Source organism: Muscardinus avellanarius (genome assembly GCF_963383645.1).
Source record: "Muscardinus avellanarius genome assembly, chromosome: 21".
Classification (NCBI taxonomy): Eukaryota; Metazoa; Chordata; class Mammalia; order Rodentia; family Gliridae; genus Muscardinus; species Muscardinus avellanarius.
In genome coordinates, this window is record NC_137807.1 from 14,493,911 (window position 1) to 14,554,858 (window position 60,948).

At 47.5% G+C, this 60,948-nt stretch overlaps 2 protein-coding genes across 3 annotated transcripts; both read left to right on the top strand.

Annotated features, from left to right (window-relative positions):
* Window positions 1–22,207: 22,207 nt before the first annotated feature.
* Window positions 22,208–36,862, top strand: MLEC (malectin; the record flags this gene model as incomplete). Of its 2 annotated transcripts, XM_080717463.1 has the most annotated exons (5): window positions 22,208–22,424; window positions 32,188–32,366; window positions 33,260–33,436; window positions 33,543–33,600; window positions 36,623–36,852. In XM_080717463.1, the coding sequence occupies 5 exons, from the start codon at window positions 22,208–22,210 to the stop codon at window positions 36,850–36,852; spliced, it is 861 nt and encodes a 286-aa protein (XP_080573589.1). The 2 variants fall into 2 exon arrangements, with proteins under 2 accessions (XP_080573589.1, XP_080573590.1); XM_080717464.1 differs by lacking the exons at window positions 33,260–33,436; window positions 33,543–33,600 and having other exon boundaries at window positions 36,623–36,862.
* A 12,139-nt stretch (window positions 36,863–49,001) lies between these two features.
* On the top strand, window positions 49,002–60,504 carry UNC119B (unc-119 lipid binding chaperone B; the record flags this gene model as incomplete). Its single annotated transcript, XM_080717495.1, has 5 exons — window positions 49,002–49,245; window positions 53,118–53,231; window positions 57,686–57,797; window positions 58,122–58,294; window positions 60,392–60,504. The coding sequence occupies 5 exons, from the start codon at window positions 49,002–49,004 to the stop codon at window positions 60,502–60,504; spliced, it is 756 nt and encodes a 251-aa protein (XP_080573621.1).
* Window positions 60,505–60,948: the final 444 nt, after the last annotated feature.

Sequence of the window (60,948 nt, forward strand, 5' to 3'; positions counted from 1 at the left end):
TTTCACTAAGATCCTGAGGGTCTGGCTAAGGTGCTGAAGCTGGCCTCAAATCTGCGATTCTCGTGTCTCAGCCTCCCAAGTACAGAGATTGCAGGCATACCCCATCACAGCCAGCTCACCAGCCACATTTTCTGTGTTCAGCGGACACACGTGGTTCCTGAACTGCAGTGATGCTGAGATAGCGCATTTCCATATGGCACAAAGTTCTGGTCCAGAGGGCAGTTGGCGAGTAAAGTGACCGCTTACGAGTCACTGTGCAAGTGTTGGGGTGAGTATTCCTTTTGGTGGCGTCTCTGTCCAGCTCTAGGTAGGAGACTGGAAAGAATAAAGCAGCTACTTTATTCATGTGTGCGATATTGAGTGTGTGCTGAATCCATTTTTTTTTTCCTTCATTACTGAGGATGGAATCCAGGGGCATTCTACCTCTCAGTTATACCCCCAGCCCTATTTTTTTTTTTTTGTATGTGTGGGTGGTGCTGGGGATTGAACCCAGGGGCATTCTACCTCTGAGCTACACCCCCAGCCCTACTTTTTTTTAAAAAAAATTCTTTATTTTGAAACAGGGCCTCAACTGAGTTGCAAAGGGCCTCACTAGGTAGCTGAGACTGTCCTCGACCCGTGATCCTCCTGTCTCAGCCTCCCACATGCTGGGATTACAAGACCTCACTACCACGCCCGGCTCCATTTTATTTTTTGTTTTGAAATGGGATTCTCACTAAATGGTAGAGGGCCTCACTAAGTATCTGAGGCTGCCCACAAACCTGCGATCCTCTTGTCTCAGCCTCCCAAGTACTGGGATTACAAGTGTGGGCCACCACGCCTGGCATGCAGAATCCTTTTTATTCTTCACTTCGGTCCATCTTTTGTTAAAAATATACTTTGATTGGTACATTGTAGTCATAATGTCGTTGAGAGTGACAGGTGCACACACGCACACAGCACTTGGCGAGCTTCCGCTGCCTCCCCTTCCCCATGCAGGATACTGAGATCTGCCACTGATAAGTTCACATATGTACATAACATCCCTGGAAGTGCTTCCTTCGTCCGTCCTCCCGTCCCTGCTCCACCACCCTCCCCTCGACGTCTCCATCTCTCCCCTGGGGTTTCTCCTCCATTGTCTGAAGTCCCTCTTGTATCCCAATTACTCCCTACCTTCTGTATATGAAAGGAAGTATATGACCCTTTCTGTGACTGACACAGCTCACATAATGTTCTCCAGGTCCCTCCATTTTCCTGCAAATGACAAAGTTTTCTTTCTTTCTTTCTTTCTTTCTTTCTTTCTTTCTTTCTTCCTTTCTTTCTTTCTTTTTGGTGGTACTGGGGTTCCTGGAAGCCCGTCTACCTCCAGGCTACACTCCCAGACCTATTTTATATTTTTTTTGTTTGGAAACAGGGTCTCTTAAGCCAGCGCGGCTGGCTTCGAACCCGCGCGATCCTCCTGTCTCCGCCTCCCAAGCGCGGGGATGACGAGCGTGCGCCACCGCGCCCGGCCTGTTCTTCTTTATTTCTGAGTGGTAGAATTCCGTTGTGTGTATATCCTGTGATTTTGCGATCCATTCATCTGTTGATGGACACCCAGTCTGGTTCTATAATTTGGCTATTGGAAATTGTGCTGCTGTAGACCTGGATATGTGTGCATCTTTATCACGTTGGAAAGATACCCGGAAGTGGTATCCCTGGATCGTAGAGCAGAATATCACCCCACCTTTACAGTCTCACCTCACTCCACAGGGGAGGAAACCGAGGTGCAGAGAGTTTTGTCAAACTTACCTGTTTCCTGACTCCCATGAATGGTGTCTTTAACATGCTGGAAAAGTCTGGGAGATGACAATAAAAACAGCCGACCTTTACAGAGTTCTTACAAGACTGTGATGTTTGCTGTCTAGGTTAAAGATTATTGTGGCCTCATTTATAGGTGAGGAAATCCAGGTGCAGAAGGGAAGAAACTTGCCAAGGCCACCCAGATGGGAAAGTACTTGCCTTCTCTGTTGCTGTTCTCAGCCACGTCGGCCTGGCTGGCTTCTTCTCCGTGACGCACATCCTCCAGAAGGGAAAGCAGAGACGGGCCAAGGCCACGCTGAAGTTGGAGACCCTGCCAGTTTTCTGGGTTCAAACTGCCCACTGTGGGTAGGGCCAGGAGACACCATGGGCAGGCTCCTGCCTCTCCGGGTGGCTCTGATCTCCCTGTGGTCTAACCCCGGAGGCCCAAGGCCCGGAGAATTGGCTTAGGGACCAGACCACCCACCTCAGAGTCTAGGGCTAGAACCTGGCCCCGCAGAAGGCGAGGCTGGCTCCCTCCCTGCCCTGTGTTTACCTTTTGAACTTTCATTGTAAGCTTATCCTTAAGGGGGAAAATATCCTTTTAACTTAAAATAGGCAAGACTTAATTAATGGCATGGTTTGTTCTTCAGATTCTTATCTATACAGGAAGACCCGTCCCTTTTCAGTTCTGTGGGTCGAGGTGAAATTGCCTCTAGGGGCTCATAAACAGCTGTGCTTTCTTCCACTTTTGAACTCGGCTTCCCTTTGACTTTTCCCTCCCAAGTGGAAGGGTTTTTCCCAACTCTGGCTGAGCCCTGCACTTCGGCCTTTGCTGTTATCAGACTGTCAGTGTTATATGTTATGATTATTTCTTAATTTTTAAAAAAATTTTTGGTGGTATGGAGATGAAACCCAGGGTCTTCCTAACTCCTAGCAACACTCCGAGCCCTTTTTTATTTTTTATTTTGAAATAGGGTCTTGCTAAATTGCTGAGGCTGGCCTTGAAACTGTGATCCTCCAGTCTCAGCCTCCCAAGTAGTGAGATTATGGGTGTGTACCACCATGCCTGGCTGAGTTTGAGCTTCTCATCTGCAAAATGGGAATGAGACAGGTAAGCTCCTGGAGAGGAAAAAAAAAAAAAAAAAAAAAAAAGAAGACCCTGGGTAAGTGAAGCCTGGGATCTACAGAGCATGACCAATCATGCTTGTCTCTCTACTTGGATGAAGAAAAGCCCCAGCATATGCTTGTACCAGATCAATTAGAACAAAAACACCGTTTAAATGTCACCGGATTTGAAGACTTACACAGTGTGCTCAGAACTGATTTATGGCTAGACTGCTTGACCAGGAAGAAACATTGTGAATCTCAAATAGCAGATGATTGATTCAGGATTTGATTTTCAGATGCCCTGAGAATGCACATTTCTTCCCAGGAGAATCATATATCTAATCAAAGAGCTCCATTCTCCATGCGTTACTTCTCTGAGAGCTGAGGGTCAGGCCAGGAGCAGTGGCGCACACCTGTGATCACGGTCCTTGGGAGGCTGAGACAGGAGGATCCTAGGTTCAAGGCCAACCTCAACAATTTAGTGAGATACTTTAGCAATCTAGTTGAGACCCTGTTTCAAAATAAAATAAGAAGAGCTGGGGGTGTTCAGAGGTAGAATGCCGCTGGGTTTATTCCACAGTACAAAAAAAAAAAAAAAAAAAAAAGAGGCAGGGGTGCCCTCACTCTGCCATTGTGTGTTAACTGTAATATATATATATATATATATATATATATATATATATATATATATATATATATATTGTTTATACAATCTACCTTTTCATTAGTGATAAACCACCAAAGTAATACTGGTATAAACCATGTAGCGACTTGGTTTTAGCTTTTTAAAAAAATTATTTATTTATTTTTATTTCTTTTTTTAAATTTATTCTTATTGGTGCATTGTAATCATACATCACATTGGAATACAAGACTTGAGAGGATATACAAGCACACATCATCCAATTAGCCCTCATCCAGCCCCATCCCAGTCCCTCCCCCTCCCTCGATCCCATGCTTGTTTGGTGATTAACTTGGTTTTTAGCTTTAAATTTGCTGGGACCATCCTTTGAAATCCTGATCAAATCAACATAAATTCGGTGGTCTAATGACTCACGTGGGGTTTGAAATCCAGGGTGAAAGGGATTACCAATTGTACTAGAGCGCAAATTCCACTCCAATTGACCAGTAAAGTCTCCAGTAACAATCCTCCACAAAGCCACCAGACATTAGCTAGGGCAGCTGCTAATACAGACTGGTTATCTAGCTCTTCAAGGGGCCAGCGTTTACTGTGGCCAGAAACGCTGCCCCCAAACACCTGTCTCTCTCACCTTGAGAGGCGTGAGATACAGTCAGTATTTGAGGCTGGAGGCTTAACAGTTTTGGGGGGGTCTTGCTTTGGACCCTGAACAACTGCTCCATGCTAGACTGTCCTGGAAGAGGGCTATCACACATCTCATGCCATTGGACCCGAGGCCCATCTGAGTGGAAATGGGACCACTCGAGCTTCAAGCCTGCCTGCCCCACAAATGTAAACAATCATTTTTAAAGTGCTAGCAGAAGCCAGGCATGGTGATTCATGATTGTAACCTCAGCATTTGGGAGGCCGAGACAGGAGGATCATGGTTTGCAGACAGCCTCAGCTGTCTCTGCAACTCAGTGAGACCCTGTTTCAAAGTAAAGAATAAAAAAATAGAGCTGGGGGTGTAGCTTGGAGGTAAAAACCCCCTGAGTTCGAATCCCAGTACTGCAAAAAGAAAGAAAAAGAAAGAAAGAAAGAAAGAAAGAAGAAAGAGAGAAAGAAGAAAGGAAAGAAAAAAGAAAGATGCTGGCATATTTTAATCCTTTTTTTTTTTTTGGTGGTACTGGGGTTCCTGGAAACCCTTCTACCTCTGGGCTACACTCCCAGACACCTATTTTTTATATATTTTAAAATTTGGAAACAGGGTCTCTTAAGCCAGAGAGGCTGGCTTCGAACCTGCGCGATCCTCCTGTCTCCGCCTCCCAAGCGCGGGGATTATAAGCGTGCGCCACTACGCCCGGCTCCCAGCCCTATTTTTTATTCTTTATTTTGAAACACAACTAGATACTTGGCTGAGACCTAGTCTTCCCCTACTGGGGTTGCTAGTATTTCTCCCCAGGTGTGCTTTGTCTTTCTCTGTCTCCTTCGTGGGATATATATCCACAGTGGGTGCTTCTTGGCGTGCCAGTTAAAGCCCCTAGCCAGCAAGGATATGCCAGAATGGCGGATTTAGACCCCGTCCTTACCACTTTTCATTTCAGTACTTCCCACCCCAGCGATCCTGGTGTGTAGCTGCACTATATGCTTGACTGAGTTGACTGAGGCCTAGTCTCCCCTTGCTGGAGTTTCTAGCATTCCTCCCTGGATGTACTTTTCTTTCTCTGTCTTTCTCTGCAAAATATATCTATGGTAGGCACTTCTCAGCGGACCAGTTAAAGCTCCTAGCCAGTTCCATCCTGAAGAGACTTTATGTTCTGAGAAGTGCTAAGGATATACTAGAACTGCGTTCAGAATCCACAGTCCCTCATTCAAGCACATACATGTAAAACCCCCAGGGCTGCCCTGGCTGCCCAGACATTAACTTGCTTTTCCCCGAAGCATTCGTACCCAGATCCACACCTGGGCTTCACACTGCCACAGTATCTGCTAAGGCCTTTCCTGCATTACCTCGCAATTTTTGCCTGAAGGTTTTTTGCCTGCTCCAGAGATTGTGGGTTCCCTTCCCCACAAGGCTACCAAAGTAGGCAGTAGGATGTGTCTCTCTTAAGAAGGGATCCTCACCAATCTGGAGTATTGTGTTCCAACATTGGGCGCCAAATTTGTTAAAAATAACTTCTCATGGTGTTAAGAAAAGACACATAATCGAAAATTGCTTAGCAAGGCGATCTTACTCTTTTGCAAAAAAGAGTGCTCCCAAGTATGCAAGAAAGTACACTTGACAAAGAATCAGGTGGGTTTTATATCCCTGATGCAAGGTTCCTCCCGTGCTGAACTCCTATTGGTGGGAGTCACGGCTTCACATTCTTCCCAGTTATCCACAGAGGACGATCAGGCCAGGGTCAGGACCTGCAATCTTTTAAGAGATGCTAATTTTGCAAAGGAATGTAAGTCTGTACCATATTACAAATGGTGGTTTATATTTAAACTACTCCCTTGACAGAAAGACACAACTATATCCTCACAACCCCCAGCCCTATTTGTGTGTGTGTGTGTGTGTGTGTGTGTGTGTGTGTGTGTGGTACTGGGATGGAACCCAGGGGCTTTCTACCTCCAAGCTACACCCCAGCGCTATTTTTTATTCTTTATTTTTTATTTTTATTTTTTTATTTTTGGTGGTACTGGGGTTCCTGGAAGCCCTTCTACCTCCAGGATACACTCCCATGGGCTACACTCCCAGACCTATTTTTTTTACCTTTTTATGTGGAAACAGGGTCTCTTAAGCCAGCAAGGCTGGCTCCGAACCAGAGCGATCCTCCTGTCTCCGCCTCCCAAGCGCGGGGATTACAAGCGTGCGCCACCACGCCCCCGGCCTTTTACTCTTTATTTTGAAACAGAATTTCACTGAGTTGCAAAGGGCCTCACTAAGCAGCCAAGAACCTGATATCCTCCTGTTTCAGCCTTCCAAATGGTAGCATTACAAGCATGCACCACCATGCCCAACCTATTCCCTATTTTTTTTTTGGGGGGGGGGGTCGCAAAGGAGGCAAACACCAGCCAAATTACTAAAGGACTCTTTAATTAACCAGCACCTTCGGGCGAGGTCTGCCAACTGTGGGGGAAGGGACTGATGGCAGAGCAGCAGAATCAGGCGGTCAGCAGAGTCACAGCAGGCAGTCACCCTAGTCCCTATTTTGAAACATGGTCTAAGTTGTGGAAGCCCTAAGTAACTGAGGCTGGCTGCGAACCTATGATCCTCTTGTTTCAGCCTCCCAAGTACTGAGATTACAAGTTTGTGCCATGACAGTCGGCTTCCTACTTTTTTAGTTTGAAGCAAGTTTCCACTAAGTTTTGGAGGGCTTTGCTAAGTTGATGGGGCTGGCCATGATCCTTGATCCTCTCCTGTCTCAGCCTCCCAAGTACTGGAATTACAGGTGTGCTCCACCATGCATGGCATGGGTCAGTGGTTTCTAAATGGCAGTTAGTGCTCCTGTGAGCAGAATTGTCACCTACAAGACAAGGTCTCATCTGAGAACCTGGTCCAGGGGCGTCCCTTGGGAACAAGGCGTAATGGGGGTAGGAAGAGGCAATTTCTAGCAGCTGAGGGAATCAAGAACAGGACTCAGGCCTGAGAAGGGACGGGGCAGGACACAAGGGTTAGGATCTCAGCTGCCCAGCCAGACTAGGTGCCCTACGTTATGTAAGAGTTCTCATCCAAGACATCAACCTAGATGGGTCCTGAGGAGCCCCAGGCCTGCTCTCAGGGAGTCTGAGCCCTGGGGAAACTGCGAAGGTTGTCAAGTTGGAGGCCAGCATTGCAATTTAGGAAGACTCTCAGCAACTTAGTGAGACCCTATTTCAAAATAGAAAATAAAATAGGTCTGGGGGTATAGCTCAATCTTAAGTACCAAAGGAAAAAAAAAAAGGAAGAAAAAGAAAACTGCAGACTCCTATGCCTCTGGGCTCCACTTTCCTTAAACACACACACACACACACACACACACACACACACGTATATGTATATACATACATTTTTGTGTAGTATTGGAGATTGAACCCAGGGGGGCATTCCATCTGCAAGCTATACCCCAGCTCTATTTTATTTTAATTTTTATTTTGAAGCAGGGTCTCACTAAGTTGTGGAGGGTATCGCTAACCTGCTCATTCTGGCTGTGAACCATTGATCCTCCCATCTCAGTCTCCCAAGTACTGGGATTACAGGTGTGCAATACCATGGCCGGCTTCCTTAATTATAAAATGGGGATCATAAATTATGAAGCTTTCATCTGGTGTAAGAATCTCATATGATGAGAGATTATGAATTATGGTGAATTAAGGGGCCTGATACATGTCTGTCATGAATTCCTCCGTTAAATGGTACCACAGATTCCACTAGCCTCATGACAACTGTGTACTCTCTTTTCTTTGTGTATGTGGTACTGGGGGTAGAACCCAGGGGCATTCTACTTCCAAGCTACACCCCCAGCCCTATTCTTTATTCTTTCTTTCATTCTTTCCTTGTTTTGTTTTTGTTTTTGCGGCACTGAGGATGGAACCCAGGAGCATTCTACCTCCGAGCTACACCCCCAGCCCTATTTTTTATTCTTTATTTTGAAACAGGGTCTGAGTTGCAGAGGATCTCACTAAGTAGCTGAGGCTGTCCAACATCCCAAATCCTCTTGTCTCAGCCTCTCAAGTACTGGGATTATACCTGGCTTACAACTGTTTACTTTCTACAGAAGAAACTTTCAGGTGCACAAGGTCCTTTAGTAGAAAGAGGTGTGAGGAGGCTGTAACCTTAGAGATTTTATATATCAAGAGCTCTGGGGGATGCGGGTGTGGTGGCACACACTTGTAATCCCAGTACTTGGGAGGCTGAGAGGAGGCTCTGGGTTTGTGGACAGCCTCAGCTACTTAGTGAGGTCCTCTGCAATTTAGTGAGACCGTGTTTCAAAATAAAGAATAAAAAAGTGGGGTTAGAGGTGTAGCTCGGAGGTAGAATGCCCCTGGGTTCAATCCTCAGCAACACACACACACAAACATACACACACATACACACACACACACCTCTGGGGGAAGCCAGGTATGGTGGAACACACCTGTAATCCTAGTACTTTGAAGGCTGAGACAGGAGGATCACAGTTTAGAGACAGCCTCAGCAAGTAGCAAGAGTCTCAGGAATCTAGCAAGACCCTGTTTCAAAACAGAAAATTTGCGAGTATGATGGTGCCCACCTGTAATTCCAGTACTTGGGAGTCTGAGACAGGAAGATTGCAAGTTTCAGGATAGTCTCACCAACATAGTGAGACCTGAAGCAAGACCTTGTTTCAAAATAAAAAATAAAAAGTTCTGGAAGCCAGGTGTGGTAGTGCACGCTTGTAATCCCAGTGCTTGGGAGGCTGAGACAGGAGGAGAGCACAGGTTCGAAGCCAGCCTCAGCTACTTAGTGAGGCTCTCAGCAATTTAGTGAGCCCCTGTTTCCAAATAAGAAGTATAAAAATAGGTCTTGGAGTATAGCCCAGAGGTAGAAAAGCCCCTGGGTTCCACCACCACCAGTAACGCGCGTGCGCGCACACACACACACACACACACACACACACACACACACACACACACAGCTGGGAGTGTAGGTCCTTGGGTTCAATCTCACCCCCCCATACCTGCTGGGGGCATTTCTAAAAGGGAGATCTAGCAATCTCTTACAGCATAAGGTGAGGGATGGGGTATAAGCTGCAGAGAACAAGAAGTCTGGAGACCTTTGCCTTTCTGGCTAACAACTGGTTGATTGCTTTGCTGGTGCCAAGCACTGTTGTCAAAAAATAAAATTAGACCAAGTTAAAAACTTGAGTTTAGCCGAGCGTGGTGGCGCACGCTTGTAATCCCCACGCTTGGGAGGCTGAGACAGGAGGATTGCACGGGTTCAAAGCCAGCCTCAGCTACTTAGTGAGGCTCTCAGCAACTTAGTGAGACCCTGTTTCCAAATAAAATATTAAAGAGGAAGAGGTCTGGGAGTATAGCCTGCAGGTAGAAAGCCTCTGGGTTCCACTCCCAATACCATCAAAAAAAAAAAAAAAAAAAAACTTAAGAGTTTATTGTGCATACAAAAGAATAGTCCATGAATCAGGAGACTGCACACCGAGATTCACAAGTCTCAATTTATAGCAGTTATAGCACAAGTTATAAAACATAAAAGGAATTATTTTGACCTTTTCTAGACTGGCTGTCAGGTACTCTTTCTAAGGCAAACAGAGCTGTTTAAAGTGACTTGTTTGTAGCTGGTTGGATTAATTCCATTGGATCATGCTGATAGGGACAAAACCCTTAGGTATTTAATTGATTTATTTATTTGGTGGTACTGGGGGTGGGGCCCAGGGCCTTTCTACCTCTGTGCTATACTCCCAGACCTATTTTTTCTTTCTGTCTGTTTTTTTTTTTTTTTTTGAGGGTCTGGGGATGGAACCCAGGGGCATTCGCCCTCCGAGCTACACCCCCTGCCCTATTTTTTCTTAATTTGAAACCAGGTCTCACTGAGTTGCAGAGGGCCTAAGTAGCTGAGGCTGTCCTTGAACCACGATCCTCTGATCTCAGCCTCCTGAATGCTGGGATTACAAGCATGCACCACCACGCCCAGCTTACTCCCAGACCTATTTTATATTTTATTTGGAAACAGGATCTCACTAAGTTGCTGAGAGCCTCACTAAGTAGCTGAGGCTGGCTTTTTTTTTTTTTTTTGGGTTTTTTTTTGGTGGTACTGGGGTTCCTGGAAGCCCTTCTACCTCCGGGCTACACTCCCAGACCTATTTTTTTAATTTTTATTTGGAAACAGGGTCTCCTAAGCCAGCGCTCGCGGCTGGCTTTGAACCTGTGCGATCCTTCTGTCTCAGCCTCCCAAGCAGGGGATTACAAGTGTGCACCACCACACCCGGTTGGTATTTTATTTTTTGTTAGCATTTCAAAGGAAAATCAAGATGACCCTCCTCTTCTTTCTCCTCCAGTTGTGTTATCTTCTTGCATCAATCACCCCTATACTTTTTTTTTTGGTGGTACTGGGGTTCCTGGAAGCCCTTCTACCTCCGGGCTACACTCCCAGACCTATTTTATACTTTTGAAACAGGGTCTCTTACACGGCTGGCTTCAGACCTGCGCAAGATCCTCCTGTCTCCGCCTCCCAAGTTTAGGGATTACAAGCGTGTGCCACCACGCCCCGCCACCCCTATACTTTGAAACAAGAACAATTAGGCTGGATGTGGTGGCACATACCTTTAATCCTTGTATTTAGAAGGCTGAGACTGGAGGATAGTAAATTTGCAACAACTTAGTGAACTCCTCCACAACTTAGTGAGACTCTGATTCAAAAACAAAAAGTAATATAGGAACCCAACATTTGGGAGGCTGAGATCAGGGGATCCCAGTTTGTGAACAGCCTCAGCTACTTAGTGAGGACTTTTGCAATTTAGGAGACCCTGTCTCAAAATAAAGAATAAAAAATAGCCTGACCCTGGGCGGGTGGGCAGGCGCTGGCAGGGCGCCCCTAGACGACCCCCCCTTCACCCAGAAGGACCCCGTGGTCTGGGCCCTCTAGCCCCGACCCTGGGCGGGTGGGCAGGTGCTGGCGGGGCACCCCTAGGCGAACCCCTCTCCACCCTGAAGGACCCTGTAAAAAAGGAAAAAAAAAAAAAAAAGAAAAAAGAAAAAAGGAAAAAGGAAAATATCGGAGAGGGGTCAAGGAGGTGGCGGATGCCAGGATACTGGAGATGCAGACAAAACTTATCCAAATTAACTGGAATTATTGGGAAAATTCCCCGCTAAGGAGGACTGCTTCTTCTCTACATTGTTAAAAATCTTGGACATCACCTGTAAGGAGAGAGACTTTAGCAGAGACCAAGGAGAAAGGCGGTGCTGAAAGCGGTCTCCGCATTGGCGGTGGAGACTTGTATTGAGGAAAAGCAGAAATCGGAGCCTACCAACCTTATTTATTTATTTTTCTTTGGAGAAATTACACCAAAGGCTGAATGTTCCGTTGCACATGCTTAGGAAGACTGGACAACATTCAGAGTGGAAAAAGAGCTTGGGAAAGATTTGAAATGGTGGAGGCAGTGGCAATGGCAGTGGCCAGTACTCAGGGGAGGCAGAGATCTGATGCATTACACATGGAACCTTTGAAGTAATGACCCCAGAGGCAGAATGCTACCACCACGCACCCTCGAGAATGTGCGACAAATAGTTGGGTGAAGAGGGTGCTCGGATTAGAGCCTGCCGAGGGGCGAGGCCGGCGATGGACACAGCAAAGCTGGGATCGGAGCCTGCCGTGAGGCAAGGCCAGTGCTGGGGCCTCTGAGGCCGGGATCTGAGCCTGCTGAGGGGTTAGGCCGGTGCCAGGGCCAACGGCTGGCATGGGAGCCTTCCGTAAGGCAAAGCCGTTATTGAGGCCTCTGAGGCAGGGATCAGAGCCTGCCAAGGGGTTAGGCCGGTGCTGGGGCCAGCGAGGCCGGGATCAAAGCCTGCTGCGAGGCAAGGCTGGTACTGGGGCCTCCGAGGCTGGGATCAGAGCCTGCTGAGGGGTTAGGCCGGTGCCGGGGCCACCGGCCGGTATCGGAGTCTTCCATGAGGCAAGGCCACTATTGAGGCCTCTGAGGCCAGGATCGGAGCCTGCCAAGGGGTTAGGCCAGTACTGGGGCCAGCGAGGCCGGGATTGGAGCCTGCCATGAGGCAAGGCCGGTGCTGGGGCCTCCGAGGCCGGGATTGGAGCCTGCCGAGGGGTTAGGCCTGTGCTGGGGCCAACGGCCGGCATTGGAGCCTTTCGTGAGGCAAGGCCGCTATTGAGGCCTCTGAGGCCTGGATCGGAGCCTGCCGAGGGGTTAGGCCGGTGCCGGGGCCAGCGAGGCCGGGATTGGAGCATGCCGTGAGGCAAGGCCAGTGCTGGGGCCTCCAAGGCTGGGATCGGAGCCTGCCGAGGGGTTAGACCGGTGCTGGGGCCAACGGCCGGCATTGGAGCCTTCCGTGAGGCAAGGCCATTATTGAGGCCTCCGAGGCCAGGATCGGAGCCTGCCGAGGGGTTAGGCTGGTGCTGGGGCCAGCGAGACCGGGATCGGAGCCTGCCACGAGGCAAGGCCAGTGCTGGGGCCTCCAAGGCTGGGATCAGAGCCTGCTGAGGGGTTCGGCCGGTGCTGGGGCCACTAGCTGGCATCGGAGCCTTCTATGAGGCAAGGCCACTATTGAGGCCTCTGAGGCCGGGATCGGAGCCTGCCATGAGACAAGGCCGGTGCTGGGGCCTCCGAGGCCGGGATCGGAGCCTGCTGAGGGGTTAGGCCGGTGCTGGGGCCAGCGAGGTCGGGATCAGAGCCTACCAAGGGGTTAGGCCGATGCCGGGGCCATCGGCTAACATCAGAGCCTGCCATGAGGAAGGCCGGTGCTGGGGCCTCTGAGGTCTGGATCGGAGCCAGCTGAGGGGTTAGGCCAGTGTCGGGGCCAGCGAGGCCAGAACCGGGGCCTCCCATGAGGCAAGACCGCTGCTTGAGCCAGCGAGGTCTGGATCAGTCCACCAGGTAGCCAGGCTACAACTGGGGCTGTCAAGAGTGGGGTCGGTATTTGCAACACGGCATGTACAGAGAAATATCACAGAAAATTAAAACCAGATGCTTCCCCTAATCAGCAATAACTAGGAGGAAAGGGGCAAAAGGAAGAGGTCGAGCTATAGAAAGGGCCCTATAGTGAAGCAATTAAGGTGACTAATCAGAGGGTATGGAATAGGGGAGGATGGAGCCTCTTTAAAAAGCAGGAGGTACATAAACATATGTATCAAGTTAATCACCAAACAAGCATGGGATGGAGGGAGGGGGAGGGAATGGGATGGGGACTGGATGAGGGCTAATTGGATGATGTGTGCTTGTATATCCTCTCAAGTCTTATATTCCAATGTGATGTATGATTACAATGCACCAATAAAAATAAATTTAAAAAAAAAGAATAAAAAATAGGAGGCCAGGCGTGGTGGTGCATGCTTGTAATCCCCGTGCTTGGGAGGCGGAGACAGGAGGATCGCGCAGGTTCGAAGCCAGCCCCGTGCACTGGTAGGAGACCTTGTTTCCAAATAAAAATGTAAAAATAGGCCTGGGAGTGTAGCCCGGAGGTAGAAGGGCTTCCAGGAACCCCAGTACCACCAAAAAAAAATAGGGCAGAGGGTGTAGCTCAGAGGTTAAATGCCCCTGGTTTCCATCCCCAGTACTGGAAAAAAAAAATAGGGCTGGAGCTGGAGATGTAGCTTAGAGGTAGAATACCCCTGGGTTCAATCTCCAGTACCAGAAAACAAACAAACAAACAAACAAACAAACAAACAAACAGAAAAAGGAACAATGATCTGTTTTACAACTGAGGAAGGAAACTCAGAGAAGTGTATTATTTGCTCAAGGTCACACAGTGGACAAATGGTAAAACTGGACCAAGAACCTGGGGCTCCAGGGTTCAGAACTGATGTTAAGAAGAAGAGATGCCTTAGTTCTTGAGCAGCTGGATCTCAAAAAGGGGGCCAGGCTCTTTGGTAGGATGGTCCAAAGGGAACAGAATCTGAAGAGCCCATTGAAGTCTGGTAAAGTGTCTTGTTCACTGCCTGTGGTGGACAACCATCTAGCAGACTGTTGGCTGAAAGCTGAACAGAGGCCTCCTGAAAGGTGTAATTCTTATTTGTGATTGTGTCTCTTGGACCACACTCCTTGAAATGAGATAATCATGAGCAGTAGAACATGGGTGATAGGTTGGGTCCCCCCCTTGCCCCATGGGATGCTGCAGTGGGGACAGGAGGTGGAACCCCAGAAGCCAGAGTGGAGATGCCGAGACTCCCAGCATCGTAGGGCAGACTCCAGAGGTCGCGAGACTCCAGATGTCACGAGAGGACCGGCATTCCCACACCGCTGGCTCCACCCCAAGATAAATACCCTCACTTCCTCTTTGCTAACCATGACTCTGCTGACCGTGTGACTGATAACCGTGACTCTGCTGCTCGGTCATGGATCCCTTCCCCCACGGTCAGTAGACTTTGCCCAAAGGTGCCAGTTTAATTAAAGAGGCCTTTAACAATTTGGCTGGTGTTTGCCTACTTTGCAACCCCCAATTCAATTTCAATGTTACATCTGGTGCCAAAACCCTCTGAACCTGAGAGGACTTTTTAAAAAAAATTTTTTCTCTCTCTCTTTTTTTTTTTTTTTACCCCTCCCTGAGCCTGTGACTCCCCTCAGGAGCCCTCCTCTTTTCTCCCAGGAACCTGGACTCTTTGACAGTTAGACCAACTGTTTCCGCTTTCAAACAGGGTAAGTTCCTTGCCTTCCTCTGGTTGGCGGGTCCTGGCTTCTTGCCTTCTGGCTTCTTTGTTAATCCAAACACGTGGCGGTGGCAGAGTTGCCTCCGGATGACCAAGTCATCTTCTGGCCTTGAGAAGGGCGTAGACGTCCCTCCTGTCCCCTAGGCCCCCATTCCCAGATGCTGACCAGGACAAAGGGGACACCTGTGTCCTGTTCTTTCTTGCCCACGGATCAGATATGGGAAGCCAGAATTCCAAAATAATGGGTTACAGTGGTCTGAAAATGGAACTCTGGATTTTAATACCCTGACTAATCTCAGCGACCTTTGCAAGTGGTCTGGTAAATGGTCGGACGTCCTTTATGTCCAGGCCTTCTTTTTCCTACACTCCTGTCCCTCTGACTGCTCTCCCTCATCAGCTGCCATTTTCCTGTCAGTCGCCATTTTGTGACGGCGCGAGGTCACGATCTGGCAGCGTCACAAGATCGACATCTTGGTCGCTCCATTGCGTCGCATGCATTCGCCGGCTGGTGACCTTGCTGGGTTACAGACGCCGCTTTCTGAGGACCCTGATCCCTTGGATCGCTCCTCGCTGCCCTGACCACCAACCTACCCTAGGACGGCCTCTCGCTCTAACCTGTTCCTCCCCTCCCCCCACCTTAAGGGACCTCGAGGGACCCCACCAAGTCCTCCCTTAAGGGACCAATCCTTACCTCCCCCTCACCTTCCCCTGTAAGTTACCGTAGCTGCTCCAAGGACCCACCTTCTCTCTTGGCCCCACTCCACGAGGTGGCCATTGCAGAAGGCGTAGTCCACATCCATGTCCCTTTGTCCCTCCCAGACCTTGCTCACATTGAAAGAAAACTGGGTTCTTTTCTGCCAATCCATCTGGTTTTATTAAAGAATTCCAATACACTGTGCAAGTGTACAATCTCACATGGCAGGATCTTCATGTTATTTTAACCTCTGCCTTAACTCTGGATGAATGGGATCAGATTGTAAAGGCCAACTGAGAATGGGCCAAGCAGGCTCACTTAACTACCTACGGGAGCGACTGAGGTACCTTCTGAAGATCCCCACTGGGAGTATCAGCCAGCCCCTAATGGTGGGGGTGAGGGATTAAAAATGAGAGACCATATGATACTGTGCCTTCTCGATGGCATGCAGGTTGCTTCCCATAAAGCAGTTATTATGATAAACTTTAGGAAATCATCGAAGGTCCAGATGAAAACCCAGCCATTTTTCTTCATTAACTTCAGGAGGCTTTTCCCCCTCTATATCTGCTTGGATATATAGTTTACTGAGCAGGATCTGTGGTGTCAGCAACCCATTTCATTGGGCAATTGGCCCCTGATATCTGAAAAATTAAGAAAGGCTGAGGATGGCCCTCAGATCCCAATCTGAGACTTGGTGAACATGGCATTTAAAGTCTTTAATTCTCGAGAGAAACCAGCTGAAATGGAGTGTACAATCTGACTTCGCCAAAAGGCAGATCCCTGGTAGCTGCCCTGTGGCGGTGGCGGCGTGTGTGTGTGTGTGTGTGTGTGTGTGTGTGTGTGTGTGTGTGTGACAGCTCAGCCCTCTGGAGCACCACCTAGGGGTGGAGGATAGCAACAACAACACCTCCAGGAGCCTGCTTCAAGTGCAGCAAGGCCATGCCCACCAACCAAACCGAGCCCAGCATGAAGCCAGGAGGGACACTAGAACATTGCCTTTGGAAAAGCAGTGCACTCCAGGTGTATCAGCGCAGGGGGACCATCCTTCCAGACCAGGCCCCGCCACTGGCCCTACTTGGCCTGGCTGAAGACAGATCCCGGGCTCCTCAACCTCGATCACTCTTGTCGAGCCCAGGGTAACTTTCAAGGTAGCGGGTAGGCCAATCTCCTTTTTGGTTGCCTATGCAGTCCTTCTATACTTTTCAGGTTCTAGTTTTCCTTTTCCAATCTCGGTACAGGGGATTGCGAGTAAGCCCCCCACCCCGTACTACAGGCCCTCTTTTACAGGACAAAATTGCCCTTCCTGAGGCTCAGGCTGAAGCGGTTGTTAACCTAATACACAATTCTCTACACATTGGGCCTACAGTGCTTAAACATTCCCTAAACCCCTTGTTTTATTCTTCCCTCCTGCAACAGCTGATTAGTAAAATCAGTGCCTCCTGTTTTACATGCACTGCCATTTCTCCCCAAGGAGGCCTTCACCCCTCTTTTCCTACCCACCAAATGAGAGGACATTTTTGCCAGGACAGGACTGGCAAATTGATTTCACCCCTATGCCCTCACAAAAAACTTAAAATATCTTCTTACCATGGTCAACACCCTGATAGGTTGGGTAGAGGCTTTCCCCTCAATGGACAAGACAGCCAGCACGATGGCCAATGCTCTATGCTCAGACATCATCCCTCGGTTTGGACTCCCCAATTCCTCACAGTCTCATAATGGACCAGCTTTTATTTCTTAAGGTTATTCACAGGTGGCACAGGCCCTTGGCATTCCTTGAAAGCTCCACATCCCATATCAACCACTGTCATCAGGAAAGGCACCTCCTTAGAGAACATGCTGACCGCTATCTTCCCCACCCTGAGACTGAAGAAGGAGCTCCACACCCGGCAGCCAAGGTCCTTAAGCCAGGAGACCAAGTCTTCAAGTCACTTCAACCAAAACATCTCCAACCACGGTGGTCTGGGCCTTTTACAGTGATTCTCACCACACCTACCGCAGCCAAACTGCTGGGGGACCCCAACTGGCATCACCTTACTCAGCTAGAAAGGGCTCTGTTACAACAGCCCCAATGACAAATTCTCCTATACAATGTTGGGGCCCACTAAGGTCCATTTTTCTTGGCATAATTCTCTCTTTAATGCTTTCATTTCAGCAGGCCCACCTGTTTATGTCTGGAAATTCACTGTGCAAGTGACCTATTTGCCTTCCCTCCATAAAACGCTGGACTGACCACAAGGTGGGATCAGCGCAGTGCTCTCCCTCTCTGGATGCCAGACGGCCATAAGTATTAAACTCTCTAAAATCTGTTACTGATACCCCTGACCCAATAGCATGTTTTTCATTTGACCAGACTGACCCATACTTACTCACTGCTGAAAAAGGTAGTGTTTGTCTCTTAGGAAAAAATGCTATTACATTAATGAATCTGGTTTAATGGAGAAAAATATATAAACTGACCAGGTTAAGCAAGAATCTAAAAACATGATATTGACAATCTACATCATATCTGGAAGGGTTCCAAGGACCAGTAGTTGCTTGGCTCCTCCCCCTCCTAGAAACCATTCTCATGATTTGCCTTTTAACAGCCTCTTGTCTGCTAAAGTTCATTCAAATGTGCATTACTGAGCTGTCCAGGGTAACCTTCAATCAACTCCTGCTGCAACCATACTCCCACCTGCCCAACTCTTGGATGACCTGACCTCTCCTGGCCAAGGGCCCTCCTATGACACCCCCTCTGACAGCAGGAAGTAGTTGCTGACTCAGTCATCACCCAATATCACCGAAAGGCCTGGATGATAGGTCGGGTCCTCCCTTCCCCCATGGGAAGGGACAGGAGGTGGAACCCCCGAAGCCAGAGCGGAGATACTGCGAGACTCCTGACACCGCAGGGCAGACTCCAGAGGTCGTGAGGCTCCAGATGTCGCGTGAGAGGACTGGCATTTCCATGCCGCTAGCTCCACCCCAAGATAAATACTCTCACTTCCTCTGCTGACTGCGTGACTCTGCTGCTCGGTCATCCTTCCCCCACAGTCGGCCAACTTCACCCAAAGGTGCCAGTTTAGTTAAAGAGGCCTTTAATAACTTGGCTGGTGTTAGCCTCCTCTGTGACCCCCAACTCGATTTCAATGTTACAATGGGTTCTGCTGGCCACATGCCTGGGAAGGAGGAAGCTGCAGTACCTCTGTGCCCCTCTTCCTTCTTTATACCTTATTTCTGCTCTGAGGTCTATTTAAGCCTCTGTGTTAACAGGTTCCTATAAAAATGACAAATTTTAAATAGAGGAAAATTATTAGAAACCCCAGTGCAGGGCCTGGGACATGCCTTGAAAGGAGAAACATGTCTATCAGCAGAATGCAAAGGTGATATTTGCAAATGAGTGGGGTGGAGTGGGGTGGGATTAGGAGGGAATACATACCACATTTAGCCCAGGAGCTGGACTCTATGCCTGGTAGAGTGCTTGCCTAGTATGCAAAGGCCCTGAGTTTAATCTGCGAGGAAATAATTAGATCTTTTCTATCAAAGAAATAGTTTGACTTGGGCTCCATTTTGTCAAACTGCCATTGTGTAACCTGATGTGTGCTGTGTATTTATGTAAAGATAGCATTTCTTGGAAATTCTGAGTGCCAACCCCTCCCCGAAGACCCCTTCAGCCAATGGCAGAAAGACTGTGAGAGCAACAGAAGCACAGCACAACTGGCCCCCGCTGAAGATAAAATGGCCAGCAGTTTTCTGCCATATTGTTCCTGTGTTGCTTGACTCACTGGCTGCAGTAACCCTTTTTGCAAAAATTAAAATTTACCTTGCCCAGCTGCTTTCAAATATGTGTCTCTCTTTTTCCTTTTTATAAGTGTGGTGGTGCACACTTGTAATCCCAGCATTCAGGAGGCTGAGACGGGAGGATCGTGGTTCGAGGACAGCCTCAGCTACTTAGTGAGGCCCTCTGCAATTCAGTGAGAACCTGTTTCAAAATAAAGAATAAAAAATAGGACTAGGGTGTGGCTTGGAGGTAGAATGCCCCTGGGTTCCATCCCTAATACCATAAATAAATAAATAAATAAATAAAAAACAAATACAACTACAACAAAAACTGCCAAAGCTACTCCTGTGAGGTCCGAGTTTGGAGGCTGGAGAAGGATTTCTGATTCAATGAATCCCTCACTACATTCTGGCACCGTTTTGTTCTCTTACAGCACTTACCAAGGCTAACTGGGCCATGGGTTCAAAATCTACAATTCTCACGTGGGGCTCTGGATGTTTTTGTTCACTGCCACAATAAGTTAATCACCTATCACATCATAACAGGTAGCACTGTTAGATTAAAAAAAAAGCAGTTGATTTTTTTGGGGGGTGGTTAATGGGGACGGGGGGTGTGAACCCAGCATCCTACCACAGAGCTACATCTCCCAGCCCTTTCTATTATTTATTTATTATTTTGTGGTCTTGGGGATTGAGTACCCAGGCATTCTACCTCTGAGCTACACCTCCAGCCCTGTTCTTATTCTTTATTTTGAAACAGAGACTATGTTGTAGAGGCCTAAGTCACTGAGGCTACCTAGGGTCTAGGGTCTACGTTGCTGAGGCTGGCTTCCAACCTACAAGCCTCCTGTCTCAGCCTCCCGAGTACTAGAATGACAAGAGTGTGTGTCATCACACCTAGTTGCTGTTGTTTTGGTGTGGCACTCAGGGTTAAACCCAGGGGCATTCTATCTCCGAGCTGCACTCCAGCCTTATATTTATTTATTTATTGCAGTACTGGAGGTAGAACTCAGGAGCATTCTACCTCCAAGCTACACCCACAGCCCTATTTTTTTATTCTTTATTTTTGAAACAGGGCCTTTATTTTGCCGAGGGCCTCACTAAGTAGCTGAGGCTGGACATGAACCCACAATGGCCCTATCTCAGCCTCCCAAATGCTGGGACTACAAGTGTGCACCACCACGCCCAGCTTCCTGTTTTGAAACAGGGTCTCACTGGGTTAATTAGTGAGAGTCTTGCTATTTGCTGAGGCTGTCCTTGAACCTGCAATCTTCCTGATTCCGCTTTCCACGTTTTGGGATTACAAACATGTACTACCACACCAGGTTTATTTTGAAATAAGGTTTCTTTAGATTGTTAAGGGTAAATTGCTGAGGCTGGCCTCAGACCTGAGATCCTCTGTCTCAGCTCCTGGGAGCCACTGCACCGAATTAATTTGTTTATTTGTGTGTGTGTGGTGCTGGGGACGGAACCTAGGGGCATTCTACCTCCGTACTACACCTCCAGCCCAATGTTTTTATTCTGTATTTGGAAACAGGGTCTCACTAAGTGGCAAAGGGCTTCACTAAGTAGTAGCTGAGGCTGTCCTCGAACCGCGATCCTCCTGCCTCAGCCTCCCAAATGCTGGGATTACAAGCGTGCGCCACCACGCCCGGCCGACTTAAATTTTAAACAAATTATTTTTTCGTATGAGTAATGTTTCATTTGTTTATGTAAAATTCAAGTTTGATTAGTCTTCCTGTATTTATTCTGCAAAATCCGATAACCCTCGTAGTAGGGCCGGGTCAAGTATTTGTGGAACAAATGTATAAAACAATTTTTTATTTTTATTTTTTTCCTCTGGCTCTGCCCCAAACTTACTGTGAGATCCTTTGGCAACACTCCGCTTCCCTCCGCGCCCGTTTTCCCACTGCAAAATGGGGAGTCTGGAAAGCGGCGGAATCGTCAGAAGGAGAGCGCGGAGACTAGGGAAGGAACTCGGGTCTTACCAGCTCCCAGTAGCCGCGGCCTGGGGCGTGCACAGACAACAGCTAAGCCCCTGCAAAGTTCCTCAAACTCTGAGACCAGCCGGAAGCTGTTGCCATGGAGACACAGGCAGCCTGAAGCCCCTCCTTCACAGAGCCACGCGTTTCCGCTGCGTTGGAGTCCTCTGATTGGACGAATGCCTGGACGCTACCACCCGCCTGGACCCTGCAGAAGGGGTGGGGGCGGGGCCTCGTCCTCGTGGGACTCGTGGCCTGAAGACCTGTGCATGTGGCCGCTGTGGGAAAGGCTGGCTCTTCTGCTTCACACGGGGAAAAAGGCTGAGTCTCTTAGGCCGGGAGAGTGCCGTTGCTCCTACTACAGCTTAAGCTCATGCCTCTCCCTGAGAAAGGAAGAGGGGGCGGGAGAGACAGCAGCCACCCCCCCGCCCCTCAGAGCCTATTCGGTCCCCAAAATCTGGATCACCGGAAGTGCTGGCGACGTGTCAGTGCGCCCTATGCTAAACCTTCCCCCCACCCTCCCAGGCCACCTTTCCCACTCAGCTGTGGGATTCCGGGGCCGCCTGGGCGCTGCACCCGCCACTTCCGCATCGGACCGCTGCTTCAACCGAACTCCCTCCCTCTGCGCGCGCTCCGTCTCGGGCCCTGTGGTTGGACTGGAGCCGGGGAGTCGCCACGCCCCTTACCGCGCCCGCTAGCCAATAGACGGGCGGCTCCCGGCGGGGTGGTGGGTAAGTAATGAGGGCGGGGCGCTGATTGGCTGCCGGGCCCGGGCCGGGGGGCTGGGCGGCGGGGTAGGTTGTTCCTGAGCTAGGAGGCGGCGCCCGCGGCTGAGGAGAAGGCCTGCGAGCGACATGTCCCTGGCCGCCGAGGCAGAGCGGTCCGTGGCGCTGTTTTATTGAGTCCGGGGCCGCCGGGCGGCCCGCCGAAGACGAGGGTCGGCGGGGGTTGCCCCCGCGGTGGTGGCCGCCATGCTGGGGCCCCGGGTGGTCGAAGGAGCCGCAGTGGCGCTTCTGCGGCTGCCGCTGCTGCTCCTGCTGCCGGCGCTCCGCGAGCCGGGGCTCGGCGTGGCCGCGGCCGGGCTGCCCGAGAGCGTCATTTGGGCCGTCAACGCGGGCGGCGAGGCGCATGTGGACGTGCACGGCATCCACTTCCGCAAGGACCCTTTGGAAGGCCGGGTGGGCCGAGGTGAGAGCCCCTCGCCCGGACGCGGGAGGCCGGGCCTGCAGTGCGGGGCCGCCCCGCGACGGCTGCGGCCCGGAGCGCGGTCCTCGACTCGCGCTCCGTCTCCGGAGCGACGTTTTCTTTCTGCAGTTTCCACGGGGACCTGGTCAGAGCCCAGGCCTAGCACGGGCTCGAAGCTTCTGAGAGCCATCGAGGCAGACAGTTGGCGAGAAGTTGTATTTGGCCCTCGCATCTTGCATTTTCTCAACCCTGAAACCTCCCCCGAGCTGGGAAAGTAAAGACGAGAGGTTGCCTCTTGCGCCCTTGAGGCCTTGCGGGTTATAGGTCATCGGTGCCCCTGTTCTCCTATAGAGACAGCTCCTGATATATCTTTGAAGCCCAGAAACCCGCCCCTTTCCTCGCCCCTTCTACAGGAGTGGGGCTTGACTCTTAGCCAGAACAGCAAGGAATCTTCGAAGGGGATGGGCCAAGAAAGTTTGATCGTAACCTCTTCCTTCACCCTCCTTTGGAGGGAGGAATATGTAGGATTAAAAGTAGAAGTCGTTCAAGGGGTGGTTATGTTGAGGCTCTCCTGCACCTGAAGCTGGTGGCAGTGTGTCAGTTGGGTCAACCATTTAAGATCCGAGTTTCAGAGAGTGGTACAACCTATCCCCCGTGGTCCTGAGAACTTTGATTCCAGCCTATGCGGGAAGTGATTGTGACTTAACTGTTTGAGCAACAGTGGATTTTACAGAGCTGCAGTTACCAGAGGTGGTATGTAAGGGTTGCTAGGGGAGGTGATAAAAAGCGCAGATTCCTGGTTCGCGCTAGATCTAATATAATACCCCACCCTTTTGCTGGGACCCAGGTGTCTGCACCAGAAGCTCCTGATGTAGGTCACCCCCTAGATTGGGAAAATCTCTCGATTTCTTTGTTTCTTCTGTAATTAGGATTGGAAGCAGGTTTAAGAAGGAGATTTCTTGCCTCATGTGTTGGAAGGAGATTTATGATGTATGCTGGGTTCAGAAGTTGCCAAATTGGCCAGATGCCATTTCAGACAACCAGGAGACTGGACTTTCTTTCCTTGTTCCATGATGCCCACATTTGGCTCTTAGCTTTACTAAAGGGTTTTACATAGTTTTTCCAAATCCATTGCAGTGTCCTGGAAGTTTGTTGTAGTAGAAGTTTATTGCTTTTGTACATGGGAGGGTTTGGGGGCACAAGGCTTTTTCTGGAGTTCTGTGTTTGTCTTGGAATTTGTTCAGCCTTGGCATGTAGATCACAGGATTCAGCTGAGTCAGGGCTGTAGTCTTATAGTAACCAAAGCCAGACTTTTTAACAGGAGGTCATTAATGTTTCTATCCTGGACCCTTCCCCTTTCTTTGTGGATGTGGGCAGGGAGGAAGGAGGCCTTGAGGAAACTAGAGACAGTTTGTGGACTTTGCCTCATAAGATAACTGTAGTGAGGGTAGTGTGCAGATGGTTTCTTTCCCTTAGCAGATACTAGGTTTTATATTGGTTACCTTATTCTTATAAATCCTTTATGCAGAAGGTAAAGCTAAGACCACACAAGTTTAATTGCTAGGTACTGCTCTTATTCAGAAATTCTGGTTTTAGTTTGCTAGTGCAGGTGGTTTTGTTGTTTTGGCCTGGCCAGCAGTCAGCAAGGCTTTCTGTCCTTGGGTTATTGGCTCATGGTTGCAGTTCTTTGGGAGGAGTTTATTGTAGCAGGTAAAATTACATGAGACCTACCAGAGCTCATGTATATCGGAGTCCTATTTGGAACACTGGCCTTTGGGGCGTTGTATAAATGGAGGTTCCCTGTTCCACTCTGGGTATGAATTGAGCACTATCTAAGGCATGGGTGGGGAATTGTCAGCCGCAGCTTAGACCAGCTTGTTGCAACATTGCATTTACCGGGTTCCTGAGAGTTAGCATTTTGCCGGCATTGGGTCTGGGTAAGATGTGTTAAGCTTCCACCGAGGAGTCAGCTTTCTAGTTTCTTCTGTGTTTAGGAGTCAGCCCCAGGAGAGGCAGTGCAGGAGAGTGCAGCTGTTCACTGTGCCTTTCCTTCTCTGGCCCTGTTTGGATAAGGGTGTGCCAGGTATTTGGAGACCCTTGCCTCATGCAACTATTTACACTATTTGCAGTGGGAGCTGTTGGCCTTATTTCTTTCCCCTCATGTTTGTGGTGGTGCTTTCAGCATGCTGAAGAAAGTTCATTTTATGTTGAATGAATTCAGGTATTTGTTGCCAACTTAGTCCAGATAAGGGTTTGGCCTGCTTTTGAACTGCTGTTTCTCTATAGCTTCTTTGTCATTCAGCATGCTTGTAACTGGTGGTCCAGGGCACCTGGTGGCTTACACATTCAATGGCACTTTATAATGTTTATTGAATTTCATTTCTTCCCTGAGGGCAGATAGTGCTCACTGCCTGGAAGAGGCATTTTTCAATCTGTGTGCGTCAAGAGATGGAAGTACCACTATAGAAAGTGATTCAACAGTGCCCACCTTGAGGCTTTGGTTCCTTTTAACGAGGCTATTCTGGGTCCTTTTTGACTCTTGACTAGAAAAAGACCCGATTATTTGGTCTAAGGGCCCAGCACTTGGCTTGGTTTTCGGGGAATGCTATTTCCTCTTTATAGAATGATACCTGCTAAAGTTGTATGACCTTGAGGAACTTGCTTTACTTCTCTGAACTTTGTTTTTCTTCTCAATAATACTTCTCATGCTTTAGAAATCTCTGCCGTGAGTGAAAATGCTCTTATGCAGAGTAAAGTGTCACTATTTTTTTTTTTTTTTTACTTGATGACCTTTTACATGCATGGAATTAAAAATAGGGCAGAACATGGGTCTGGAGGGGGGGAAATGCTGGCTAAAAGACCTGAGCCATCAAGATTACTAATTCTGTAGCCTTAAGGAAGACCCTTTCTTGGTCTTCCTTCCTTTTGGTTGGGCAAGGATTTGGCCTCAGGGAGATAAGAGCTTGAAAGGTGGGATGAATGTGAGAGTACTGCTGCCTCCATTTTGCTTATGGCCACAGAATTTGTTTAGAATTCTCTGTCTGCACTGTCACCTGACAGGCACTTCATCTGCATGCCCGCTGAGTACTGGGAGTTTGTAGGTAGAGATTTAGGTCACTGAATCCCCAGGTTCCTTGCTTCAGTCCATTTTGACTAATTCTTTAGGAACTAACCTCACTTGAGAAAGAAGTGATTCAGAACAAGAATCTAGTGGCCAGGAGGCCTGGTGTTAGTGCTGAGCGATGCTGAAGCACCAAGGAGTGCTCTCTGGTTAATGTCTCAGGTAGAAAAGGTTCCCACTCGTTCTGGCTTTCCTGTTCTAGTGCTTTCCCAGCTGAGGTTTCCTAATTTTTATTCGTCTTCCTCTTAGCCCATTCTCTAAATTGCTGAAGTAGAGGCGTTTGTTTGGGGCTCATTGTGTGCATACCTTTCCTGGTTGGCATACTTATGTGTCTGTGTTTTTCTTCATTGAAGCACTATACTAAGCTCTTTAGAGGTTTTAAATTTTTTTTTATTTGGGGGGGGTTCAGATATTTTTATCCTTACCACATCCCTGTGGGGTAGGTGATATTCCTATTTTACAGCTGAGACCTAGAAAACAATTTGTCCAACATCCCTAAGTGCGTGGCAAAGACAGGTTTTAAATCCAGGCCTGTCTTGCAGGGCATGGTGGTACACATCTGGGATCCCAGGACTTAGGAGGCTGAGACAGGAGAATTGCAGGTTCCAGGCCAGCACAAGGTAACTTAGGGGGATGCTGTTTCAACATAAAATAAAACGGGGCTTGAGGATATAACTCGGAGGTAGAGCCCCACCCTTCCCATTCAGTCCCCAGTGCTTTATGTGGGTACGTGCACGCGCACGCGCACACACACACACACACACACACACTTCCACACTCCAGGCCTTTCTGACTCTAAAACCTGGGCCAATTTTTCTAAGGACCCTGGCTGCTGTTTATCTAGAACTAAGAAGCAGCACACATAATGTAGGCACTTTGGCCTCCTTCCTTTTGGGTAACTGAGCTATATTGTGTCAACTTCAGCAGTGTGCTGACTGTACACTTCATTATATTTTAGAGAAATCTTTTTAGCTGTGAGTGTATAAAGGCTTAAGGGAAAAAAACCTTTGCAGCTGCATCTCTTGGGCTTGAGCAAATGCACCTCTGCATGTGCCAAATCTTTTAGGATAGCTACTTGGCTGTCTTTCTTTTTTTTCTTCCTTTCTTTCCTTTCCCTTTTTGCAGTATTGGGGATGGAACCCATGGGCATTCTGCCTCCAAGCTACACCCCCAGCCCTATTTTTTATTCTTTAGTTTTTGAAACAGGGTGTCACTGAGTTGTAAAGGGCTTCACTAAGTAGTAGCTGAGGCTGGCCTCGAACTGCAATCCTCCTGTCTCAGCCTCCCAAATGCTGGGATTACAAGTGTGCGCCCTGGCGCTTGGCTTCCCAACTTGGGCTTTAAAGTGCAAACATGAACTGGGTGTGGTGGCGCGCCCTTGTAATCCCACTACTTGGGAGGCTGAGACAGGTGGATCAGAGGTGTATGACCAGCCTCAGCAACATAGTGAGGCCCTCTACAACTTAGTGAGACTCTGTTTCAAAATAATGTATAAAACAGAGCTGGGGATATAGCTTGGAGGCAGAATGCCCCAGGGTTCAATTCCTAGTGCCACAAAACGTAAAAAGTAAATAAAGGGCAAATATGCAAAGGTAATTCCAAGGTTAGGTAATTTTTTATGGCATAGCTGTTTTCTAGCTATGAAACAGACTGCCACAAATTACATTACTATCAGTTTCTCACTTTCTCCTTTGGGCAAGAAAAAAAAATATTACCCACACATGCACAAAATTTTCTGTGTATCTATAAATCAAACCTAGTTAATGTTCCAAATTTATAAGGATCACAACCCTTATGGAAGAAGGAATTTCTTAGAGTTTAGTCAGAAGAAACCCAGGGTAATGGGTAGCAATGTTAGCAGCACTTTTTTTTTTTTTTATGTATGTGTTACTGGCAATTGAACCATTGAATCCAGGGGCATTCTATCTCTGAGCTACACCGTAGCCTGATTTTATTTTTTATTTTGAAGCAGAGTTTTGTTAGGCTAATGATAATCTCACTCCTTTCTGAGGCTGTCCTCAAACCTGCCATCCTCCCGTCTCAGCCTCCCAAGTACAGGAATTAATAGGTATGTACCAGCACGCCCAGTTCAGCAGCACATTCTTTGTAATGCTACCCTTCTCTCCCCGCTCCCCAATATGGGAGATTGAATTTAAGGACATTCTCACCAATAAGTTATAGGGTTCTTTTTTTTTTTTTTTTTTTTTTTTTTTTGAAACAGGGTGTTGCTATGTTCCCCCGGCTGGCCTCAAACTTGTTATCCTTCTGCCTCAGCCTTCTGAATTGCTGGGATTGTAGACATACACTATTGCACTTGACCCCTTCCTTAATGAGAAACGCGAAGAAAGAAGTGTGAAAACTAAAAGTGTGTTGAGTTTCCTGTTCCACTGTCTCACCAGTCCATCTGAACTCATGGTTGATGTCACTGACAGGAATTGTTAAGTTATGTTTATTCTTTTGAGGGCTCGACCTCAGCTACTTTTAGTTAACCTTTTACTTTTTGTCATGTCCTCTCTTGAAATTTTGGCGATTCATAAGATAAAACTGAGCCAGGCGTGGTGGCTCATGCCTGTAATCTCAGTACTTGGGAGGCTTAGGACAGTCGCAGGTTGGAGGACAGTCTCAGCAACTTAGACTGTCAGTAACTTAGACCCTGTTTCAAAATAAGAATATATATATATATATAATATATATATGGCTGGGGGTGTAGCTTGGCTGGGTTTAATCCCTAGCAAAACACACACATACCACCACCACCCCTCTGGAAATGATTGCTTATGGGCATCTTTCAAAGGATTTCTGTGGCAGGTGGATTCTGGGTCACCATGTGAGATTGGAAGGCAAGTTTTGATGTCTTTATGTGTGTGTGTGGTCTTGCTAGGTTGAGGAAAGTTGCACTACTTGCTGAGGCTGACTTTGAGCCTGTGATCCTCATGTCTCAGCCTCCCCAAGTACTGGGATTACCATCATGTGCCACCACACCTGGCTTAAGTCTTGAGGTCTTAATTCCATGTTGGAAGAAAGACCATACTACTTGTTCTGTCTACAGTTTAGAAAGTAGACATTATAGGAAACTGGGAAATATATGTAGGATAAAGAATTGAGGCTGTTCTGTGAAGGAGGAAGCTATAAGTTGTCTATTTTGGGGGCTGGAAGGTGATCCCTTACATTTGTGAAAAAGCTCTAATTTATTGTGTGAGAGCAAGAACTGTGTACACAACTTGTCTCCTACCGAAGTTGGGAGAGGGATAGGGCACTGGAGGTTTTCAGCTCTTATGATATTGAAACAAGGTAAGTCACTTTTTACTTTTACCCTGCTGTCAGTTTATGAAATAGAAACTGGCCCTGGGGAAATTGTACATCTTAAGCAGAGGTACCAGTAGGGACTTGGCAGATTGTCTTTCTTGCCGACAACTCTGGCCTTGTAGTGAGAATGGTATGACTTCCCTGCTCTGCAGGCACCGATTTGTTGCCATTTGTTAGTTCAGCAAATCACACCAAGTGACTACTATGTGCCAGGCACCTTGTTGGGCTCTGGTGCTATAGAAGAACTGTTTTCTTCTGTTTAACTGAGGAAATGTTCAAGAGAGTAGGCGGGGTTGAATACTGTGAGTCTGTGGGAAGTAAGTGCTTGCCTCCCTCTTTCTCTCCTCCCTCCTCCTCCCTCCCACCCCTCTCCTACTCATTTACTCTTTTTTTCTTTTATTTTTCTTTTTTGGTACTGGTAATTGAACCTAGGAGCATTCTACCTCTGAGCTATTCCAGGCTGATCCTCCTGTCTCAGCCGTCCAAGCACTGGGATTATACTGAGATTACAGTTGTGTACATCACTTCCAGCTTCTCCCCCTCTTTATTTTTTTTTAATTTAAATTTAATTTTTTAAACTTATTTATGTATTTATTTTTTTGGAGGTACTGGGGGTGGAACCCAGGGGCTTTTCTACTTCCGGGCTATACTCCCAGACTATTTTATTTGGAAACAGGGTCTCACTAAGTTGCTGAGAGCCTCACTGAGTAGCTGAGGCTGGCTTCAAACCTGTGCAATCCTCCTGTCTCAGCCTCCCAAGTGCTGGATTACAAGCGTGCGCCACCATGCCCAGCTAATTTTTTTTTTTTTTGCTATTTTATTTTATTATTTATTTATTGGCGCTACTGGGGATAGAACCTAGGGGCATTCTACCTCCGAGTTACACCCCCAGCCCTACTTTTTCTATATTTTTAAACAGGATCTCACTGAGTCACAAAGGGCCTCACTAAGTAGCTGAGGCTGTCTGCAAACAGCCTCCTGTCTCAGCCTCTTAAATGTTGGGATTACAGGTGTGTGCCACCACGCCTGGCTTGCTCCCCCTCTTTTTGTAAAGCTTTTTTTTTTTCTTGTGGTGCTGGGGATGGAACCCAGGGACATTCTACCTCCGGGCTTATACCCCCCAGCCCTATTTTTCTTTATTTTGAAACAGGGTCTTATTCAGTTGCAAAGGGCCTCATTAAGTAGCTGAGGCTGTCCTCAAACTGTGATCCTCCTATCTCAGCCTCCTAATTATTATTTGTTTTGAAACAGGGTCTCACTGAGTTGTGGAGAGCCTCACTAAGTAGCTGAGGCTGGCCGCGAACCTGTAATCTTCCTGTCTCAGCCTCCCAAGTACTAGGATTACAAGTGTGGGCCACCACACTAGGCTCTCTCTCTATTTTTTTTTTTTAACTTTTTTTTTGGTACAGGGGATGGAACCTAGGGGCCTTCTACCTCTGGGCTACCCTTCTAGACCTATTTTTTTATATTTTATTTGAAAACAAGGTCTAAGTAGCTGAGGCTGGCTTTGAACCTGTGTGAGCCTCCTGTCTCAGCCTCCCCAGTACTGGGATTACAAGCATGCACCACCATGCCCGGCTTCACTTGGCTCTTTTTCTTTTTTCTCTTGGCTCTTTTTAAGGCCTTTTTTTTTTCTCCTTTTCTTTTTGCCATCTTTGGAGCTCTTTGAATAAAAATTATGGGGGGGGGGCTGAATCTTAATTTGTAGTAGAACTGTAAAGAATGTGGTGGCACATACCTGTAATCATAGTACTTCGGATTCTGAGACAGAAGGATCACATGTTTAAGGACAGCCTCAACAACCTAGCAAGATCTTTTTTCAAAATAAAAAATAAAAAGAAGCCAGATGAGGTGGGCACACTTGTAATCCCAGCATTTGGGAGGCTGAGACAGGAGGATCATGGTTCACAGCCAGCCTCAGCTACTTAGTGAGGCCCTTTGCAACTCAGTGAGGCCCTGTTTCAAAATAAAGAATAAAAAATAGGGCTGGGAGTGTAGCTCAGAGGTAGAATGCCCCTGGGTCCAATCCCCACTACTGCTAAATAAATAAGTAAATAAATAAAAATAAAAAGGACTGAATATATAGCTCACAAGTAGAATGCTCCTGGGTTCAGTCCCCAGTAACAAAGGGGGGGGGGATGACTTTTCTTCCTTTTTTTTGCAGATGTGGGGATGGAACCCAGTGGCATTTGACCTCTGCCCTACACCCTCTGCCCTATTTTTTTTTATTCTTTATTTTGAAATAGGGTCTCACTTAGTGCAGAGGGCCTCACTAAGTAGCTGAGGCTGTCCTTGAACCGCGATCCTTCTGTCTCAGCCTCCCGAATGCTGGGATTACAAGCGTGTGCCACCATGCCTGGCTAAGAACGACTTTTCTAAATTAATCCTATTTTTAGACTCTTGCCCTGAGCCAGGCATGGTGGTGTATGCTTGTAATCCCAGCGCTTGGGAGGCTGAGATAGGAGGATCACACAGGTTCAAAGTCAGCCTCAGCTACTTAGTGAAGCTCTCAGCAACTTAGTGAGACCCTGTTTCTAAATAAAGTATAAAATAGGTCTGGGAATATAGCTGGGAGGTAGAAAAGCCCCTGGGTTTTACCCCCAGTACCACATTAGATAGATAGATAGATAGACAGACAGACAGACAGACAGACAGACAGACTGACTGACTGACTGACTCTTGTCCCCCCCTTCTTTCCTTGTACTGGGGGTTGAACACAGGCATTCCACCTCCAAGCTACACCCTCAGCCCAAAGTTATTTCTTATTTGGAAACAGAGTCTCACCAGATTGGTGAGTGCCTTGCTGAGTTGCCATGGCTGGTTTTGAACCTGCAGTCCTCCTGTCTCAGCCTTCCAAGTACTGGGATTACAAGTGTGTACCACCACACCTGGCTAGACTCTTGCTTTTCTGACTGAGATAAAACATTTGAACTCCTTAATCAGAATGTCTGACCATCCTCCTGGCTTCAGGATGTTCCTCTAAAGCTTTCCTTGGGAGCCAGGCACCTGCAGCATAGCACTTTCTTCACATACTGAGCTAGACTCCTTTTCCCCTCATTATTTAGATGGCCAGAGAAGATCTCATTTGAGTGTGTTTTCAAAAAGTTTCCCCGTGAAGGCTCTAGGTTGTTGGGGTGATTAGTGTTTGACTTCTCGCATGTTGCTCTTCCTGCTGCCTGCCGTTGTATGATCTCTGTTTGGAGCCAGGCACAGAGAGGGTAGTCCTTCCTATTGGGAGGGTTATTAGCATTGCCCTGGAAATGCCTCCAACACTTGTGGGGCCTCTACTTTTTTATGTCTTAGCCTCTGATGTGCTTTTTCTTTGTCTTTTGTCCCCAGCCTCAGACTATGGCATGAAACTGCCAATTCTTCGTTCTAATCCAGAGGACCAGATCCTGTATCAAACAGAGCGGTACAATGAGGAGACTTTTGGCTACGAAGTGCCCATCAAGGAAGAGGGAGACTACGTCCTGGTGTTGAAATTTGCTGAGGTCTACTTTGCACAGTCCCAGCAGAAGGTGAGGTATTAATCAGTGGGACATTGCTACTCTTGGCCACAGAATACAAGAGCCTCTGCAGAAGGAAGGAGCAGATGAGCTCTGAGGAAAAGCTGAATCTGTCTGATTAAGAGAAGCTTCATCTCGCTGCCTGTGTGGCTGCACCTGCCTTGGAGGATGATCTTGCCAAAAGCCTAGTTCTTGGCTACTGACTGATCCTGTTTAGGCTCTCCTGGTTACTCTCTCCTGCTTGAATTTCCCCCCCCCTTTTTTTTTTTTTTTTTTTTTTTTTTTGGTGGTACTGGGGATAGAACCCAGGGGCATTTTTTATTCCTTTTTTTTTTGGTGGTACTAGGGTTCCTGGAAACCCTTCTACCTCCGGGCTACACTCCCAGACCTATTTTTATATTTTTATTTGGAAACAGGGTCTCTTAAGCCAGCGCGGCTGGCTTCGAACCTGCGTGATCCTCCTGTCTCCGCCTCCCAAGCATAGGGATTACAAGTGTGTGCCACCATGCCCGGCTTGTTCCTTATTTTTAAACAGGGTCTCACTGAGTTGCAAGGGCCTCGCTACGTAGCTGAGGCCATTCACGAACCGCAGTCCTCCTGTCTCGGCCTCAAATGCTGGGATTATAAGCGTGCACCACTCAGCTTGAATTTCCTCCTTTCTATGCTGAGCTTTTTGTTTGTATTCTTTGTTTCTTAAGGCAAGTATGAAAGCTCCTTGGCACTGAAGGAACATGGTTTTGATTTGGCTCAGGTAAAAGACTCTAGCCACCCTGGAGTGTTTCCAGACCTATCATTTCTTAAATTATTTTTTTTAATTTAAAGCCTAGGTGGGTACATAATGTCCAATTCCTTGAAAGGGCATGAAGCTGATGATTTTGACTTGTCTCCTTTTCTAATCCTGGAAGGTATTTGATGTGCGATTAAATGGCCACGTAGTGGTAAAGGACTTGGATATCTTTGATCGTGTTGGACACAGCACAGCTCACGATGAAATCATCCCTATGAGCATCCGAAAGGGGAAGCTGAGTGTGCAGGGGGAGGTGTCCACCTTCACAGGGAAACTCTACATCGAGTTTGTCAAGGTAATGTCAAGGTGTCCTACGTCAGGCTGAGGAAGGGCTCAGCAGAATGGGCGAGGGTAAGAAATTTGCTGCTGTGTGGGGTTTACCACTTTCTCCCATTTTTTAGGGGTACTATGACAATCCCAAAGTCTGTGCACTCTACATCATGGCTGGGACAGTAGATGGTAAGTTGTGCTTTCCACCTGCTTTTTGATGTGGACTGAGGATATGGTTGAGGAAATGAGGAAACCACTGGGCTTTTTTTTTTTTTTTTTAATTGGGGATATAATCCAGGGCATTCTACCTCCAAGCTACACCCCCCAGCCCTATTTTTTTTTTTTTAATTTTTTATTTTAAAACAGTCTCGCTAAGTTCCATAGGGCCTCACTAAGAAGCTGAGGATGGCTGGGAACCATGATCCTCCTGCCTCAGCCTCCCAAGTACTGGGATTATAAGAGTATGCCACCACGCCTGGCTCTAAATTATCTGGAGATAATTTAGCTGATAATTATTTTGGAAATTATATGGAATTTAGAGGTAGACAGATGAGGATAAAGTATTAAGTAGTACTAGTTATAAGCTTTGAAGTAAGACTATGTTCTTGGCTGCTACCATTTTTTCTTTTTTTTTTTTTTTTTTTGTTTGCGGTACTGGGGATTGGAACCCAGGGGCATTGTACCTCTAAGCTACATCTCAGCCTAATTTTTAGTCTTTTTTTTTTTTTTTTTTTTTTTTTTTTTTGTGGTGGTGGTGGTGGTACTGGGGTTCCTGGAAACCCTTCTACCTGCAGGCTACACTCCCAGACCTATTTTTTTATACTTTTTTTTATTAGGAAACAGGGTCTCTTAAGCCAGGGCAGCTGGCTGTGAACCTGTGTGGTCCTCCTGTCTCTGCTTCCTAAGCACGGGTATTATAAACATGCGCCACAATGCCCGGCTAGTCTTTTTATTTTTGAAACAGGGTCTCACTGAGTTGTGGAGGGCCTCGCTAAGTAGCTGAGGCTGTCTGCGAACCGCGATCCTCCTGTCTCAACCTCCTGAATGCTAGGATTACAAGGGTGTACCAACACACCTGGCTTCCCTTTTTTTCTTTTTCTGTACTAGGGATTGAACTCAGATATTCTGAGTTTTACTCCCCATTTATTTATTTATTTACCTTTTTTTTTTTTGGTGGTGGTGGTACTAGGGTTTCTAGAAACCCTTCTACCTTTGGGCTACACTCCCAGACCTATTTTATATATATATATTTTTTTTTTTTTTGGAAACAGGGTCTCTAAAGCCAGCACAGCTGGCTTCAAACCTGCGCGATCCTCCTGTCTCTGCCTCCCACGTGTGGGGATTATAAGCATGCACCACCATGCCCGGCATTATTTATTTACTTTTACTTTTTTTTTTTTTTTTTTTTTTTTTTTTTTGGTAAATCCCTCATATCCCTCCAGCCGCTAGTCCTCCCTCGTGTCTTCCCATCAAGGAGGAGGAAGTTCTTCCACGTGCTAAGAGACACACACCCTCTGGTGCCTGGATGCTGTGCTCTTGGTTATTTAGGGAGCATCTCCATGTGCCAGCAGGAGCATAGGTGTGAGCAGATGATGAACCACATGATGTGGTCTCTACTCTCAAAGAGGTTAGCATCCAGTGGAGAGCAACCATTGTAATTACAGATAGGATGAGTAAGTGATGTCAGCTCTGTCTCCCCCTTTTACTTTTATTTTGAAATAGGGTATCTTTAAGGTGCAGAGGGTCTTGCTGAGTTGCTGAGGTTGACTTCAAACCTGTTCCAGCTGCCCACATACTGGGATTAAAGGCATGTGCCGCTGTGCCTTAGAGTCATTTGGAATTGTCTAAAACGTATGCTTATTCTACGATCTATTTGTTTGAAATCTATTTTCTTAGGAGAAAAGGCAAAAGAAGGATTCCATTAGGGTTTTGGTAGCTTCCAAAAGACTCTAGCATTGTTTGATTACACTGGGACAAAAATCCATTTATTAATATCTCCTTGACCCTGGGATTTAGCCTTAGGAAAAATATTTTGCTCTACCTGCTGGCCACCAGCCAGAATGACTTTTGCAGAGAAAGCTGTCTTTGTAACTTTTCTTCTCATCCTACCTCCGTACTTTTTCCCAACTTGTCTTCCATTCACTGAGGGTCTCATCTTTAGTCTTGGTTTTCCTCCAGTACTGATATGATAGCACCCGAGCAGATGTTATCAAACAGCTCAGTGTTTTGAGTCCTGAGGCAGAAGCAGGACAATGAGGAATCAAAAGGAAATGCGGGAGTTGGGCATGGTGGCGCACGCTTGTAATCCCAGTACTTGGGAGGCTGACAGAGGAGGATCCAGGTTCACGGCCAGCATCAGCTTTTAGTGAGGCCCTCCACAACTTAGTGAGACCCTGTTTCAAGATAAAGAATTAAAAAATCAGGCTGGGGGTATAGCTCAGAGATAGAATGCCCCTTGGTTCCATCCCTAGCACCACACATACACACACACAAAAAAAGGGGGGATCGTAGGTTTGAGGACAGCCTTAGCTACTTATTGAGGTTCTCTGCATCTTAGTAAGACCTGTTTCAAAATAAAGAATAAAAAATAGGGCTGGGGGTATAGCTTGGAAGTAGAATGCCCCTGGGTTTTGGTGTCCTCTTAGGGCTCTGAAGAAGTGAGACAAGAACTCAGGAGTTAGCGAGCCTGCCTGTGGGCAGGGATTTTTCTGTTTTAGTTAAATCTGAAGAAGACTTTGATTTATAGCACTGCTATTCTGTAGGCTGGAGACTCTTTCTGCTGCTTCTCTCTTCTGTAGACCCTGGTTAAGTCAGGAATTTTCTTGTGGCTCATTTGCTGCTCTTAAGGGTCTCAGTTAAGCTGAGTGTGGTGGCATGTGCCCATAATCCCCGTATTTGGGAGGGTGAGAGGAGGATTGTAGGTTCATGCCCAGCCTCAGCTACTTAGTGAGGCCCTCTGCAACTCAGTGAGACCTGGTTTCAAAATAAAGAATAAAAAAGTAGGGCAGGGTGTGTAGCTTGGAGGTTGAGTGCTCCTGGGTTCCATCCCCAGACTCGCAAAAAAAAAGAAAAAAGAAAAGTAGGGCTGGGGTATAGCTTGAAGGTAGAATGCCCCTGGGTTCAATCCCTAGTACTGCAAAAAAAAAAAAAAAAAAGTCATTTAATTGGATGTGGTAGGCCTTATCTAATGGAGTTTTCTTTCTTGTGTTAGATGTACCAAAACTACAGCCTCATCCAGGATTGGAGAAGAAAGAAGAGGAAGAGGAAGAAGAAGAATATGATGAGGGGTCTAATCTCAAAAGACAGACCAATAAGAACCGGGTGCAGTCTGGTCCCCGCACACCCAACCCCTATGCCTCGGACAACAGCAGCCTCATGTTTCCCATCCTGGTGGCCTTTGGAGTCTTCATTCCAACCCTCTTCTGCCTCTGCCGGTTGTGAGAACAAATGACCACCTGGAGCAGGGTGGAGGGCAGTGGGAAAGAAACCAAACATGTTGGTTTTGGTTTCTGTATTTTTCAGAATGATTAAAAACAAAACAAAACAAAAAAACCTTAAAGCCCACACACAGAAAAAGTCAAGGAGATAAAAAGAGGCAGAGTGAGTGGAGAGCAGCCCTCTTCCACCACCTGATCCCAGACATGCTTCAGTCCTGGTCCTCTCTTTGTGACTGGCCCCTTGCTGTCTCTGTCCTCTCTGGGGTACTTAGGGTAATTGGATCCTTTCTGTCCAAGGGTCCTCATATGTGTACCTAGTGGGAAGGACTCTGATCTCAGAAGTCACAGTTCCTTTTTTTAGGTTAGAAATTAACAGCAGGGAAATGTCATCTTATTACCTTAAAAGACTAGCACTGGGAGTTGGGTATGTTCTGAAGTCAGGTCAAGTTTTTACATATCCCTGGATTGAAAGAAGGTGTGAAGGTGTATAAATTGGATGGTAAAGACAACAAGAAAAAAGGGATTGAAAAAGAAAAAGTAACTGCTTCCTTACTTGGAAGCCTTTCTGGATTAATCCAATAATGGTTCCATCTCAAATATCTGGACTTTGTCATTGCTTACCTCCCTGACACATGCCAGTTAGAGGACTGTCTGGTATCCACGACAGTTAGTTTATGTCAGGTCCACAGATCGCCTCTGACTTGTTACCACAGCAGATCATTTTGATTTCAGTGCCTGTTGGGGACTTGATTTCTTGATTTCTTCTTAATTTTGTTCTTAATCTGGTTTGTTTGAAATCTCTCCTCCCTCTCAACCATCCCACTAAATTATTGCCAAGAAGGGAAGGAGACGTGAGGATTTGGGTTCTCTCTGCTTGAATGTCTTATCCTCTACCACCTCACTCTGTTGGTACTTCCCTCCCTGGATCTCTGAGCCAGTAGCCAGGAGAACCTGACCCAGCAGTTCTTTACTGGCCCCTTTGTAGGGTCTTGCTGCCAGGGGATAGGGATGCTTTCCAGCCTGCAGCAACAGAACACTTGACCTTAAAAGTCTCTTCTGGTCTTTGGATTAGAAAAGGCTTATGTTAGCATAACTTAAGAGCAACCTCAGAGACTCGAGCCCTACTAAGTGACTGACCACTGTTCAGAGTGTCTGGTGTCTGATGTTCATTTATTCTCATGTCTCTGTCACAGGTTATTTAGTTTTGGTTTATGCCAAGAGCTGTCCCCAAGGAACTGTCTGATGGGTTGTCTTGGCTCAGTGAAGTTTCTCACTGATCTAATAGTATGCCCCCTCTGTCCTTCCATTTCCCTATCTAAGTAGTAGTCAGGTTCCTGGTGTGATAGGGCTGAAAGATTCCCAGTCACCTAGAGTCCTAGCCTAAAGCTAACCTTAGCGTTTAAGTGTCTGTCTCGAATTTCTTAGAAAAATTTTTGCAGAAAGTGAAGCTTTCCTGTTCCCTCCTCTCTGGTCACTGTCATTCATTTCTCAGTCAGGACAACAGTAAGGGAGGACTTAGCCAAGCTAAAAGGAATTTTGTGAATGGGAAGCAGCAGGATTTAGCTCTAGCTGGAGCTGGAGCAGGGTAGAATTTAAAGCTAGGCTTGTCCTTGAATGTGTTCAATTTTGAGTTTGCCTTATTAGATATGTTTTTTAAGAGCCGCATATATTTTAACCGTTCCTTGTGTGACAAAGCTAGTAGCTCTTGGGCTCATGTCCTGGTTTTGGTTCTTGGTGATCACCCCAGGCCAGCATTTAGTCCTTTGAGAATTATAGCTGTGAGAATTTCGCTGTGACTTGGGCCTCATCCTGGGGTCCTGAGTCAGGCAGCTGAGTGGCTGTGGCCTGAGGCTGCCTTCAGAGGAGCACTTCCCGGGTGCTCTGGAAGCACTTTTGCTTCTAACTGATGAGGTACTGTAGCCTGGTCTTGGGGATCAACTGCCTGGGTCATTGGGAGTCCTTACTAATTGAGCTTCTGATGGTGGTGTCGTTTCTGTTCCATCATAGCCCCCAAAGTTGTGGGCCACTGCCAGTGCATTAGACAAGATGAAGAAGGAGGATTAACTGCCTCCGTTTTGCCTTGTTTGTTAGTTTGCCTGGGTCTCTGAGGAGGGAGGGGTCCTGCCTCCTCACCTCAACCCATCCTTTCAGTGACTCATTGTCTCAGAAGGAAACCCTGACTCCTAGGGCCACTTCCTAACGGTACTGTAAGCCAAGCAGCTTCACCTCTGCCTCTTTCCAAGCCCACTCCTTTCCCCAGGGATAGGGATGGGTGCTTCCCTCTCTGCTTGTGTCCAAAAGGAAGGAACATCTTTCTATGGATAACAAAACTAGAGGGGAAGTGAGGAATTGGGACGAAGTATGGTGGAGGCTGGGTAGATTCTGATGAAGCCAAGCCCACCCAGCCTACGAGCTGCCTAAGCTGGCAGCAGCTGGCTCATGATGCTGAACTTGAAAGGTTCACCCCCCTTTTAGGCTTTGCCAAGATGATTAAGGTACATGAAGTTAGTTAAAGGGATGGGATGGGGGCACGCTTTATTCTTATTTTTATATCCGGTGTGTCAAGAATTACTCTGTTGTTCATCTTGCTTTTTGCACTGTTTGATCCCCGTCTGTATTTTGAGCTAGTGTGAGACTGCGCTATAGGGAGTCTGCCTCAGATTGGAAGATGTGGGAGGGAGGAGAGGCCCAGGCTCTTCTCTTCCACCTACATGCTGGCCCTGGTTTGTAGGGCCCACTGAGCACAGCTGGCCAAAGACCAGAGCGCCCCGCCAGGGCAAACACCTGGTGCAGTTTCTGGGAAAACTGTGCAAAGATTACCGCTGAGGATGGGCTGAGGGTCTCCAGTCTTCTCTGGTTTGGGTCAGAAGCCAGCCAGTCTCTAATTGGACTGTTTTGGGTCTTACTCATGCTGACAGAAAAATCATCCCCAAAAGCTCTCTGTGGGATTCTTGTTCCCTACATTGAATTTATTTTTCTGAAAAGTATCCACTCCTGAGAAGAAGCTATTCAGTGGATGCCCTGAGTTGTGATGATTTAAATAATCAAGTGTCAGACTCCCAGGAGAACTGGCCCTGACCTGTTTGAGGGTGTGGTCCTGATCCCTTGCTCCCAGTGACAGGAGAGAGAGGGTCACATTGGAGGTCACATGGGCTCTGATGAGATGAGGGTAAAGTTTGAGTTAAGCTTACCTCTTCCTTTCTGTGCCTGGGAACTGTTTGATCCGGTTTTAGAAGTGTGGTTTGACTCCTTAATCTTTGTGGAGAAGCTTCTGTTTTAAGGAATTTCTCTTCCACTCTGTCCTGCCTCTAGCCTCTCCTTGGAAGGCTTGACCCTGGCTTCTAGAATCTCAGCTGAGAACTTGAGAAAACAGCAGCAGTATTTCCCTTTTCCTAGCACTTGGACCCCTCTTCCTGGAAGTTGGCTCACCTCGGGAAGCCCAAGAAAAGAGCCAGCAGGTCCTCTGCCCTCCTGGGGTGGGAGAGCCCGCCCCGGTCAGCACAGTGCCTTTTCCTCTCCTGCTCTGAGCCAGGGCGGGCATTCCCTCTACATTCAGGTCTGGGCAGGGGCCTTACAGTTCCGCCGTGGGGCTGCCTCCCCACCTCCCCCTTCCCTTTGCTGGCCTACTCTAATTCAAGTGTCTTCTTGCCTTGAGGAGCCTTAATGGCATCAAGTGGCAACATGTAACATTGTCCTCCATGCCTCTCCAAAAGGACCTAGGAGAGCAGGTGAGCTTTCCCAAGTGAGAGACCTACAGATGCTCCTGTTTTAGAGATAGGGCCAGGGGAGGTGTGCTTTGGCCAATTGGCCATGGTCCCTGAGGAAGGAGACGGGGCTGGGGCTAAGAGTATACTGAAGCAGAACCGGAAACACCCAGGATCTGTCCAGAAGTCTGCCTCTCTTCTAGGGAAAGATATAATTAGGGATCAAAGAGCTCTAAGAAAATTGCGAAGAAGCTGTAATGTTGAAGCTTCGGAGAGTGCAGGATTCCCCTTTGCTCTAGCTAGGATCTCTGTATTTGGATCTCTCTTGGGGCGAGAGGGCTAGCGTTTCTCCCGCTGTGACAGGACCAGCTTGGCCCATGGGTCGGCTGCCGTGGGGACGCGTCTCTTTGCACATGTGGCTCCCTGCCGGTCCGGCTTGTCCTCTAGCTGCCTTGTCTCGCTTGCTTTGGGCGCCACATGATCCTGACAAGGGCAGATGACTTGGGAACTGGCTGGGTTGGCAGGAAAAGAGCAGGCTGGATCTCTCAGGACGAGTCCCTCCCAAGAGTCTAGAAACAAGGAGCCGGGATTGTGCTGGCAGCCAGGGAACAGTAGTGCCTGTTGGAGTTGGCAGACAGGGCCTTGGCACCACTCGTATCCAGGCAGTCTGTGAGATGGGAGCACACAACACCGGGAAGAAGAACTCCATTCTCACCTCTATTTTGAGCCCCAGTGCTTTATTTCAGTATGAGGAACAACAACAACAAACTGAAGTGCGCTTTCCGCCCTTTGAAAGGACAACTGTCGGGAAAGGAGAGCGAGTTGCCAGGTGGGAGGGGAGAGTCGGCAGGAGAGCCGCTGTGGCAAAACCAGGGAAGAGGCACTCTAGACTCCTGTCTTCCCTGGTGTGCCATGATCCAGGGAATGAAAAGAAATTTGACCCTGGATTAGTTTCCTCCTTGGATTTAAGTAATGTTACCTTTCCCTTCCATGAAGTTCTCCCAGGCCGGACCAACTGCCCATTCTGAGCTCAGGGCAGCCTTGTTAACCATTATGGCCTAACCTGGCTCGTCAGGAAGCGAACCCCATGCCTCCAAATTGGGCCTGGCTGCTCTACTCAGTACCAAGTATTGGAGAAAAAGTGTCAAGTTCTTAGCCCTCGTAGCTCCCACTCTAGTATCCCATCCTCTCCCTGCAGAGGCCAAACCAACTCTTTGTAGCCACAACACGTATGTACAGCAGCACAGCGAGATGTACTTGAGGGGCTTCGAACCTGGCTGGCCAGGGAAGCAGTAGGGGTGGAGAGAGCTGTCTTTCCTTCTGGGCTGTCTCCATCTGTCCCTGCCCCTTTCATGCCCCATCCCACTCCCACCAAAAAGTAAAAAATCAGGATGTTTTTCACTGTCCATTGCTTTGTGTTTTAATAAACAATTTGCAGTGACACTCTTGTGTTGGAGTTGCATTAAACTTTATTTCAAATATGGGATGTAGCCGGGCGTGGTGGCGCACGCTTGTAATCCCAGCATTCAGGAAGCTGAGACAGGAGGATCACGGTTTGTGGACAGCCTCAGCTACCTAGTGAGGCCCTTTGAAACTTAGTGAGACCCTGTTTCAAAATAAAGAAAAAATAGGACTGGAAGGCCGGGCGTGGTGGCGCACGCTTGTAATCCCCGCGCTTGGGAGGCGGAGACAGGAGGATCACGCAGGTTCAAAGCCAGCTTCACTGGCTTAAAAGACCCTGTTTCCAAATAAAAATATAAAAGTAGATCTGGTAGTGTAGCCCAGAGGTAGAAGGGTTTCCAGGAACTCCAGTACCCCCCCCCCAAAAAAAAACCAATAGACTAGGTCAGAGATAGAAAGTTCCTGGGTTCTATCACCAGACCCGCAAAAAAAGAAGGAAAAAAAAATGTGATGGTGGGAAAGGGAGACCCAGCAGGCTTCACTTTGCTATGAAGAGTTCCATAGTCTGCGAGCTGTTGTCCATTTAGTTATGTCTCTTGGTTTGTTTTTTGCTGGGATGTTTAAGGGAATGATATCCTATATAATACTCTGCCAGGCCACTCCAGCCAGCAGCACACTTAAGGACAAGTAAGTTCTGAGTCTACTTTGAAACACCAGCCCTAACTCCCAGCCTCGCAGCACCCAGGCTGTAACTGCCTCTCGGTTCCCTCACCCTCAGGATGAGCTGCGCCATAGGATGTTCTCTCTCCTCCTTCCTAGTGTGTTGTTACTGGTGTCGAGTGTACATCGGGAAGGCAGAATGCAGAAGGGTTCTTCCCCCCTATAATGTATCAACCATGTGCTATAGCTGATGAACATGAAGCTCTAAAATGTTAAGTAATTTGCCCAGGCTGGTCAGTAAGTAATGGAGCCAAAGTTCAAATCCAGCTTATCTGCCATCAAAGCCCATGCTCTCTATGGCTATAAAAATCAATTTAGCAAGCCGGGCGTGGTGGCGCACACTTGTAATCCCAGTACTTGGGAGGCTGAGATAGGAGGATCCAGGTTTGCTGCCAGCCTCAGCTACTAAGTGAGGCCCTCCACAACCTAGTGAGACCATGTTTCAAAATAAAGAGTAAAAAATCAGGCTGGGGATGTAGCTCAGAGGTAGAATGCCCTGAGCTCAAGCCCCAATACCACAAAAAATAAATATGCCAGGCGTGGTGGTGCATGTTTGTAATCCCAACATTTAGGAAGCTGAGACAGGAGGATCATGGTTCAAGGACAGCCTCAGCTACTACTTAGTAAAGCCTCTGAAACTTAGATCCTCTTTCAAGATAAAGAATAAAAAATAGGGCTGGGTTCGTAGTTTGGAGGTAGAATGCCCCTGGGTTCCATCCCCAGTACTGCAAAATAAATAAAAATAAATAAATGTATCTGTCCTGCAGTGAATCCTTGAAATGGGCTGGGCACAGTGCCAAGCACTTTATAGATGTTATCTCTGTTTAGTCTTCTGCAGACCAGTTGGTGTTACCCATAAAGAGGTAAAGTGACTTGCCCAAGGCCACGTAGCCAGCAAAAAACAGAACTAAAATTTAAAATTCGGACTCTTAATCATTACTGCCTTCTGTTCCCCAGGATACTATGTGGCAGGGCTGCGGGACCTAGCTGCTATGGTTCTCCAAGCAGGAGTGAATGGCTGGGTTCTGGGGAAGGAGGGAGGGAGGAGCGTGGCTGACCTTCCTTCGTTATCCCTTGAAGGGCAGAATTCAGAGCTCATCTCCAAGAATGAGTCTATTCCCAGTGCCCAAACAAGCCACAAGGCCCACAGAGCTGCTTTCTTAGCTTGAGCCCACCCATAGCTGGAGTTCTTTACTAATTCAGACTTAGCTGTTGCTATTTCAGGTAGTTTAGCACAAGCTGCCAAATGGGGAAGAGACGTGAAGAAGCCCTGCTCTAGGGAGTTGTGGGGAGGGAAATTGTCTGACAGAAGCTCCTGGGCCAAGTGAGTTGGACCACTCCGTGGGTCCAGATCTTAATCTTACTAAGGAAATCAGGCTCCTAGTTGGCTGGAGCCGGCAGTGTGTCAGACCTTGCTCCATACTCAACACCCCCACATCCTCCATAGAGGAAGAGAGACAAGATTTTCCAACACTTACTGGAAAGTTCCTTTTGGTAGCAGTGGTAAGGGGTCAAGGTGGGGTGGAGCATGGAGGTCCTGCAGCTGGCAAGCCCAAGCCTTAGTTTTGTTTGTTCCTAACCACTTAACATTAGTAAAAAGTAAACACTTGCTTTCTGGCTCAGGCTTATTCTGAGTTGGTCTGGGCTCCTCCACTGCCTCCATCCAAGTCAATCTGTTGCTCCCTCAAAGCTTTGACCATCCAGTTCCATGGCTACCCCTGCCCTGTGTGCCTGCAGAGGGGTTCTGGAGAAAGATGTCATGTATGGATGTTGCCAGAGTAACCATTCCGCAGACACTGGCACCAGTAAGTTTTTTTTTTTTTTTTCCAGTACTGGGGATGGAACCAGGGGCATTCTACCTCCCAACTATACCCCCAGCCCTCCTATTTTATTTCTTTTTTTTTTTCTACCTCCGGGCTATACTCCCAGACCTATTTTATACTTTTTATTTGGAAACAGGGTCTCTTAAGGCAGCATAGCTGCCTTCGAACCTGCGTGATCCTCCTGCGTGCGTCCAGTTTATTCTTTCCTTTGAAATAGGGTCTCACTAAGTGCAGAATGCCTCACTGAGTACCTGAGGCTGGCCTTGAACCTGCAATCCATCTCCTGTCTCAGCCTCCCGCCCGAATACTGAGATTACAGGCGTGCGCCACCACACCTAGCTTGGCATGGTGCTTTTCTTGTTGCTGTTTTGTAGCTCCTCTTCACACTCACCCTAGGAAAGACAATGACTAGCTTCATAGTGAGGAAACAGACTCAGACCTGCCCAAACTCACATAGCTAGTAAGCGGCAGGGCAAAGATGGGAATGTGGCCCTGTCTAACCCCAAAACCCTCGTTCACTTTTGTACTGGAGATTGAATTCAGGGCCATTCTACCTACCTCGGGGTACACTTTGAGCCCTTTTTATTTTTTATTGTGAAAGTCTCCTTAAGTTGAAGAGACTGGCCTCAAAGCTGCAATCCTCCTATCTCTGCCTTCCAAGAACTAGAATTCTAGGCACCTGTCCCTGTGCCTGACTTAAAACCTTAGTTCTCAATGCCATGATGTACTCTGTCTAAAAAGGAACATTCCAGCCAGGCATGGTGGTACACACCTGTAATCCCAATATTTGGGTGGTTGAGACAAGAGGATCATAAGTTCAAAGCCAACCTCAGCAACTTAGTTTCAAAACAAAACATAAAACAGGGCTGGGGTATAGCTTGGAGGTAGAATGCCTGCTGCCAGAGTGCGCGCGAGCGCGCGCGCATGCACACACACACACACACACACACACACACACACACACACGGCTTAGTATAGACAATGTTGATAACTGGTAAAGCTATGATTACATGGGTTTATTACATTCTTTTACACAAAAAGTAACTTTTAAAACTTAATAAGAAGCCAGAAGCCAGCATGGTGGTACATGCTTGTAATCCCAGTGCTTGGGAGGCGGAGACAGGAGGATCACACAGGTTCGAGGCCAGCCTCCGCTACTTAGTGAGGCTCTAAGCAACTTAGTGAGACCCTGTTTCCAAATAAAATATAAAATAGGTCTGGGAGTATAGCCTGGAGGTAGAAAGCCTCTGGGTTCTACCCTCTGTACCACCAAAAAAAAAAAAAAATATATATATATATATATATATATATATATGGGGTATAAAATATGAAAAACTCCTTTTTACTTTTTTCTCTAATTTTTTATAGAAATAATAAGGGCAACAGTTTGTTGTGTCTTTTTTTTTTTTGAGGGTCTGGGGATGAAACCCAGCAGCATTCGACCTCTGAGCCACACCCCTTGCCCTATTTTTTATTCTTTATTTTGAAACGGGGTCTTACTAAGTTGCAGAGGGCCTCAGTAAGTAGCTGAGGCTGTCCGCGAACCGCGATCCTCTAGTCTCAGCCTCTGGATTGCTGGGATTACAAGCGTGTGCCACCACACCCGGCTTGTTGTGTCTTTCATTTGATATATATTTAAATATATGTACATATAGCGTGGGGTTGCTGTTGTGTTGTTTTTGGTCCTGGAGATTGAACACAGGGGCATTCTACCTCTGAGCTACGCCCCCGGCCCTTTTATTCTCTGCTTTGAAAATAAAAAGTCTTGCTTGGTTGCTACAAGTCTTGCTAAGTTGTTGAGGCTGGTCTCAAACCTATGATCTCCTGCCTGCCTCAGCCTCCCACATACTGGGATTACAACACCACCACTTTCAGCTGCATATATAGTGTTTTTAAACAAATGGGGTCAGATTATACATAACCGACCATTCTGAACCTTTTTTAAAATTTTTTACTTAAGGGGCCAGAATGTAGCTCAGAATGTAGCTCAGTGGCAAAGCGCATGCTTTGTAGGTGCGGTGCTCTGGGTTTGATCTCTGGTTCCAAAACAAAAAGACAAAAAAAAAAAAAAAAAAGGACCCCTTTAAAGTTTTTACTTTATAAGTCTTAAAAGAGTTCAGTCAGCTGGGAGTGGTGGTATGTCCTTGTAATCCCAGCATTTGGAAGGCTGAGACATGAGGATTGCAGTTTGCAGCCAGCCTTAGCTACAAGCCCTTTGCAACTCAGTGAGACCCTGTTTCAAAATAAAGAATAAAAAATAAGGCTGGGGATGTAGCTCAGATGTAGAATGCCCCTGGGTTCCATCCCCAGTACCACACAACACACACAAAAAGAGTTTAGACATATAGATAGGTGATAGAGACTTTCTTTAAAGGACAGCACACTCTTATTTTACCAATGAACATTAAAAGTGTCAATTTTTGCCAGAAGAAATTACTATGATGAATATGCCTGTACATATATTATTGTGCATACGTGCAAGTGTTTCTCCAGAATTCCTTTAAGGAATTAGCTGGATCAAATACTACATGCATTTAAAAACTTGAGAGTACTACTTCCTACAAGGTGATATGAATTTTTACTCAGGAACCTCTATGACTTTGGAATATGCTAGAAATCTTTTCTGAAACAGTTGGGATATAAACAATGAATTAGTGTGGTCTTGATTTATTTATGATACTGGGGACTGAATTCAAGGGTCTTGCATATGCTAGGCGAGGGCTCTAGCACAGTTAACATCTTCAAGCTTTTTTATTTTATTTTGAGATAAGGTCTCACTAAGTTGCTTAAGCTACTCTCGAATTTGCTACCCTCCTACCTCGGCCTGCTGAATACCTGAGATTGCTGGTATGCACCACCACACCCAGCAAAAGAAACGCTTTTGAAAAACAGCCCTCAGCCAGGGAGTGAAGTGACTTGGGTAGAGGGAAATGATCGGCTCTCAGTCCCAGACCACAAAGTGTGCCTGCCGTCTCAGCCGTCTCAGCCGTGACTTGCTGGTGTGATGCATACCAGCGGAAAGGACTGCACTTGCGGTCTCCAAGAGAAAAGCCCTGCTTACCTTGGCTGCACCAGCTCTGTGCCCCACCTGCCTGGCCTGAGCTGAGGCAGATTTCCTGGCTGCCCTCAGACTACCTGGAAAGCAGCCACTGTCACACCTCCCACAGTGGCTGAAGGGACTCTCAGCATCCATCTTGGGTGAGAGGGAGGTCAGCCCTTCAGCTAGGTTTCCCGTGGCTAGCCATGGGAAACCTAGGTGTTGTGTGTGTGTGTGTGTGTGTGTGTGTGTGTGTGTGTGTGTGTGTGTGTGTGTTTGGTACTGAGGATTGAACTCAGGGGCATTCTATGACTGAGGTATTTTGTTTTTTCTTTTGAATCAGTCCTTTACTGATTGTTGGCCTTGAACCTGTGATCCTGTCTCAGCCTCCCATTGGTATTACTATATGATGCAGTTAATTATTTTCTTCTTTCCCCAGTGTGATACTATATTATATGTTGTTATTATTATTTCTTCGAGCTAGGTGTGGTGGTGCACACCTGTAATCCCAGTTCTTAGGAGGCTGAAACAGGAAGACTACAGGTTTGAGAACAGCCCTAGCAAGTAGTGAGACTCATTTAACAAGACCCTCTTAAAAAAGCATCCATAATGCCGGGCGCACGCTTGTAATCCCGCGCTTGGGGGGCGGAGACAGGAGGATTGCGCAGGTTCGAAGCCAGCCATGTGCGCTGGCTTAAGAGACCCAGTTTCCAAATAAAAAATATAAAAAATATAGGTCTGGGAGTGTAGCCCGGAGGTAGAAGGGCTTCCAGGAACCCCAGTACCACCAAAAAAAAAGCATCCATAAATTAGTGCTGAGGGTGTAGCTTGGGGGTAGAATACCTCTGGTTCTACATATTAAAAAAAAATTTTTTTTTTTGCGGTACTGGGGATGGAACCCAGGGGTATTCTATCTCCAAGATTACCCCCAGCCCTATTTTTTATTCTTTATTTTGAAACAGGGTCTCACTGAGTTGCAAAGGGCCTCACAAAGTAGCTGAGGCTGTCCGCGAACCGCGATCCTCCCGTCTCAGCCTCCGGAAAGCTGGGATTACAAGCGTGCGCCACTTGTTCCTCCCACCCCCGGCGCTATTTTTTATTATATTATTTTATTCTGAATTATTGGGGATTGAACCCAGGGGTACTGTACCCCTGAGCTCAAGATATACTAAATGTTTTCTCAAGATGCCTTGCCCACAATTTATACGACAGAAATTCATCTGGCTGTAAGACACATTTTAAACCTTCATCATGACTCCGGGCGCCGGACGGAGCGTGCGGGGCTTCGGAGTCCCAGGCGCCCCCCGCGCCCGCCCATCACCGGGCATGCACCCGGGCTGCCGGCGGCCCAGGTGCTCCCAGGCCCCGCCCCCACAAGCCCCGCCCCCACAGGCCCCGCCCCCACAAGCCCCGCCCCCGCTCCCATAGTTACGGCGCGAGCGGCCGGCGGCCATCTTGGCGCGGAGCGATGAGCGGGTCGAACCCCAAGGCCGTGGCCGCGGCGGCGGCGGCCGGGCCCGGGCCGCTGGTGGCTGGCAAGGAGGAGAAGAAGAAGCCGGGCGGCGGCGTCCTGAACCGGCTCAAGGCGCGGCGGCCGGCGCCGCAGCTGGCGGCCGACGGCGGCCTCGGGCCGGCGCTCACGGAGCAGGAGCTGCTGGCGCTGGACGCCATCCGCCCCGAGCACGTCCTGCGCCTCGGCCGGGTCACCGAGCGTGAGTGTGGCGGGCGGCGGGGCCTGCGGGCGGCGCTCGGGGCCGGCCGCTCCTGCACCCTGGGACGGCCGCCGAGCAGATGCTGACGGGGCTTCGGCGTCTCTGGAACTCCGGCGGATGTAGCTTGCCCCCGGCCCCCCCGTGAATTAAGAATGATGTCAGAATATGCTGTCCGCTTCCTGCCCGGGGCGATCTGTCCCTCTCTGTCCTCCACAAAGCCCAGCCCCGAGTTGACACGCTAGCCGCGATTTCAGCGAATCCGGCGCCACCTGGTTAGGCCTCACTTTTTCCGTCTTTTTCCCCTCTGCCCTGCAGACTCCCAATCCTGCCGCCAGAAAAGGTGCCGGGGCGTTCGAAGTTTGGTTAGCGCACGGCTCCTTAGATGTACTGACTCCGGTCGCGCCAGGGATTGGGGGAAAGTAGTTCTTGGTCCAGCCTGTGCAGAAGGGAATTCCCATCTATTAAAATGGGCTTTTGTTTATTTGTGGTCCTGGGGATGGAAGCCAGGGGCATGCTACTCCGAGCTACACCCCCAGACCTATTTCTTCTTCTTGATTTTGAAAAATGGTCTCACTGAGTTGCAAAGGGTCTCACTAAGTTAGCTGAGGCTGTTCTCAGACCACAGTCCTCCTGTCCCAACTTTTCAAATGCTGAGATTACAAGCGTGCGCTATCAATGCCCGGCTTATTTTTAAATGGTTTTAATTTGATTTTGTATATAGTGTATGAAATCAATATATATATATATATATATATATATATATATATATATATTATGCAGTTAATTATTTTCTTCTTCCCCCAGTGTGTCACTATATGTTGTTACTATTATTTCTTTTTTTTTGGTACTGGGGTTCCTGGAAGCCCTTCTACCTCTGGGCTACACTCCCAGACCTATTTTTATATTTTTATTTGGAAACAGGGTCTCCTAAGCCAGTGCGCGCGGCTGGCTTCGAACCTGCGCGATCCTCCTGTCTCCGCCTCCCAAGCGCGGGGATTACAAGCGTGCGCCACCACGCCCGGCTACTAATATTTCTTAGAGCTAGGTGTGGTGGTGCGCACCTGTAATCCCAGTAATCCCAGTACTTGGGAGGCTGAAACAGGAGGACTGCAGGTTCGAGAACAGCCCTAGCAAGTAGTGAGACTCATTTATCTAACAAGACCCTCTTTCAAAAAAATCCATAAATATACATATTTGATTTCATATATATATATATATATATATATATATATATATATATATATATTCGTAATATATGTATTTTCGGTACTGGGGATGGAACCCAGGGGCATTGTACCTCCAAACTACACTCCCCACCCTATTTTTTAGTCTTTTTATTTTTGAAACAGGGTCTCACTGAGTTGCAAAGGGCCTCACTACCATATTCTGGTCTCAGCCTCCTGATGTCTGGTACTGGGTTCCTGGAAGCCCTTCTACCTCTGGCCTACACTCCCCAGACCTTTTTTTTAATTTTTGGAAACAGGGTCTCTTAAGCCAGTGAGGCTGGCTTCGTACCTGCACGATCCTCCTGTCTCCGCCTCCTAAGTGCGGGGATGACAAGCGTGCCCACCGCGCCCGGCTTGATGTCCCCATTTTCTGTCACTTTGGGTTGTCCTTTGTATGCCTGAACTCATCTTTATATTTGTGCTGATGGGTTTTATTAAAACAGAGTAGAAAAGCTGCCGCTGTTCTAAGTTTTGTTTTTATGATACTGGGGGTTGAATCTAGAAGCATTCTGCCTCTGAGCTACAACCCCAGCCCTATTTTATTCTTTATTTTGAAACAGGGTCTCACTAAATTGCAGAGAGCCTCACAAGTAGCTGAGGCTGGCTGCAAACCTGTGATCCTCCTGTCTTAGCTTTTCAAGTACTGGGATTACAAGCCTGTGCCACCACACCTGGCCTTTATTATTTATTTATTTTGCGGCACTGAGGATGGAATCTAGGGACAGTCTACCTCCGAGCTATACCCCAGCCCTATTTTTTATTCTATATTTTGAAACAGGGTCTCACTAAGTAGCTGCGCTGTCCGGGAACCGTGATCCTCCAGCCTCCCAAATGCTGGGATTACAAGCATGTGCCGTCACACCCGGCTCCACCTTTATTTTTTATTTTTGAAACAGTGTAAGTTGTGAAAGTTCTCACTAAGTTGCTGAGGCTGGCTTTGAAACTGCAGTCCTCCTGCTTCAGCCTCCCAAGTACTGTACAAAAATGCTCAGCATCTGACCTCTCTACTTTCAACCTCATAGCATGGGTGAGTGAGGCTGTTCTTTTTTTTTTTTTTAGGGTCTCAGGATGGAACCCAGGGGGGCATTTGATCTCCGAACTACACCCCCTGCCTGCCCTATTTTTTATTCTTTAATTTGAAACAGGGTCTCACTAAGTTGTGGAGGGCCTCACTAAGTAGCTGAGGTTGTCTGTGAACCACGATCCTCCATCTCAGCCTTCTGAATGCTGGGATTACAAGCGTGCGCCACCACGCCCGGCTGTGTGAGGCCATTCTAATGCCTGGTTCTGTTGGCACTCAGGACCAATTTGGGGGCTTGGAAATGGTGCCATTGGCCAGAATCCTATCTTGCAGCAATTTAGAGCGAGCCACCCATCAGAACTTGGTGACCTCTGGATTTTGTTACCCTCTTAAAAGTCTCATGTTCTATTTTGCAGTTTGTGAATACCCTTTAAAAGCACAGAACCAATGTCAGTCTGTTTGGAATTTCATAATAATCAGTAGCTCTTAAGTTTGCCATCTTACTGCAGACAGCTTGTAAAATGTGAAACAACTAAAACAATCTGAGAGTGTCAAAATGAGTTGTGGAGAAGATCCTGTCAGGAGTCATCATAGAAAATATCATCTGTTTTCACATAAATCTCATTCTATGACTAGTGGTTGTTGTTTTTTTTTGGCCCTGGCAGCTGAACTTAGGGCCTCTGTTTTGTTGTTGTTGTTTTTTTTTGTTTGTTTTGTTTTAGGATTGAACCCAGGGCATGTGTATGCAAGGCAAGTACTTTACCACTGAGCTATATTCCCAGCCTCTTATGTGCAGTCTTTGACTAGCTTGATGTGCTATTTTGATTAGCTTTTCTCTGACCTAATACTCTCACTGGCAAATTTTTCCTACTGCTTTATATGTGTGGCCCACTGAGTAATTTTGTACAGCCTACAAATTAAGAATGGTTTTGGCATTTTTTTGTGTGTTTGGCATTGAACTCAGGGGCATTCTACCTGTGAGCTAGACCCCCAGACCTATTTTATTTTTTATTTGAAAAGGGTCTTGTTGAATTTCTAAGACTAGCTTTGTTTGTTTTTGGTGGTACTGGGGTTCCTGGAAGCCCTTCTACCTCCGGGATACACTCCCATGGACTACACTCCCAGACCTATTTTTTTACTTTTTATGTGGAAACAGGGTCTCTTAAGCCAGCACAGCTGGCTCGAACCAGCGCGATCCTCCTGTCTCCGCCTCCCAAGCGCGGGGATTACAAGCGTGTGCCACCACGCCCGGCTTTGAGGTTTGAGGAGTATTTTAAGTGAATTGTGCAAAAAAAAAAAAAAAAAAAAAAACCTGAGTTTGCTTCTAAACTTGAGAGTTAAGTAAATGGCCGTTAGCTGGGCATGGTGACACATACTTGTAATTGTACTTGGGAGGCTGAGACAGGCGGATCACAGGCTTGCTGTCAGCCTCAGCAACTTCGGCCCTCGGCAACTGATTGAGACCCTGTTTCAAAATAAAAATTAAATAGGGCTGGAGGTGTAACTCAGAGGTAGAATGTCCTTGAGTTCAATTCCCAAATTTATATATGAAATAAATAAATGGTAGGATAAATAAATAAATGGAGGATTAATTAATAGCATTGGTCTTTCTCTCTTATTTTCAGATTATTTATGTAAACCTGAAGACAATATCTACAGTATTGATTTCACCCGCTTCAAAATTCGAGATTTGGAAACAGGGACAGTGCTCTTTGAGATTGCCAAGCCTTGTGTTTCAGGTAGGCCTCAAAATGTAGGAACAGTTGACAGTTTGAGCAAAAGTTCTTTGAAAAAATCGGCTATTTTTGCATATCCTGTTTCTTGGCCTCCAGGTGTACTCTGCTTCTGTGGCCTTTCCCCTGGCCTGGCAGGCCGTTTGAAGCTGCATTAGGAGGCTTGATGTTGAGTATCTGCTCTGTGCTGGTAACTGCCTATATCTTCTGTACCTCACTTACGTAATCTGTACATCGTGAATAGTTGCTACCCCATTTTATAGAGGAGCTGAGACCCAGAATTTTCAAGTGACAGTTTCCTAAGAGCCTATGTAATTTCATCATATTTTCTCCAATCAGGAAAGGAATCTATTTGTCTTTTTTTTTTTTTTTTTTTTTTTTTTTAGTGCTGGGGATTGAACTCAGGCATTCTACCTCCAAGCTATCCCCCAGCCCAATTTTTTTTTTAACAGAACTGGGAATTGAACCCAGGGACGTTCTACCTCCGAGCTACACCCCCAATCCTATTCTTTATTCTTTATTTTGAAACAGGGTCTCACTGAATTGCAAAAGGTCTCACTAAGTAGCTGAAGCTGTCCGCAAACTGCAATCTCCCTTGTCTCAGCCTCACAAATGCTGGGATTACAATTGTGCCCCACCACGCTTGGCTCCTTTTTATTTATTTATTTATTTTTGGTGGTACCTGGATGGAACTCAGAGGCTTTAACCTCCGGGCTATACTCCCAGACCTATTGTATATTTTATTTGGAAACAGGGTCTCACTGAGTTACTGAGAGCTTCACTAAGTAGCTGAGGCTGGCTTCGAACCTGTGTGATCCTCCTGTCTCAGTCTCCCAAGCACGGGGATTATAAGCGTGCGCCACCACGCACCACTTGGCTCCAATTTTTTAATTTATTTGGAAGCAAGGTCTCACTAGGTTGCTGAGAGCCTCTCTTAAGTTGCCAAGGCTGGCTTTGAACCTGTGATCCTCCTTTCTCAGCCTCCCAAATCCTGGGATTACAAGTGTTTGCCACCATGCCTGGCTTTTCACTGGCCTTCAAATAGTGCCTTGAGTTTTCTAGTAAATACTGGTGTGGAATTTTTTCCTCTTTTTTGGTGGTGCTGGGGATTGAACCCAGGGACCCATGCATGCTAGGTCAGTGTTCTGCCACTGAAATATGTGCCTAGCCCTTTTAAATTATTTTGAGATAGTTGCATAGTCTAGCTTTGAAATTGGGATCCTCCTGCCTCAGCCTCCTCAGTAGCTGAGATTATGGGTGTATGCCACCATGTCCACTGGATTTTTTTTCAGTACTGGGGATGGAACCCAGGGGCATTCTACCTCTGAGCAACATCCCCAGCCCTATTTTTTATTTTTTATTTTGAAACAGAGTCTCACTTGGTAGCTCAGGCTATTCTGTGAAAGGTGATCCTCTTGTCTCAGCCTCCCAAATGCTGGGATTACAAGCCTGCGCCACCACGTCCGGCTCAAAAATTTATTCTTTTTTTTTTTTTTTTTTTTTGGTTATACTGGGGTGGAACCCAGAGGCTTTCTACCTCCGGGCTATATGCCCAGACCTATTTTATATTTTATTTGGAAACAGGTCTCACTAAGTTGCTGAGAGCCTCACTAAGTAGCTAAGGCTGGCTTCCAACCTGTGCAGTCCTCCTGTCTCAGCCTCCCCAGCGCAGAGATTACAAGCGTGCGCCACCACGCCCGGCTTCAAAATTTATTCTTAAGCCGGGCGTGGTAGCACACGCTTGTAATCCCCGCGCTTGGGAGGCAGAGACAGGAGGATCGCGCAGGTTCGAAGCCAGCCGCGCACGCTGGCTTAGGAGACCCTGTTTCCAAATAAAAATGTAAAAATAGGTCTGGGAGTGTAGCCCGGAGGTAGAAGGGCTTCCAGGAACCCCAGTACCACCACCAAAAAAAAAAAAAAAAAAAAAATTTATTCTTAAATATACAAGAAGCTCTAAGACAACACTTCTTCCTAGCTCTAGCTGGCAAAAGATGGTAAGACAAGGACTTGAGGTGTTTAAATAGGAACAGAATCAAGGGCACAAGGGGCAGCTTGCTTTTCCCACAGTTCTTCATTTCATCCGTGAGCAGGGCTCTTCCCCTGTGGCCTTCGCTCTTAGCTACTTGAGTTTGCTCTGCATCTTGGGCAGTCAGACTTCTCCATACCTTCCTGGCGAGATGTGGCACCTTTCCCCAGACTGGCATCAGAAACCAGTTTTAATTTCACTGATTTTATTAACCAGATTTTAATCTTCACTGTTTTCTGGAAGAACAGACGCATGAACTCTACTATTGACTGGACACTTCTAGGCTGGTGATGCAGCTTCAGAGTGATTTATTTCTGGCAGGGACCACATATAAACCTTTGGAGCACATTACCGAACATTTAGCGCCCCCTGGAGTTCTTTATTTGTTAGAACACAGGCATAGAAACACTATATAGTATCAACTGTGGTCTATAATGATAACTTAGTTTGCAAAGTTTTTCTCATTTGATTTGCTACTCAGAAAGAGCCTGCAAACTTGGTAAAGCAGTTACCAGTATTCAGAGAAGCCAAAAGACTTTCCTGGGCTGGGGTTTGGTTCAGTGGTAAACTGCTTGCCTAGCATGTGTAAGGCCCTGGGTTTGATCTCCAGCACTGCAAAAACTTGAAAGACATTTTTTTTCCCCCTGAGAATCTCCCAGTCAGATTGGTTGCAAAGCCAAAGCTAAAACCTTGGCTTCCCCTTACTCTGTACTCAGGTTATCAGAATCTAGTACTGGTACCATGTACCTGAAAATTCAAGTTTGTGTATAATTATATTAGGACAATCAAGCTGGGGCCAGATATCATCATGGGTCTGTGGTGGTCTCATCTTAAGCCACGTGTCCCAAGGATTCCCTGGTATATGGGTTTGGATTAGACTGGGCTTAGAGTAGTCATTTCAGTACAAAACAACTCTTTCAAAAAGGCCAGCTGGACCTACTGTAAGAATAACTGGCTTTTCAGTCTCCCTAGTCATAACATTTTAAGATCTTGATTAACTTAGAATATCCTCACACCAAATCAGTGCCTTCCTACCACACTGGTCCTGCTGAGCTTGAGTCACTGAGAAGATGGGGCCAGGCTTAGTTTTTGGGTGTGAAACCTGTACCTTCTGGCCGTCCAGTGCTCTTGAGATGTCACAGGCAGAGATGTAGGATGTTGAAAGCACCCACGTGTAGCTTAGACTGGAGAAAATATACTTCCTGGACTCTGGAGGTACTCTCTGATTTATTTTATACATCTTCCGTATCCTGGATTCAGGAATAGACTAAATCAGAGACCAGCATTAACCTTGTAAGGCCCCACAATTGGTTTATTGCCCACATGCTTTGACCCTTTCCCAGTGGGTCAGAGGGTCGGGCCTGAAATAGCCTGGAATAGACATTAGTACAAGGAAGTGTGGTGCCTAAAGGCTTGTAGGTCAGTGTCTCCATTCAGAGAGCACAGAGCCGAACGTGGTGGTGCATGCTTGTAGTCCCAGTACTTGGGAGGCTGAGACTGTGTGTGTGTGTGTGTGTGTGGCTGGGGATGGAACCCAGGGACTTTCTACCTCTGGGTTACACTCCCAGACCTATTTTTTAAATATTTTTATTTGGAAACAGGGTCTCACTAAGTTTATGAGAGCCTCACTAAGTAGCTGAGGCCGGCTTTGAACCTGACAACCCCCTTCTCAGCCTCCCAGCTACTGGGATTACAAGTGTGCACCACTACAATGGCTAGAAATGCTTATATGTGAAGAAACTTTTGGACTAGTCTGAGCTTTTATAGTATTTGTCTTCTGACTAGTGACTATCAGTTCAACTTGGTCAGTAGCATACAGCTGACATCAGGGGCCTACTGCCACTCTGTATTTCAGGCTTCACCCTTAGAATAAATATGGCCCGTGCCTCCAAATTACGTAAAGGGCAAATAGTTCAGTGTTGAAGAGGCTTTGAGTGAGTCAGGTGCACCTGGATTCAAATTCCTTCTCTCTCCATTTACTTTTTTTTTTTTTTTTTTCCAGTACTGAGGATGGAACCCAGGGGCATTGTACCTCTGAGCAGTACTCCCAGCCTTATTTTTTATTCTTTATTTTGAAACAGGGTCTCACAGAGTTGCAAAGGGCCTCACTGAGTAGCTGAGGCTGGCTTTGAACCTGCGTGATCCTCCTGTCTCAGCCTCCCGAATGCTGGGATTACACGCGTGCGCCACCACGCCTGGCTTCCATTCACTGTTTTAGAACTTGAGACTTGTTATTGAACCTCTTTGAACTTGCGCTTCCTCGTCTGGAACGGAGCCAGTAACGCCTCCCAGGGTTGCGGGAGTGCTCACCAGTGTCTGCAGGCCTGGCTCGCACAAGTGCGCAGTAAATCAGCTGGCGTGGGTGCACCGGTTGCTTGTTGTGTGGACTGGTGGCGTCCAGGTGGTGAACTTGAGATTCTTTGTGCTCTTTCAGACCAGGAAGAGGACGAGGAGGAGGCAGGTGGAGACGTGGACATCAGTGCAGGGCGTTTTGTCCGCTATCAGTTCACACCAGCATTTCTCCGCCTCCGGACAGTCGGTGCTACGTGAGTACCATTCTTTCTTTTCTTTTTTTTTGGTGTGGTACTGGGAATTGAATCCAGGGGCATTCCTGCCTCTGAGCTACACCCTCAGCCTTATTTTTCTTTTTATTTTGAAATAGGGCCTCACTGGGTTGATGAGTCTCCCTAGTTCCTGAGACTGTCCACCAACCTGCAGTCCTTTCTCAGCCTCCCAAATACTGGGATGCGCCACCACACCCAGCTGTGTCCCATTATTTCTTGAGGAGAGAATCTTCTACGTGTTGTGTTCCTAATTCCGTCCTTCGGAGGAGGGGGGAGACAGAGTAAGGCTCACAGTTCATTTTGCAGGGTGGAGTTCACAGTGGGAGATAAGCCTGTGTCCAACTTCCGGATGATTGAACGGCACTACTTCCGGGAACGCCTGCTGAAAACCTTTGACTTTGATTTCGGCTTCTGCATCCCCAGCAGCAGGAACACCTGCGAGCACATCTACGAGTTCCCCCAGCTCTCGGAGGCTGTCAGTACGTATTCCCTGGCTCTTACAGCGTTCGGGTTCTGCGAACTGCAGAGACGGAGTTGAGCCCATCTGCAGTGGCCTCACTTGCAGTGGAGAGTAGTGGTGACGCGATGCGTTCTGGTCATCTGGCCCCAGGCTTCTCCTTCCTGCTGCTGCTGGCTGCTATTTCTGTGTGTGAGGGGGGTAGGGACTGAACCTGAACCTAGGGGCATTCTACCTCTGAGCTACATTCCCAGTCCTATTTTGTTTTTTTCTTGAAACAGGGTCTTGAACCTGTGCTCTTCCTGTCTCAGCCTCCCAAATACTAGGATTATTACAGGCATGTGCCACCATGCCGAGCTTCCTCTCTTCTATTTCAAACTCTGACCCTGCAAAAAGGTTGTAATGATACAGTCCATCCTTTTTGTTTATTTTTTAATTTTTATTTATTTACTTTTTTTTTACGGGTCTGGGGATGGAACCCAGGGCATTCTACCTCTAAGCTACACCCACTGCCCTATTTTTTATTCTTTATTTAATTTTTTTTTTTTTTTTTTTTTTTTTTTTTTTTTTGGTGGTACTAGGGATGGAACCCTGGGGCTTTCTACCTCCGGGCTATACTCTGACATTTTTTTTTAATATTTTATTTGGAAACGGGGTCTCTTAAGCCAGCTGAGGCTGGCTTTGAACCTGTGCAATCCTCCTGACTCAGCCTCCCAAGCACGGGGATTACAAGCGTGCTCCACCACACCCAGCTTATTCTTTATTTTGAGACAGGGTCTCACTAAGTTGCAGAGGGCCTCACTAAGTAGCTCAGTCTGTCCACAAACTGTGATTCTCAGGTCTCAGCCTCCTGAATGCTGGGATTACCAGCGTGCGCCACCATGCCCGGCATCATCCTTTTTAGATGCCTGTAGGGAAAGAGTGACTGAGGGCTGTAAAGGAGGCCTGGGACCCTGAGCAGGTGAAGCAGTTGTCCTCTCCTCTCTTAGTCCTGGCTTCCACTGTGTCCTGGTCATTGGTTCTGTGCTTTTCCATAGTGGGAAATTGCAGATGGGAGACTGCAGCTTTCTCTTGTCCATTCTCTGCAGGACAGGGCTGATAAGCTATCAGAATGGACTTGGCAGGAGCTCATGGACCTTGGGCTGTGGAGCAGGAGGAGGGAGATGGTAAAGGACCTCTTAGGAAAAGGAGTGCTGCCATCATATGAGTGTAGGACTAGGGAAAGCCCGGAGTGAGCAGCTGATGTAAACCAGGCAAAGGAAGGTATGGGCTGAGTTAGGAAAAACAGGCTTTGTTCAGCTGCCTCCAGTTAGCATTCGTGGCTGATAATTCAGGAAATCGCAGTGGCATGTATCTGTAATCCCAGCAGCTTGGGAGACGGAGGTAGGATTAAAAGTTTGAGAGCAACTTAGACCCCATCTTAAAGTAAAATGATAAAGGCTAGGGATGCAGCCAGTGGTAGAGTTGTTGCGTAGCATTTTCAAGGCCCTGAGTTCAATCCCCAGTACTACAGAAAAAGAAAGAAAAAAACTGACCAGAGGTAGTGACTGTTACTTATCTTTCTCTCCAGTATGGTTAAAGAAGTGTGGGCTGTTGCCTGAACCAACAGAAGATATAATTTAGGTCACTTGCAGTTCATACCTGATCCTCTGGAGAAGGCTTCTTGTTCCCCTGGTTGTTCACATGTAGGATTCCTTTGGTTGTCATGTGCACTCACGGGAAGTGGGCACAGCGAGGCACGGCATTCTGGATTTGCACTGGGATGTCTAGAGTGGGCCAAGACCAGAAGCCAGGGCCCGCTCAGCTCACCCCAAAGCACTGAACAAGCAGCTGTGGTCTGTGTTGGTAAGGGGTGAGTTCCCAGCGCACAGGCTGGGGTGATAGAGGAGTTACTGCATCCTTTTGTTGAAGTGGAAGGCATTCATGTTCAGTTCGGTGCCTCCGTGGTCTCCCCGGCTCTCGAGGGCTGGCTCCCTGTCCTGACCGTGTCATTGTGGCAGAGTAGACTGAGTTTTCTGGTAGTGCTGGCTCGTGCGTGCTGGGGGGATGCTGAGTTTCCCCACCTAGTCTTGGTGCAGTCTCACACATAGCTGCTTTCTTTCCTTTCCCTCACTTGCAGTTCGCCTGATGATCGAGAATCCTTATGAGACCCGCTCTGACAGCTTCTACTTTGTTGACAACAAGCTGATAATGCACAACAAGGCTGATTATGCCTACAACGGGGGGCAGTAACCGCTGCAGGAGCAGACAGAGGCGCTTTGCTGCAGCCACCGGTTCTGGCGCTCCGTGGTCATTGAAGCTGCAGCTTGTCAACACACATCTGGAACCTGCCCAGTTTGCCAGGGCTGGGGTGGCAGTTTCCTGTGCTCCAGGGAGGTGCCAAGCAGTGCTGTGTTTTCTTCCCCAGTATTTCTTCTTCCCTTTTCCCCCCTGCCCCATAGGTTGCAGAGGTATTATAGTAAAGTAAAAGATTAGGATAAGGCTCCTGGAATCCGGATAAAAAAGAAAGTTTATTTTCACGTGTGGCTGTCTGCTGGTTGTCCTGACAGCCTCAGCCTCTCCAGGCTTATGTGCACGGGTGCGGAGGCACTGGCTGGGCCTGCCTGTGGGCAGCGGCCCTTCTCAGGGTTTCTGGGTACTGTGGGGGCCAAAAAGTAGGCCGATTCCAGGCACCTC